Below are 59,009 nucleotides of genomic sequence, written 5' to 3'. Positions count from 1 at the left end.
AATGTGACGGGAAACTAATCATTTCATTTCATCAGCCTAAGGCGCTTTGGTTTTTGCTGAAAAGGCACCAAATAAATAACGATTAAAGCCTTAATGTACGATCTTTTTTCAGAATATACCTTTTTTTTTTTTTTTTTTTAACCGATTTTTTTTTGGGCATATCTTAATACTAATTGCGGCGTGTCCGTCCGTCCTCTGTCCGCGCGCTATCGCGTTCGCGTCCGCGCGTTTCACGTTCACGCGGTGCACTATCGCGTGCTCGCAGTGCGCTATCGCGGAGTATCAACGGGAGTGTGCGCGGAGTACAGTGCGCGCATCGGAAAAGCATTACAGTGTGACTAACAGGTGCATCTCATCGGACCAATAATTATAGGCCTTTATTTTCAACATATATTTCAATACCGAACACGTGCACACACCAAACACGTGCATATAGGCCTATTTCAGCAGAACATGACTATTTCCGGAAGGCATATGAACCGTTTTTGCGTTCACGTTTCTCGCCATTGATTAAGTTGTGTCAAGTTGTGTCTTGATCATTGAGAGACGCATTTCATAGTTTAAAAAATCAGGGCAGGTATATGGGTTTGGGTAATTCGAAATAGGCCGATCACGAGAAGCGCCCGACCCGAGAACCGCGAAATCTAGTTTGTAATACTTACACATGTTCCAACTTCAATCTATGAGCAAACTGTCAAATTTTTGTAGTAAAACGGGATGTTTTTATGTTGGTCCGACGTATTATCATAATATTTCAGATTATGATAATATGTCAGAACGATCGCAAATCTTAATCTTCTACAAAGCTAGTTTGGTTACGCTCACAAAAAAAAAGTGAAGAAAGTATAACCAAACTGGCTGCGTAGGAGACTAACTCTGATTCCGCACTCGGCGTCCTAATCCAAAAAGTATACGATATATTTGGAGTGCAGTGATAGAGGTGAAGTTTATGATGTTGTTTCTTTGCAAATTTTCAATGTTTTTCGCGTCCAAATGTATTGGGAACTTTCATAATGATTGCATATTATCATTTTGGAAGAAAAAGAAAAATCTAAAATTTAAAAAGATCGTACATTCGGCTTTAATAATAATTGATAATTCAAGCAGATTACGTGGTATTACATTACATATATCCTTAGGCCATGTAGGCTAAGAGACCAAGAAATATGTTAACCCCAGACGGAGACAATGAAACACAAGGAAACAGCAAATTTTTGGCAATACTTTAATATTGGCCATCAGGATGAACAATAATTTTATTTTCATAAACAAAGATTTCAGCCATTATATCATTAAAAGCAAAGGGTTTGTATACAACCCTGGAATGAAATAAAAAAGTATGGGATTCCAAGATAAAAGCGAAAATACTCAACCCAATTTCTGTTCTCCAGCGAACACCCGACTGAGGAATCTGAATCCCAATCAAGCAAATTCAAAAGGGGGACTCCAGAATAAGAGCAAAATACTCAACCCAATTTCTATTCTACAGCGTGCAGTACTGAGGAACATGGAGCCCATAACCCGACAAAGGGGATTTTTATAATGGCCCAAACTTTCCACTCTATCAGCTTTAGTGCATACAATCAGTTGCTCCGAAGGCTAAATGCCCTGGAGTTTTTTTTTTAATATATTGATATATATATATATATATATATATATATATATATATTGATATATATGTGCCCTGAAATGACCCTCTTTTTTCAGTAGCCTACACTGAATGACCCCCTTTTTTGGTCCTCAAAATTGAAATTGAAAAAAAAAAGAGTTTTGGGGCGCTCCCTTACAAAATCACCCCATTTTTGACATTGCCAACACCGAATGACCCCCTTTTTCTGAAAATTTCTACACTGATAGACCCATAGTTTCGTACGCTGGTGGGTACTTTCATATTCGAGTGCCTCCTCCGGGCTCTAGGTGTCAGACCTGGAAGTTACAATGACTGAAAGAAGAATGAATGTGAGAGAATATTAATATGAAATATAGAGATACATGTGCATATAAATGGAAGATGCAAGATAAAAGAAAACAAACATCTCCTTGTTTAATATGTGGCTTGTCCTATGTATTAAATGTAATTAAACATAACTTGTTAGTTCTTGATTGATAAGACTTTCTTCTGTGAGGATTCCTTCCTATGTTAGACTTTTTTCCGAAGACAAAGCTATTGCAATAATGCTATACTGTAGTTAAAGTTTATGCTGCTGTTATATATAGCATTATAATGAAATTTATCCGAACATGTCGGAAGCATATAATTTATTTGCTATTTTATATCAACAAGGATAACTGAGATTCCAAGATGAAAGCGAAATGCTCAACCCATTTTTTGTTCTACGGAGAACACCCGACTGAAGAATCTGAATCAAATTCGGAAGCTTATAATTTATTTGCTATTTAGAAAACCAGGCAAGTTAGGAAAAGAAAGTGGTGAAATAACACTAGGTATACATGCAAGTTCGGAAAAGAAAGTGGTGAAAAAACCAGGTTAGTTAAGAACACGGTTGTTTGATGGTGTGTAAAACTGAGTCAGTTTTAGGAAAAGTTGAACAATGATGGCGCTATTTATTGTAATTTACAAAGAGTAGATACTTGTAAATGATATCTACCAAAAAACGTTTCAAAACGTAAAAAGGAGCCAAGTTTAAAAAATCTTTCCTGTGTGGCTTTTCACCCTTTTTTTAAACTTGGTCCCATTTATGAAAGTTTCTAAAGACCCATACGAAGTCATCTTTAGGCTCCTTGTTTGTTTTCTTAGTTGTCAGTGTTCATTTTGTAGAGTAAATTAATTAATGTTCGTGCTTGATTGAAGTTTTTCCGTAAAGACAAAAGTAGCAAATACTCACTTTATTAAATTCTTCATTGTCTTGTGCGATTCTGCGCCTTGTGTACAGATGTACTATATGTAGCAGGTTGACAGACAGTCAATTTGCTAAGTATATATATAAAAATACTCTACTACTCTTTATGAACACGCAATATATATAATGAAACATAAACCTTCAAATGTTTTTGATAATACATAGCCTACGTCATATTGCACCGCTTTCGAACAGTCTTAAACCTAAATGTTGCATATAGAAATTATGACTCATTCTTCATGTTATTACGGTACTACTTTACTGAATGGGACCAAGTTTAAAAAGGGGTGAAAAGCCACACAGAAAAGATTTTTTAAACTTGGCCCCTTTTTACGTTTTGAAACGTTTTTTGGTAGTTTAAATGTATGGCAAGCCACATCATTCATAAATGCGAGTTTTGCCCGCTATACTGGTCGAGGAGCCCGCTATACTGGTCGAGGAGCACGCTATACTGGTCGAGGAGCACGCTATACTGGTCGAGCAGCACGCTATACTGGTCGAGCAGCACGCTATACTGGTCGAGCAGCACGCTATACTGGGCGAGTTTTCACCACGCCGAACGGCGAGTTTTCACCACGCCGAACGGCGAGTTTTCACCACGCCGAACGGCGAGTTTTTCTGACGTCGATCTAAAATACTTATAGTTCACGAAAAATACTACATGTAGGATTATAATGTTTAATAACAATTTTGGAAAACTTGTATGCAATATTGTAACAACCCACTGTTTTTGGCGCCAAAGTTGGACTCCCTAGCTTACTGAAAATTGGTCGCTCTATACCGGTACGTAAACGGAAAAATGATAGGCCCTAGGCCCTAAGGGTGGCGCCCGGGGCACACGTATTATTTGTATTGCTACTTGAACAATGTTCAGAATGTTGTATGAACGGGGTTCATTCATAGGATTTCGGGCATGATCGTTGATTTATAGGCTACGAGTGTTTAAGCGATCATGCCGAAATCCTATATGAATGAACCCTAAATCAATGTTAGTTGCAAATTCAATCAGTCAGGTTATTTATTAATGTTATTTATTGAAGATCGGGTTAAGTGTCAACCGGTATGCTCTGAAATTTGTTCATTTTCGTGCGCACTCTTTTGCCCTTTAAACACCCCCCCCCCCTCGGGTACTCACATGTATACGGGGATGTGCCGCCCATGGTTTTAGTCTCAATGGGTTTTAGTCTCATATATTTTCCTACTTTGTTTCCCCGGATAATACTGCAGCATTACAAGGAAAGCCGCATTCAAAGACCACAAAAAATGTTTGGTTGTAGGCTACTTGTAGGGCCTACTCCACCGACCGATCCTAATGTGCAGGGCCTACCCATAATAGGCCTATATGTAGGCCTAATACGCCTATTTCTTTTAATCCAAAAATTAAAAGAGTCTATTTTTCTTTTCAAAAAAGAAAAATCCAGTTTTCCCAAAAAATGTGTTTTCCTTCAATAATTCAAAGCACATTCCTGACAAGCACTTTTTATTGTGTAATAAACATTTAGACCACATCAGAGAGGATGCCCACAATTAAGAATTAAAAATAAAATAATGAAAAATCATAAAAAAGTGAAATGTATATGATGATATTATATGATGTTATATATGCCTACACTTGAAACCAAAATAAAGAAATACTTAAGGGATCCAAAATGAGCGTTTATTGCGTTTCGACAGTATTTTTTGTGGGACATGAAAGCACCTCAGACCTATCGAATTGCATTCTGAATACGAAGCATGTCTTTCTGATATCAAATAATTTTCATTTTTTTAAAATCACAATATAATACAAATTTTATGACAAATTATAAAAATTTGATATTTTTCAAATTTTTTGATATATAACAGTCCTCGAAGTAAATTATGTAAATCTAATGATATATTCTTAAAGTGTATGTAGCAGGAGGAAAAGCCGACGGTCAATTGAAAATTTTGACCTTTCATATTGAAGATATGGATTTTTTCCCAAAAGACCTAATTTTTTTTTGGTGTTTTGGGAAAAAAATCCATATCTTCAATACGAAAGGTCAAAATTTTCAATTGATCGTCGGCTTTTCATCCCACCTACATACACTTTAAGTATAAATCATCAGATTTATAAATTTTACTTCAAGTACTGTTAAATATCAAAAATATCAATTTTAATGATTTGCCATAAAATGTGTATTAAATTGCGAATTTCAAAAATCAAAATTATTTGATATCAGAATGACATTCTTCGTATTCAGAATGCAATTCGATATGTCTGATGTGCTCTAATGTCCCAAAATAAATACTGTCCAAACGTTCATACCCCAGCCCTTAAAGGGCCACATAAATAAAAATCACGAGCTATCTGGTCAAGAATGATAAGAGGAATACCGGTAACTATGAAAGAGCGGCAACATTTTTACGTTAATTTATAGGCCTAATACGAAAAAGAAAAGAAGAACCTTTAAATTAAAACACAGCACAATTTTCTTTTAATTTCATTTGTGATATTTCCAATTTATTTTCCATTTTTACACATTAAACAGAACAGTCACATTTTCAAAGGGCAACACCTGATATATAAATGTAGGGCATGTCATTTTTCCTAGAGCGACCAATTTTCAGTAAGCTAGTGAGTCCAACTTTGGAGCCAAAAACAGTGGGTTGTAAAACACGATATTGCCTTCATATTGCAAAATTGTTTTTAAACATTATTATACTACGTGTAGGCCTATTATTATTATACTATGTGAATATTTTAGATCGACGAGAGAAAAACTCGCCGTTCGGCGTGGTGAAAACTCGCCGTTCGGCGTGGTGAAAACTCGCCGTTCGGCGTTGTGAAACTCGCCGTTCGGCGTGGTGAAACTCGACCAGTATAGCGTGCTGCTCGACCAGTATAGCGTGCTGCTCGACCAGTATAGCGTGCTGCTCGACCAGTATAGCGTGCTGCTCGACCAGTATAGCGTGCTCCTCGACCAGTATAGCGGGCTCCTCGACCAGTATAGCGGGCAAAACTCGCATTTATGAATGATGTGGCTTGCCATATAAATGTGCTGATCGAAGCCATCAAGCATGTCAAGTCAAAAACATAGGCAATTACAGTTCAGCTGACAGTCACAGAAATGACCCTTAATTGATTTTATGATATGACAGGCAATGATTACAGCTTGGCTTTTTTTTAACAAGGGGAAACGTCTAGTTTTACTGACACCTGCAACTTCGGGGTATCAGATGGTCCATCAGAAAAGTAATAAACATCTAAAAAAGTAACTAACCCCCCTTAAATTATGGCAATTGTATTACAAATCAGTAAAATGCGTTGGAAGCAGAATTTATTTCTGAACATTTTGACACCGCATTTGTAGCAATTGACTAACGTCGCAGTGTACATTTAAATCAATGTAACCCAAGATTTGAAAGTTGCAGTAAATTCTATTGATTTGTATTTAGTATAATGGAAGGAAATCTGTGTAATGATATCTGAGTGTTTTTGTATTGTTGTAAGTGCAACTTTCAATTCTGGACCTTACTACATTAAATTGACCGGTGTTTTATTGTTTTCCGGGCTATGGTATCAAATGAGGTGCCAAAATGCGCAGAAATAAATTCTGCTTCCAACGCATTCTACAGATTTGTAATAGCCCGTTTTGGAATAATGGCCATTATTTAAGGGGGGGGGGGGTAATTAATTTCTTTGAGGTGTTTACATAATCAAGTAGACCTACCATACGGGGGTGGGATGGGGTGTGTCTGTATGTGCGTTTGTGCGGGGTGGTGGCAGGGGCGTAGCAAGAGCACCAGGGGCCCATGGACAAGGAGCAGTACGGGCCCTTTAACCAGGGCAGGACCCTGGGCCAGGCCAAAATTTGGAGGCCCGGAACTCACGTGCCGAGGAAGGTAGGCCTATGTGCACTCAAAGTCCGTGGCCAAGTTTTGGTTTAACTAATGGGGACCAAGGGGGACTAACATATTTTGTTCAATTCAATTTCAGACTATTTTGGCCCCAGATCAACATAAACTTTGGTATTTGAAAGCGCGCGAAGCGCGGAAAATTTACAATTTTGCCCTATAAAAAAAAAAAACATGCTGTTATTGGGGTTAAAAGAAAGATGCATAGGGCAATTTTGGGGCCCCCAAAACTTGGGGGCCCAAAATTGCCCTGGACCCGGGCCCATCTGGCCCAATGGTATAAAAATCCGGCCGTGCTCTCCATTATCAGCCCTTATTTAACTTTCGCTTTTGTGCTCGGGGCCCCTGAACCCTCGGGCCCATGGACTTCGTCCACCCTGTTCCCCCGCTTGCTACGCGCCTGGGTGGTGGTGGTGGTGGTGGTGGCAGTGGTGATATATTTCTGTCAAGTTCAGAGTGTCAAGTTATAGGGTCTCTAGAGGGGTTTTTGATCACAGAAATTAGGAGAGACATTGTCAACAATTTATGGATTCATGCAGACAGCTCCCTTCATGTCGAGAGTCGTGTGCCTACATCTAGAGCCCTTTAAGCTTGAACAATACGTAAGTAATGAGAGAAAACAAATAAAGCTGACATTGAAATCCAACTTATTTGTATAGTGTGTTACAAAACACCAATTAAAAAATCTTGTTGCATTGTCAGTTTATGCCTTAACCTTGTACAATAAGTGGTAGTTTGGAGAAATAATATTTGTCCACTTGTGAAAAGAGTATACTTGACCTCCATGGTGATCAATAAGTATATATGGGCACTATACTAGTCCAAACTTGATTGGTTACGAAGGGCTATAATGATTATGTATTGAACCAACCAGATGGGGTTAAAGCAGCTTAAGCTTAAAATTGTTATAGGATCGAAAAGCTCTAATTTGATTGGTTAGTCAGATGATTATATCACTTAATTAACAAATCAGGGGCATTGTAAGATGGAGTAAATAAACTGCTCAAATAAAGAAAGTCCGCAGTCATGTAACATGTCCTACACCAAAACCTGATCTTGTTATGAAAATTTAATTGATAAGGTCGTGTGCAGAATCTTGTTAGCCCCAATTTGATACCAAATTTGAAACCAAACACTCTAAATTCAGAGAGATTGATACCAGTATATGAAATTTGGTGCCTTTTCAAAAGTTGCAAATTAAAAACGGACCTCGCTGTGACGCGGACCTGTAGAGGTGAATGGCAGAGCGCGACCATTGACAGCCCGAAACAACCGCTATAGACGAATCCAATTTCACGCATTGCTATACCTCAATGGCTGCCAAAGTTGGGTCCCCGTCAGCTCAATCTCACCTAAAATGTGAAATAATGCGGCCTTGGAGGGTATTTTAAACTGCATTCTATCACCTGTGTTACACGTAGACAAAAGAATGATGACAGTTTACAACACAAAATAATCTAAAATCGATTTTAAGCGGGTTTTTGGTGTTGCGGGGACCCAAAGATGGCCGACCAAATCCTGACCATGACTTGGCTCGTTGGATTCGTCTATAGGTCATATCGATCGCATCGTGCCCTAGTATTCACCAGTAAAGCACTGTGTAATCCATGCATTTTAAATTAACAATTGAATAAAGCGCGCACTTGGGATAGTTGACAGGCTCATCGTGGGCAAGCAAGCTTGACCACATTGCCACGCTAAGCAATTTCAGTCGCGTGCACCAAATGCCATAAACTGGTACCAATCACTTTTGAGTGTTTGGTTTCAAATCTGGTATCAAATTGGAGCTAACAAGATTCTGCACACGACCTTATCAATTAAATTGTCATAACAAGATCACGTTTTAGTGTAGGACAGGTTACATGACTGCGGACTTTCTTTATTTGAGCAGTTTATAATAAACGATAAAAAGTCTGAGATTAAACAATATTGCGTAAATCTGGTGCCTTCATCGGAGAAAAGGAATCGCAGAAAATAGCGAACGATGTCGTTACATTTTCAAGGCAAAGGAACGACTTTTCTAGGACTTGTTGACATGGAACCTTCGAAACAGAATTTTTTCTATTTAAGACCTAAACATTTGAGAGTATTGAGACGACTTACATGTTTGAAGGTGAAAAACAACAGGGCACGCAATTTTTTCGCTGCGATCACAAATTTCAATCATCACGTTGAATCGTAAGCAAAAAGTAACTGAGTTTGATTGACAGGTGACATCATATGCGACGTGGTATCTTTGACTGATTTTTATTAGTTTTTGGTGTAGTAATTACCCGCCTGTGATTTCTACAGCAACTCTTATTATATTAAATGATGGACACTTTGGCAAAGAAGATAGTGTATGTTTTTTTTGTTTGTGTTTTTTATATATATAGCTTTAATTTCCATTTGGAGTAGCATCCGCTTTCCAAAAACAATCCCAAAGTTCTAACGTAGCATTAGTATATACAAATAGATTTAAATCGGTTACGTTCTACTTGTGATAACTCCTCATATCAAAAAACAAACAAAATAATACCTTTATGCATAGCCAGGGGAGGCTTGGGCATGTTGAGGGGATTCCCCGCATAATTTTTCAGGTATGAAAATGGGTACAACAAAGAGTAAAGTGTCATTAAAATGACTACAATGGGACGAACAATTGACAAATGGGGAATAGCAGCAAATTGTCGACGTCGTACCCATTTGTCAAAATGGGACGAAAAATTGACAAATGGCTACGACAATGGGTACACACACACACCCACTAAAAGGCTGGCTATACGTTGCTACTCTACTCAGCCGTTCATAATTCGTAACACAATTTATTGTTAATTGTATCTAATTTTAACCACCGATATAGATATTTTAATTATAAGTTTCTCAGCTATAATAAATTTACATTTGTGGTAAAGAAAAATATTGATCTAACGGCACACTAAATGCACTTGACTTCCGTGATTGCCTAATGCCTATGCCCATTATTAAGCCTTAGAAAACAGTAGTCGATTTATTGCATACAAGCATAACAACCGTCAAAATATCTAGCTCCATTAATTAAAAAGACCTCAACAATCTCTAACTCAATTTAACGTGTTATTCAAAAATATTAAAGACACACGGATAAAATATATATATCTACAGTAGATAGCATATTGGACCATTGTGTTTTACTGCTATCTACAGTAGATAGTATCTACCAAAAAACGTTGACAACGTAAATAAATCAGCAAGTTTAAAAAAACCCACCTCGGCTCACTTTTTGAAACTTGGTCCCATTTGTAAAAGGTACTGATTTAAACTTTATCATATTTATATAAATCTAAAACATTTCCAGAAGTGTTATGTATCTTTAATGTGCAGATGCGATAAAATTTGTAAGCTTTCTGGAACGATCTTGTTCTTGCATGGTAAGCCAATATCCTATTGTGTTTTGTTTTATAATAATCATGATTAATTATTGAATTAAACGAATAACAAGTATGCTTGTAATCGTGTTGGAAACGCTGTATTCTGTTGAAATAAAATAAAAACACTGATTTGCTGTTGGTGTTCAAAATGGGACCAAGTTTCAAAAAGTGAGCCGAGGTGGGGTTTTTTAAACTTGCTGATTTCTTTACGTTGTCAATGTGTTTTTGGTAGATTTCTTTTCTTTTTATGAATGTAGCCAAGCAGCTCCAGGCTTGGAAAGTCATCAGGTTACTAAGTGCTCCATAAAACGAAAAATAGAGGTTTGAGGTTGCTATTCTTGATTCATGACAATAAATAATTAAACAAAACTTTATCAGTCGTTTATTTTTAAAACTTGCTCGTCACGTATGACTGTAATGTTAAGAGGCGTACACAATGATCAATATACATTTTAATATACTTTAATCATTCAAGGCAACGTAAATATGTAAAGAAAATGTAAATATGAACAACACACACCCAATGTTGACAGTGCCAGAGAGACACAGAGAGTAAGTCCGATTTAGGCCTACTTCAAGTCGGAACTGGTAAATGCGCATAAGCGTCTAAATGCCCCGACTAGGCAAGATAATCGTGTTTTAATGTATGTGGTTCTTTGTAGCCCTGCGGGGCAATCTACTTGGCTATTCCAATTTCGCGGTTTGTGGTTCTTTGTAGCCCTTCGGGGCAACCTAGTTGGATATTCCTATTAAGCGGCGGTTGTCGGCGATCTTTCGTGGTTTGTGGTTTTCATCAAGCCTTGCCATCTATCGGGAGCTAATTTATAGTTTAAGCTTGTTGGATATCCATATTTCGTGGTTTGTGGTTCTTTGTAGCCCTGTGGGGCAATCTAGTTGCAGATCCAAATTTCGCGGTTTGTGGTTCTTTATAATCGATAGGCCTGCAGGCAATCTGGTTGGATATCAATATTGAGCGACAGTTGTTGTTGAACTTTCGCGGTTTGTGGTTTTAATTTGTTGAATATCCATATTTCGCGGTTTGTGGTTCTTTATAATCGATAGGCCTGCAGGCAATCTAGTTGGATATACAAATTTCGCGGTTTGTGGTTCTTTGTAGCCCTGAGGGGCAATCTAGTTGGATATCCCTATTAAGCGGTGGTTATCGGCGATCTTTCGTGGTTTGTGGTTTTAATTTCCCTCATCAAGCCCTGCCCTCTATCGGGAGCTAATTTATAGTTTAAGCTTGTTGGATATCCATATTTCGTGGTTTGTGGTTCTTTGAAGCCCTGTGGGGCAATTGTTGCATATTCAAATTTCGCGGTTTGTTCTTCTTTATAATAGATAGGCCTGCGGGCAATCGCCTTGGATATCCAAATTTCGCGGTTTGTGGTTCTAGTTGGATATCCCTATTAAGCGGCGGTTGTCGGCGATCTTTCGCGGTTTGTGATTTCAATTTCCCTTCAAGCCCTGCCCTCTATCGGGAGCTTAATTTATAGTTTAAGCTTGTTGGATATCCATATTCCGTGGTGTGTGATTTTTTCGCGGTTTGTGGTTCTAAATATCAATATTCAGCGGCAGTTTTTGGCGATCTTTCGCGGTTTGTGATTTTAATTTGTGACAATTTATAATAATTATTCCAAATATAGTTTCAGTCTGAGCTGTGAACAGAGATGTGTTTTAAGTGACGAAGATGTCATGATAGTCAGGCATGGTGAAAGCATCTGGATGGTGAAAGTAGGCCCTAGGCCTAGGCCTAAATGTGAATAAAAAATCAAACATGTTTGTTTGATGAAAAAATATAATATCACAATAGCAATGGATGTTCGAAATTGTGTTATTCTTGATTTATGACAATAAATTGGTTAATAAAACATTTAAAAAGAAAGGGGATGGGAAGTTTCGAACTTGAGCAAAAAATTCACAAATCGATTAGAAGTCCATGGCCTTAACCGCTTCCCGATATAACGAGGTGTGAAAGTGGAGTATTTATTAATATGAATGTATGCTGTGGTCCGGAAAGAATAAAAGAATTGCGAAAAACTTGATTTGTCTGCGAATGGGATCCAAAATTTGTATGTAGGGTATCCAGGAAAATGCTAGGGTATATTTGAAAGTGAATCTGAAAAAGCAGTGCGACAGTGACAGCCATGTATGGCTGTAGCAGTGTCGAAAGATTGTGGATATCAGTATGATTAGCTATGATTTGCCACTAATTTTGGCTATGAACAGTGGACTTCGGGTATATATATAAATGCGCATTTATAAATGCGCACGTGACATCTACAAGTCGCCATACCGTGTTCAACGATGTAAGGTACCCGGATGTGCACAAATTCCACACGCAAAAGTATGGGCGAAAATGACAGGTTACAAGGAAAATTGGTTTTGCAAAATAGTGGCATTGATTGCAAAGGGCAAAATAATTTGACCCGAAACATAAACTCTTTATTTGGATTTTCCATTACGGAAAAATAAAATTTATGACGGAAAAGCTAGATATAGCTGATTTAAAAAGTTATATTTCATTATTTCCGTGCTAAATGGGCGTGGCAATTGGCCATATTGATGACGAAATGTGTTTCTTACTGGCATTAAGGTCAGAACTGGGTAGCTGCCGATGATGTTATTTGATAATGTTTGCACGTAGGGAACTTAGGGGCTGTCATTTTCTTCGGAAGGAAGGGGTCATGGATTTATTTATTTGGGAGTCAAGATAAGTATCCCCCCCCCCCCCGTAGCGCCGCCAATGAACATAACTCTGACCCTAATTTTAACTCTAATTATAACGTAAATTGAGGAAACTATAACTTTAGCCCTTTTCGGTATAATGACCCTCTCAAACTAATAGGCTAGATGTCCCCGCCCGACCTCCTCAATTCTAACTTACTCATTCGCTCGCAAATGGACAAAAAACAAATTCAAAATGTGTTTTTAAGCACCTTTTGTGTCCCCATGCTAAATCGGTAATCTGTACACCCTTTGTCACCCTTTGACGTACAATTTAGAGTATAAACACGTAGATGACTGTACATGATCTAATCATACACTTCTAGTGCCTGTTTCTATTCATCGTTATGTATTCTTCTCCCGTGCATTATTTTCGCGAACTACCCTTCATAGCCCAAATTATATAAACCTGCACGCTAAACAATGCATTATCTAAAACCCGCACGCTAAACAATAGATTCTAGATAATACGTGCACGCTCAAATACTAGAAATACTACTTTCACATTACTATATAGTAGAGTTAGGTGGCGCTTTCGACACAGAGGTCACATAACTATATAATTGTCTGTTCGATATATATACCATCAAAAAAGTACGAATATACATTCTGTGGTGTTAAAATGGTATAGTTACAAACGGTGTTCTATTTTGCAAATATCATTGTCATAAATTATGATTAATGACCTCAAATAAATCAAACATCAAATGAGAATAATCGAGCTTCTATTAATTAAAAAGGGCCATAAACAGGTGGATCATAATTATACAAGATGCAAAATATTCAGCATTTTACAAATGAAATACATGTAGGCCTATATCTAAAATAACATGGCCGGGCCCGGGAAACACACACTAGCGCATAATATCATGATCATGCTTTATAATAATGAACAAATTGTAAAATCCCAATGTCGTGTGTTTAAATATAAAGTAGATTTTAAAGTTCAAATTATAGAGCTATAAAGTCCAGTTGATATTGATATTGATATATTTTTTTCTCTCATCTCAATTCACCGTAGTACTAGTCGGACATCTAAATCGATCGTTTCCAGGTGAACTCTCTGTGTTCGAAACCACGATATTAAATGATCCCAACATAAATTCAATTGGTTACAAACCATGCGTGAATAAGTTACTAAAGTATGACGTATGGCGCAATCGATACCATTGATAGCTAACTTATACAGGGATTGATTTTCTTTACCAGTTAAATGCTACCTAGCTGGTCAATGGCCTGACGATGTTTTTTAAAATATAAGATATTTTCCCTAATATTAAAACTAATATAATGAATGCAGCAATTAATATTGCCTATTGTTTTAATACACTCAAAGTGTATGACGGATAATGTACTCGTGCAAATGCATTCGTCAAGATATTCGCACTTGCTATGGAGTTATTGCATTTAGCTCTCGAGCCTATCGGCTCTCGAGCTAAATGCAATAACTCCACGGCGCGTGCGATTATCTTGACGAATGCATTGCACTCAGTTCATTATCCTTATCATCCCGGCTGGAAGATGTTGAGGAAGACTCGTATACTATACATGACGCTCATACGTTATATGACAATATGACGTACAATCACGTATGTGATGCATGGTTGGAGGTTTATTCAGCTAGTAAGTTATACACATTATTGTCATGGTATATTGTAATTGTATACGTCAATTTTGTTCAGTTTGATTCAACCGGCTTATAAAGTTTTACTTTACACTGAAGGGGAAAGTTAGCAAAAAAACAATTAATTTATGAGTGTAAAAGGCGGAGGGGTGGTTTTGGGGGAAGGGGGGACAAAATAATATAAATAAAATTATAAATAAGGCGAGAAAGAGAGAACCCTGTTCTACGGGCGAACGGACCTTTCAAGTAGGGTCGGTCGGTCGGTTGGTATTTTTTTTTAAATTTTTAAATAACCCAAAAAATCACAAAAATCTGTAAATAAATTTCAATTTGAGAAAATACAAAAAAAAATTGTCCTGAAATTTCCGAAATTTGGGGTCGGCATTTGTTTCCCAATTTGTTCAAAATAGAAAATAAATAAATAAACATTAGTTATGTTTGTACATGGGGGGGGGGGGTGCTGTTCAAAATAGAACAGGCTTTTTGTTTTTCGTCGCATAAATAAATAAATAAATAAATAAATAAATAAATAAATAAATAAATAAATAAATAAATACATAAATACATAAATAAATAAATAAATAAATAAATAAATAAATAAATAAATAAATAAATAAATAAATAAATAAAAATAAATAAATAAACATTAGTTATGTTTGTACATGGGGGTGCTGTGCAATAATCATGATCCTTTGATATCCATGATTTATCCTTGCAAATTTATAGCATCGAACCTCCATCCAATGTTCCTTGCCAGTGCTAGCCACGAAACAAGGTCACAACTGTAGCCACTCCTTCAATGGTCGCCATTTCAGTGATTGACAGTGATGTAATGCAAATATGGCGCTAGCCATCTGGTCACGTGCGCATTTATAAAAGCGCATTTATATATACAACCGAAGTCTCCTGATGAAATACCGCGTGAAATAAAGCAAGAATGTTTGTTTATTATCAAACAATCGGATTGACTGTAAGATTGGTGTAACTTTTTGAAATAATGACACTTTAGACAGTAAATAAGATTTAGCATGGTGTTAGATATATTTTGTACCCAGCGAAATATATCATAGAACAATAGCGTTTTGTTCCGTGTAAATATAGTCTCGCGGTGCATCTGTTTATTCTTCTTTATCAGTCGTTTTTTTTAAAACTTGCTGGTCATGCTACCGCGTGACTCTAATTAGAACATCAGCAAACAGACTAACAAATGACAAGGGAATTTTCAAAAAACTTATTATCATGAAATGTAAGGTATAACTCATATTTTTTGGATAATTTAAATAAAAATATATGTAAATAGCGCCCTCAATTTGCACACAAATGTTCAGTTTATAGAATTAAATTTACCACAAAAAGCAGAAAAAGATGAATAATTTGATATAGAAACGAAAATCTATGTTAAAAATTGCTACAAAATATACGACGTATAGCTGTTGGTATTATTCAGTTCTAGAATTGAACATTACAATAATAATTTGTTAGAAAAATTAATAAATGATCACATCAAACAACCGTGAGAAATTAAAATGGTTTAAGAACGCCAGGTAAGTTAGGAAATGAAATGGTGAACGAACAGTGGGTAAGTTAAATAGTTATTTTAAGAGTGGATCAATTATTAAATTATGTTTGGGCAGGAAGGGTATTGTTAAATCAGCGATGGTAGGTTGACAAATAAGTGGGTTAGTCATAATAAATGGGATTCAAACCCAGATAGGACAATGAGAACAAAATCAAGTACATGGGTGGTTGGATCTGAAAGCGAGTGAATTTAATGGGTTAAAGGCATAAAGGGAGTAAGAAGGTTAACCAGTGGGTAAAACGGAATAAGGTGGTAAGATAGTGTTGGATGGGTGGATGATATAGGTATACATACCATTTGTTGGTCCACAATAAGCAAAGTATAATATGCATAATGTCCCAATTTCATCAACAATTAAGGATACGTGAGATATTGTTTGGTATGTACCGATGATAACCAGAAACCAGGGTTGATCACATAAAAAACATCAGATTGATATGAAAAAACACCACAAATAATAAGTATATTAGCACATTACTCTGTGTCGGAGGATTACCACAGATTACCTTTGGTTTAATATATTCAGGGCAGGCCTATACTTTGGTCAGATCGTTATCGGCGGGCCTTATAATATCGCGGATTAATATCAAAATATTTCATTTTTCTTGCGACATCTCGCCAGAACCATTACGAATTATTAAGTCCCATACTTTGTCTACTTTCTTTAACACACAAAATATAGACCAGACAGGTTAACTAATACCACTCTTAACGTGGGTCTACTTTTCGGCGTAGTTGTAAAAGCCTAACATTTCCCGCCTTTTACGAGCTGATCAAACTATACATGTGGTACCAGAATCTTACACAAGGCACATGTATATTTGGTCTAGCATACAATGCAGTTTGCCATGATGGTTTGTAGAAAAGCCAAAACAACTCACAATAGAACCATAGACCACGCATTAGGAAACGAATTTGGAGAAAACCCTTCTGTTAATAAAATACTATGCTGAGCCACCAGCCTGGGCGGCTCACGCTCCAGTAATTTCAGATGATTGAGCTCAGTAATACATCAAAGAATGTCTTAAAATTCATGAAAACAAATAGATAATCAGCTTATCGGATTAAAAGCTTAGAGGGAAGGTCTTGCTGCTCAGCGAGTGTTTGTAATTATCAGAAGGTTTTCTCCAAATCCATTCTCTAATGGGTGTAACTTTAGAAACATATTTTTAGAGAAGAGACTAATAAGAACGAAGAGGATTGATGTATTTACGAGTTTACTCTGTACTGGAGTAAAAGTGATACCTACCTTGCGTTCTTCTCCTCTCGCTTCCTTCTTCTTTCATCTCTTTTCTTTCTGTCTCTCGAAGGCGTACCTGAGAAATGATACAATATATTTGTAACAAGTCATGATCAATACCCTCAGTACGCCAGTGACCATCCTCTATTGTTACGCATAGGCGTGCTAAAGATCGATCGATACATGTACCCATTCAAATCAGCATAATTCAGGAATACACTTTTTGCTTTGAAAGTATTTTTTTCGGTCAAATAAAAAACAGTAATTTATTTTCAGTACTGTCGGACAAAAACATGGCACTTGGATATGAGCATGTTCACATTTTAATCTCTGTGTGACCTTTGTGACCTCTAGAGGTCACTAGGGGTCAAATCTGAAATGCCTCCACATCTTAAAATAAACTCTGGACCATGTACTTCATGTATGGACACTCATCATGTTTGGGAACATATGGGACTTGATAAAGATTTAATGCAGTTATAAACTCCGCATTCGATTTGTATTTTGCATAGGCCCGGCCCTACCCTGAAGAAAATACACAAATGTGTACAAGGGGCACGTTCGCCCTTTTGATAAGTTCATTGAGTTTGTTAACTCCCTGAACAGGAAGGTACATTTAGCTGGTGATTTCAATGTACATGCTGACATCCCCACCAAGTACGATTCATCTCATGTCCTTCATTGGCAGGATCTGGGTTTGTTCAACATGTTGTTGGTCCTACGTATAGAGATAGTCATACCCTAGACTTGGTGATATCTCGTGAAATTGAACATGTCATCACTAACTCTATCAATGGTATCATTCATTCATTGCGGTATTGAAATTATCAAACCAGATCCAAAGAAAACTCTTGGGCCCTTTACAATTGAGTCCGAGTTTACTGTACAAGATTTTAAAAATAGGACTCGAGGTGACTTTTAATTAATAATTATTAATTATCTATTATTTTCTTTATTTAGTATTATTTATGACAACCAATCATCAACCCGTTTTGACTGGAGTCAGCATTTAATCATTTTACTACTATGCTTACTTTTACACCATGATGCAGTCATGTCTACAATAGAATTCACCGCGACCTTTGCAGGACTTAAACCCCATTAAAAGCTATTAAACCAAAATTACACTCATTGAAAACAGTTCAACTGATTAAATCAGATCTTCTCTGGTTGTGCACATGTGTCTGTTTTATATGTGCGGTATCGCAATGAGCTGGTATTATATAGCTTCAGTTGGGTAAACGATTATAAAGGAAACGAAAGGAAACAATGGTATGTATACATTTGTTCACGAAATGAGACAATGGTCTGCTTTTTGTTAACCAGCATTCTTGAAAATGAGCAACATAATGATTGTTGACTTAACACGGTTTGGAAATAATTTCTTTATTTTTTTTGGTGTTATCTGTCGTTTACATATCCGAGTGTTGATCTTAGGATCTGAGTGTTGTATGGCTCGATCTGGCAAATGCTTATGGTTCTGTTCCACATGCACTGATTGAGTTTGCCATGGAATTCATGTGGATTCCTGAGAAGGTGAGAAGCTTCATCATGCAGTACTACAGTGATTTCCGTATGCGGTTTTCAACAACACAGTACACAACCACGTGGCAGAGGCTGGAAGTTGGAATACCAATGGGCTGTGCAATTTCTCCAATCCTGTTTGTGCTAGCAATGGAAGTCGTCATTAGAGCTGCGGAAAAAGCAGGACCAGGTGTAGAATTGGGAGGTGCAGAGGAACTACCACCAATACGAGCTTTCATGGATGACCTTACCCTCCTTAATCCAAGTACAGAGGCAGTTGAAGCAATTCTATGTAAGCTTGAGCAGTTGATGGAGTGGGGTAGGATGAAGTTTAAGACCAAGAAGTCGAGGAGTCTTGTACTCAGACGAGGAAAGTTGACAGACTTTCACTTCACCCTTTGTGGAGAGGAAATCCCAACTATTCAGGAACAACCAGTGAAGAGCCTCGGGCGCTGGTACACAGAGGATCTGAAGGATACAAGAAGAGTCAAGGAGACAGCACGGCAAGTCAACGAAGGTCTTGAAGCCATTGATCAGTGCGGCTTGCCCGGGAAGTTGAAGCTGTGGTGCTTGCAATATGGTCTCATGCCACGGATTATGTGGCCACTCACAGTCTATGAGGTAGCAATAACCCATGTAGAGGCAATGGAGCGGAAGATCAACAACTTTGTCAAAAAGTGGCTTGGAGCTCCACGCAGCTTAACAAACATCGCAATCCATAGCAGCCGGACTAAGTTGACTTTTCCAGTGCGTTCCCTTGTTGAAGAGTTCAAGGTGGCCAAGGCAAGATCATTTATGACCCTGAGAGACTCAAAGGACCCGGTAATCAAGAACACCCAGCCGGATGTTAAGTCAGGGAGAAAGTGGACAGCGAACTTGGCAGTTGAGGAGGCAGAGTCAAGGCTGAAGCACAAGGAGATGGTTGGCGCTACCCAGCTAGGCCGTCAGGGGCTTGGTTGGACTACGCACAAATGGTGGTCGTCTTCTTCTGACAAGGAACGTCGCAAGCTGGTTTCGCAGGAGATCAGAGAGGCAGAAGAGGAGAAGAGACTGGCTACAGCAGTAGGTCAAGCTAAGCAAGGCGCTTGGACACGGTGGGAGAATGTTGAACAACGCAACATGTCTTGGAGCGTGCTTTGGCAGATGGAACCTCTTCGCATCTCATTTCTGTGCAGGTCAACATATGATCTATTACCAACACCAGCCAACCTGAGCGTCTGGTATGAGGACAAGACGGATTGTTGCAATGCGTGTGGAAAGAAGGGAACTTTGCAGCATATTCTGAGTGCATGTACACCTGCTCTTGCGAGTGGTATGTACACCTGGAGGCACAATAACGTCCTCGGAGTGTTAGTGGAGGCAGTCAAGCTGCAAGTTGACCAAAATAATGTTTCACAAGCTCCAACCAATACCAAGCGTTACATATCATTTGTGAAGGAGGGCTCTCAGTCCAGGTCATATAGTTCCAGTTCAAGATCGAGCATCCTTTCTTCAGCAGACGACTGGTGCATTAGAGCTGATCTGGATGGCAAAGGAGGATTTCAAGAGAGATATTGATCACCACACTGCGTCCAGATATTGTCATATGGTCAGAGGCTGGAAAAGAAGTGATCATTGGAGAGCTGACTGTTCCATGGGAAGACAACATTGATGAAGCTCATGAGAGAAAATTGACCAAGTATTCAGAATTGAGAACAGAATGCAAGGATAGAGGTTGGAAGGCTTCTTGCTACCCCTTCGAAGTCGGCTGCCGTGGTTTTGTTGCACACTCTTTGCAGAAGTGGCTGCGAGATTTAGGCTTCAACAGGAGAGAGCTAAAGTCAGTTAGCAGGGCAGCGTCAGAGGCTGCAGAATCAGGATCGTCGTGGGTGTGGTCCAAGTACATTCAGAGGAGTAGATAATCTGGAAGTGAAGTACATCATCAGTATCCTCAGCCAGAGCAGGCAGGCCAGCTAGCCATATCTTTTACTTGTTCTCATTCCTTCATATCAACTCCAGTTAGCTAGGGTTAAGTGATTCCAGCTGCATGGTAGGGTTAGAGGCGCCTTATCCCGTCTGCTTACTACAGACTAGTTTGGTCATCTGGGGGTACATATACACAGATCCCCCTTTTGACGGTGATGGCGTATCCCCATATGGGCAAAGCGTCTTGCGTTGTCATGCTGACATAGTATGGGTGCTAACTGGTGCTTGATCTTCTATTTTGGTTAGCTGGCCTGTGCCGGTTTCACTTTCTGAGAAGCAGATTGTTTATTTAGCAACAGATGCTAGAAGCAGAGTTTTATTTTTATTTAGTAGCTCACCAGCGGGAGGTGGTGTTTCTTTCACTGCCGGCCCCCCACCTCGAGGGAGTCTTGATTATAAGAGGGCCGAAACTCCCCAAGACAGGTGGCAATCAACTGATGATCTCGCTGGTGAAAGCACAAGACATTTTCCATCTGGTCTTTGTGTATATTTAACTTCCTAAAACACAAAAGTACGAATATTTCCAAACATCTAAATTAGCTAAAAATTTAGGACATGTTACAAAACTATATTTTCTAGAATTTTAGAAGAGTACTTTTAATATTGGCCGGTTATTTTTCACACAGCGACGTTAACTAGGCAATGTACTATTACCTATAACATACACTAAAACACCAAAGTACGCATATTTCCAAACATCTAAATTAGCTAAAAAATTAGGACATGTTACAAAACTATATTTTCTAGAATTTTAGAAGAGTACTTTTAATATTGGCTGGTTATTTTTCACACAGCGCCGTTAACTAGGCAAATCCCATACTTTTAACGTACGTTATTTGTAGAGGTCACGCGTCAATGGTAAGAGCACTGTGTATTGTGTATAGGAAAACGGACAGTAACTGCAGTATGCATAGTATAAGGTGCAGTTATGCTATTTGTTTATTCATCATTATTGTTGATATGATTCATGTTAGAAAGTAGCAAGTAAAAGGTCATTAAAATGCAAGATATAAATAAAATAATTTAATATTCCACATTTTTCAATTTTAGACGTGGGCGGTTAACATTAAACTAAGAATAAATTGTGAAGAGCCTTATCACCTTTCTTAAATTAAGAAACATTGACTTAGATTCCTTTGAGTCTGACTTGTCTTCTCAGTTTGAATCACGTTGTTGTACTGCTGTCGATCGACCCAATACACAGATATTGTACATGGAATACACTGTAACAATACGTAGTGTATTGTCACGGTGAAGACCGTGCTTGGAAGAGTATGCTGCATGCTAGCGTACGTATGGTCACGGTGTATGCCGTTGTCAAAATACCACGTACTTTAGTACAGTAATAGCGCCCTCTGTTGGTCATAATTCACTTTAAAACGTATTTTCAACGTAGTGAAGAAATATTTAAGGTAATATAACACTATAGAATATAAAAAATAGTATTTTTAGAAGTTACATTTCAAGGTCGTTACATTAAGGTTACTCAAGGTTTTAACATTAAGGTTATTTCTTTTTAATTAGAGACAGCCCGTCACCCTTAAGGTTACTCATTGTTGTTTGTTGATGCTGGGGCCCAGTATCAACCAAAAACATCATAAAAACATCAAGGCCGCAGGGCCGGCAGGCCCGAGGCCAGAGACTCCCATACGACGATTAAACACTCCAAGTGGGACCCTAATATAAGGGCCCGCAGGGCAAGAAAGCAAGAGTAACCTTAATGATGACGAACTGATAACGAAAATTCTGTTATATTTACGGACAGCTCGTCACCCATTTCATAGGCCTACTTTTACATTTTTTTTTTACTCTTTACCCCATAATTTCCCTCATTCTTTAGGCCCTGCCCTCTATCGGGGACTAATTTATAGTTTAAGCTTGTTTGCTATTGTTTTTGGAGCAACATTGTTTCTTTATAAGCCTGCGGCGCAACCTTGAACAATATTGTCCTAGCAATATTGTCTTTTGAGATAACGCCCCGTAGCCACCCCAGCCAGCCCCATACCTCATTTTGATTTTTAACATACCAATATTCTGCTTTTTATATTCTATGATGTCGCATATTAATGTATAGTATAATTGCATAGTAATGATGGCATAATGAAGCCCATTATGAATAGCCCTGCTAAGACTTTGGATCAAGTCCCAACTTGGTTCATTAAGCAGAATCCCCAGATGTTTGTTCCCATGATATCTGACATTGTTAACCTTTCCTTTAGTACAGATTTATTTCCTTCTCAGCTAAAACATGCTGTCATTACATCTGTCATAAAAGCAGAATCTTGATGCCTGTGCAGTGATTTGAAGAACTACAGGCCAGTATCCAACATTCCCTATCTGTCGAAGGCATTGAGAGACATGCTGTGGACATCATCTCCAGATACATCGCTCAAAATGAACTTGATGAGCCACTACAATCGGTGTATAAACCTGCCCATAGTACCCAAACAGCCTTATTGAAGGTTAAGAACGACATCATGGAAAGCGTCTCAGAGTGGATAGGTGTTTTCTGGCCTTATTGGATCTGAGCGTGGCTCCAGATTATTTTCTGACTTTGGCATACATGGAAGTGTCCTGAAATGGATCCGCTCTTACCTGTCAGGAAGAACTACCAGTGTTTGCGTTGATGGCGTCAGTTCTGATACAGCCGACCACAAGGTTCCATAATGGGACCACTACAGCAGTTCCTCCTCTACACAACACCAATTGGTAAGATCTTCAGAACGTATGACATATTGTTTCATTTCTACGCTGATGACATACAGCTGTACACGGCGTTCGACCCACGAGACCAAGCTTCCATGCATCACATCTGCTCTCTCACGCATGCCGCTATGTATAGATGAAATTAGGCTCTGGATAATAACAAACTTTCTTAAGTTTAATGAGGAGAGGACAAGACGGAATTTTTCATTGCTATTGCTGAGCATCTCAAATGCCATCTGCCACCTGTAAGTCTTCGTGATGGTGATAAGTTTATCCCTCCTGCAGAAAAGGTTCGCAACCTCGGTGTTGTTTTTGATTCAGCCATGTGTATGAAACTTCATATTACTTCTCTATGTTCTGGTCTCAATCTGCAACTGCGCAACATTACTCGCATTACATACCATCTTGTTGTACGTGCACTTGTACCGTCTATATTGGATTATGGCAATGCACTTTTATTTGGATCCACCAGTTCCGATTTATATACATCGTCTCCAACGCATATACAACAACTTGCGGCTAAGCTTATCCACCGTGCACAGAAGCGAGATCATGCCACACCTTACCTTCAAGAACTTCACTGGCTACCGATTCGTGAACGCGTCACCTTCAAGATCATGGTTTACATATATAAGTGTTTACACGGACTCGCTCCAGGCTTTTTGATATCTTGCCTGCATTTTGTACCATCCAGCACGATCAAGTCTCCGTTCAGCATCTGATGCCACTAGACTAAGTGTACCAAATACAAGACGCCATCTTCATACTGCTTCAAATCGCACTTTCTCATATACTGATCCCAAAACATGGAATGCTCTCCCAAAGTCTGTCACAAACTCTGATTCCATATCCAATTTTAAGAAGTCTCTCAAAACTCAGTTATTTCTGCATTAATTGTCTTTTTATTCCATTGTTCTTGTTGTTTCTTGTGTTTCCAAGCGCATCGTTTTTGTTGTAGATGCGCTATATAAATGCTTGTAATGTAATGTAATGAAATGTAATGTAATGTAATGTAATGTAATGTGATGTAATGTAAAACACTTTCCTAAAGTAACAGAAGGTTCTACGCGGTTGTAATCCGAGCGACCACTAACTATGGATTGAAGGCCAATAGAAATGTACATCCTTATACCGTTAGATGGCGATGTTTCAATAGCCAAAAGATTAGAAAGTGTAAAGCCAAGAAACACGTGTATAAGCGAACGTAACCCTGCTAGGCCTCTTTTCACATAGTTGTTGTTGTTTTTGCTGTTTTTTGCATTTTTACAAAAGTTAAGGGTACTTGCCCATCAATTTCGTTCAGGGGCGTGTTTGAAAAACGGCACAGCGCATTAGTAAAAAGAATAAAAAGTACTAAAATTTTCACCAGGGTTCGAACCATTGCCAAGGCACTATGAATGCTAAAGATGCATAGGCTACTGTGTCACGGTGACTGTGTTTAACATTCGGCGATTTTCAAAGATATACATATCAACACGTTTCTAGTGTATTGAAAATCAGATTTTGGTAGGAATACAGTCATAGAAAGACATATGACTTTACTTGTCTGTTTGTTTTTCATTTAATACAAATTAATTTTGATGAATTGAACTGGTACGACTCTTAGGACTCGTGATAAACGACGATTAATTTTGTAACAATAAAATGAAAACGCTGGGTCATTCACGACGTCATTTGTAATTCATGTCAAAACCTGGGGAGGACCACACACATCCGTGTATACGTGCGCAATCGATACTCAGTGATCCAGACAATACCATTTGAATATACCGCCCTTATGTATGCACCTGCTTGACACATCTTGTCACTTGCGGGAAGATATACTATTAGTAGACTTGTTAAGAGGTTGAACGCTGCATTTTTTAGTACAAAGGTCCCACTTGGCATGGATGTTCCTTGAGGCAAGAGAAAAAGATCCATCCAAAGAGACACTCTGTCTCTATGCATAAAACCCCCTAATTAGCATAAATTATGCTAATTAGCACCCAAAATATGGTATTTTCTAATTTTTAGCCCATTTCACTTAAAAGCAGGTGAAAACAGTTGAATTTGGATTAATTTAGGATAAGGAATTAATTTTGGGGGTTGTTTTGGGAATATGTGTCCATTCTGACCCCCAAATCCAAGATAGCCGCTGGCCGCCATCTTTAAAATACACGTTTTTACAACTTTTAAATCATACTGGCTACCAACTTGTGTGATATATCAATTTATACTAATTTGGGGCTGTAGAGCTCATTTCCGGCATTAATTTGATTAAAGGAGTTAATTTAAAGGTGTATTTATTTGTTATACAGGGTGAGTCAGACAAAAACTGCTCTCAATCATTCCTGATTTTGTACCTTCAAAACATGCGTGGTAAATGACACACTGGTTTATGGTATTACATTAAACAAGTTGAATTAGTACCATATCAGTATGACTTTGGGGTCATTGTAGGAGCGTCCGAACCAATAGTTCACGCGGCCCTGGATAACCAACCAATCCTGCCACCACCAATCGCAACTTATCATCTAGAAGCTTTCCATCATGCCCAGAATCGTTAAAGGAAGTCCAAGCAGTCCTTTTCTAATGCCTGCTTTGACAGTTACATCACTGAATGTCGAAGGATTCTCTACCGCCAAGCAAAATATCATCAGCGGATTGTGCAACAATCTCCACTGTGATGTCCTGTGCCTACAGGAAACTCATAAAGGAGCGACTAACTACCGCCCAACCATACCAGGTATATGGTCCTTGCCGTTGAGAGACCACGTCGTCAATACGGGAGTGCGATATTTGTGAATGGAAGTTATTGTGATTGAAGCCACTATGATGTCTGATGACAACAACATTGAAGTTCTCACTGTTGAGCTCAGTAATGTAACAATAACATCAGTCTATAAGCCACCAGCAGAAGACTTCAAGCTCCCTCTCTTCACTTCTAACACTGACACCAAGCCATGAATCTTCATCGGCGATTTCAACAGCCACAGCACTCAATGTGGTTACAAAGAAACCAACAACGATGGAGCTGCAGTTGAGGAATGGATAGACAAACACCAGCTGAGCCTTATTCATGATTCCAAACTTCCTCCTTCGTTCCATAGTGCCCGTTGGAAGAGATGATACAACCCTGATCTAGCTATTGTCACTAACAATATCTCTGACATGTGTAAGAAGATTGTATTGGATCCAGTTCCCCAAACACAACACCGGCCAATTGGTATCCACGTTAACACCGTAATCTCACCAAACATAGTGCCTTTTCAGCGACGCTTCAATTACAAGAAAGCAGACTGGAACGGATTCACAAAAGAGCTTGACCAGAAGGTGAAGAGAATTACTCCAACTCCAGACAACTATGACACCTTTGCCCAACTAGTTTCCAAGACTGCTCGTAGACATATACCAAGAGGCTGCAGGGTGGAATACATACCAGGCCTTTCCAAGGAATGTGCAGAAGAATACCAAGAGTATGTAACCATGTTTAAAGCTGACCCTTTCGCCGAGGAAACAACAGGTGCGACAGTAATGGAATCCATCTCCAAAGAGCGTAATAAGATCTGGCATACCCTCATAGAGTCAGCAGACATGACCCGCAACAGCAAGAAGGCATGGTCCATCATCCGCAAACTTCAAGGTGACCCTACAACAGCCCCACTGCAGCCCAAAGTCACACCCAACCAGGTTGCCCACCAACTGCTCCTGAATGGAAGAAGTGGCAAGAAACATAAGACCAAATTAGACCGCAAGAAATACAGCGGAGACCCCGGCTTCACCAAGCCCTTTACTATGCAGGAGCTGGAAGCAGGAATCGCCAAACTCCAACCAGGGAAAGCAATTGACCTTGACAACATCGCAACTGGGCAGCTGAAGAACTTTGGCAAAGAAATGGCTCTTACAGCTCTACAACACCGTCGCAGCCACAGACTCCCTAAGATCTGGAAGAAGTCTCACATCATCGGTCTGCTGAAGCCAGGGAAATATCCATCCATCCCAAAGAGTTATCGACCAATATCGCTTCTCAGCCATACCTACAAGCTATTCGAACGCCTCCTGCTCAACAGACTGGCACCTGTGGTAGACGAGCAACTCATCCCAGAACAAGCAGGTTTCCGTCCTGGCAAATCAACAACAAGCCAAGTTCTCAACCTTACCTAGCACATTGAGGATAGATTTGAGGATGGATTGGTAACCGGAGTTGTTTTCGTCGACCTCTCAGCAGCTTACGATACCGTCAATCTTCGCCAACATTTTGAACAAGCTCACTGGATCCAGATGGGGAGCCCGACCAGACACTCTCAGATCAGCAGCCTTGGCTTTATGCTACTCTAGTGCTGAAAATAATATGCCTGCCCAGTGTGGGGAAGATCAACTCATGCCAAGAAGGTGGACCCAGCACTCAACTCATGCTGTCGACTTATCACTGGATGCCTCCGATCAACACCAACGGAGAGTCTCTACACCTTAGCTGCTATAGCCCCTCCAGATGTACACCGACAAGTGACCAGCATGCAAGAGCGTGAGCGTCAGACCATTGATATGAACACCCCATGTCCAACCAGACTGCTGCACCCAAACGCCTTAGATCCAGAGGAAGCTTCCTAAGCAAAGTTCATCCTCTTGGGACAGTCTCCAAGGAAGCGGAAAGACTCACCCTGTGGAAAGAGAGATCTCCCAATTCACCAGCTATGGGACTACAACCCAGTGAGCAGCTACCACCTGGAGCTGATTCCACATGGCCTGAGTGGCGGTGTCTCAACAGACTAAGATCAGGGGTCGTAAGGTGCAAGGTCGCTTTGCAGAAATGGGGATACCTACCAGAAGGACAAAACACTACCTGTGAGTGTGGAACGGTTCAACAGACTATGGAACACCTGCTGGTCTGTCCACAGATGGGGCAACATTGCACACATGAGGACCTAGCTGAATTCAACGATTCTGCTCGTCACTGCGTCAGCTATTGGCTCGGGCGCATTTGACCCTGCGCTTGGACACGCTAAGAAGAAGTATGACTGCATAGTCCAATAAAAAGTAACTATTTCAAGTTCAAAGGTCCACTTTTAGGAACTGAACATGACTGCGTGTGTGCAGATTAACCGGCCATTTTGGATTGTCAAAATGGCCGCCATATTGGTATTTAAAAAATGGTAAAAATTGGTTTTCATTACAAGTGAATCCTAGACTTCAAAAAAAAGCAAAATATAGAAAATCCCCACAATAGAGAGTTCCTGTGTTTTGGGTTACCCGCCATCTTGGAGGGAAACCTAAACTCCGTTTACAATTTTCAGAATACCAACACTCGCGCAATAATTAGCAAATGTTATTTTGTAGAATGTAGCACCAATAGGGTCATTGACCAAATCAAAGGAATGAGGAATACGGCGGTGCGAATCACGTTATAAACACTATTGTAGTCCATTCCGCTTGAAAACACGGGAACTCTCTATTGCCAACGACCAAAATTTTGGTGACGCACTGAACCAAACTATATATTCAAACATAAGTTTGATGTTCATCCATCTACAATATGTGACCGTCCACGGCGAATGAGCCGTAAATTCCTCCCCCGGTCAATTTTGTTTTATCTCGTGTTTAAAAAATAAACATCATAAACTAAAAATGGTATATCATTTGACTTCAAACGATATCCAGAAGCGGGGTTATGGCTTGTTAAACTTTGCTTCTTCAACAAAATTATAGCTTTTTACGTTTTTACATGTGTCTCTTTTTCCACATTGCTAGCAATATATCAAGCAGTCATAATTGGTCAACGAGGTTTAAGAAAGTTCTCTCATTGTTAATTGTTGGTTATGCATACCTGTACAAAATACAATGCCTGGTAACCCACCACTTGAACAGGATTTAGCAAAAGCAAACAAAGACCAGAGCTATTAAAAGTTCTATAGCCGGCCATCTAAGGTAGAAGCTTATTATCCACTTCAACAATAGGATTATTGATTAGTTTTTGACTATCAAAATAAGAAGGATGTCGGGCCAGCTTAAGTTATCGATGAATACGACCTTCGTACACATTTTACACCGTAACACAGAATACAATTTAGGGAATTTACGGCTCGTTTGTGCTGCCGGGTCATATATTGTCAAAGACTGGTACATTGGAATTTACATTTAAAAAACCACTGTGCCCTTTTCAAATGACTTCCTATCTTATAAACAGTGCCAGAAATGAGTTTCCCACCCCCATGTTAGTATTAATTGATATGCCACACAAGTCTGTAGCTCGATTGGTTCAAAAGTTGTAAAAACGCATATTTTAAAGATGGCGGCCAGCGGCCATCTTGGATTTGGGGTCAGAATGGCCACATATTCCCAAAATTATCCCTAAAATTAATTCCTTATCCTAAATCAATCCAAATTCAACTGTTTACACATGTTTTTAAGTGAAATGGGCTAAAAGTTAGAAAATACCATATTTTGGGTGCTAATTAGCATAATTTATGCAAATTAGGGGGTTTTATGCATAGATACAGAGTGTCTCTTTGGATGAATCTTTTCCTTTTGCCCCAAGGAACATTCATGCCAAGTGGGACCTTTGTACTAAAAAATGCAGCGTTCGCCCCATTTTCACCCCTTAACAAGTCTACTATATAGGCCTATACCCTAATAGCTTACAATAGATACCCCACCGTAAATAGCTCTCTTCGTTACCTCGCTGTGCCAGTATATACGCGTAGTGTACGCAGTTTTGAACCATATTTTGTTCAAAAATGATAGGAAATGACTGTTTTCAGACAAATTGTTGGCTCTCAGCAGATGCTCAATGATACCGGGAAGTGTTGCAGAAAGGTAAAGCGTACTCTTTATTTATACAAAATATCACATATCAATGAATTTAAATTGGAAATCTAAAAAGGAAATGTCAGGTCAAAATTCTCACCTTAGAATTATTGTGAAATAAAATCAAAGCAAATTTAGGCTCCGCAAACAACATCCACTTATTCCCATTGGTGTTTGCTACACGTGCATAATAATAAATTATGATTTGGGCCTAATTTGAGAAGAGTTAATGCCTCGAGTTTCAAAATACACCGAGTGATGTTTGTTGATCAAAAAAATCGACAATTCAAGACGCTGTAAAAACAAATCAAGAATTATCTGGGATAATTGCAACTAAGTATAATGAAAGTTATGATCTAAGCTACCAGATGCATCATTAATTTCCTGACAATGATATTTAGTTGTGGGAAACGATTAAGTCGTATACAGACTCCGAGTATTGTACGTACAATATTGTATGTATAATATGTACGTTATTTAATCTATTGTCATTCTATTTCCAGTAATGTTTAAGTTCTAACGAATGTTTGATGACGAAAAATCGATAATATGTTACATACAATATCTAGCAGAAATATATTATCGATTTTACGTCATCAAACATTCGTTAGAACTTAAACATTACTGGAAATAGAATGGCAATAGATTAAATAACGTACATATTGTACATAAACTCATCCCAAAAAGAAAGTATCCAGTTTGATGGGGTCTTAAATCAAGACCTACCAAAAGTATGTTACAGATAAATTTATTCCACACAGTTTGATACCTCATTTGTCCAAATCGATGCGGAATTGATTACACAGCGACCTTTTAAACGCAACGACCTCAATTTTAAAAGTTGCAGTAATTCCTATTGGTGTGGTTTTCCTGCTTCTCAAGATTAGTCATAAAGGTACCCAATAACAGAGACGAATGAAGACTGTTTGACTTCACTTCATTTGTTTTATTGAATACAGATACTCTTTTACTCCTTCCTTAATGTTTTGCCCTTCACTCTTTACATCTTCTCCTGCTGCATCAATGACTGCCAGACAGCTGCGGAGCATGCTCTCAGTGAGACGTCTGATGCGCCCTTGATCTATCGCTGCCCATAATTGAGTAGCAGGACCAAATCAATAGGAATTACTGCAACTTTTTAAATGGAGGTGATTGCATTCAAATGGTCACTGTGTCATCAATTCTGCGTTGATTTGAACACATGAGGTATCAAACTGTGCGGAATAAATTTATCTGTAACATACTTTTAGTAGGTTTTGATTTATGGCCACATCTGTGACTTATGGAATAAAATCAAACTGGATACTTTCTTTTTGGGATGAGTTTACAATATTGTACGTACAATAAAAAGTCTGTATACTGCTTTACTGTAATGTTTTGGCGGGAATATTTCCCGGCAAAAATTTCAACCAAAAAGAGCATGTAGCCTTAAAGCAAATTTGGGATACGAATATATGGATAGTGATATCATCAGAATCGTTTCAATGAGCTAAAAATTGTATATGAATTCTTCTGTTAAGAATACAAATCTGGTCATAGACCCTGATAATGACCTGGACTTCTATTCAATATATTTTGATATGAACCTTGCTTTGAGCCCTGCCTGCAGGTTGATCCTATGTGATCGTTGGTTACGTGGTTACCATAGCAACCATAACAAAAAAATATTAAAAAAGAAGACAATAAAAACGGCTTGTGCCCCCATCAGGCCCTGTGCCCCCTAATCAGGCTCAGTCCTCCTCCCCAATATGATGACTCACGCTACACCACTGCCTAAGCTATCTTGCGACTAATATAAACCACTAAAAGTGTTTAAATATGTGAGTACTAGTACCAGTGGGTTAGATTTATAAAAATTAAATTTTCACTCACGACAGGTTTGCGTATTGCATGGTGATGAACCAGTAGCCGAACCGCTGCATGAACCACTTCCAGAGCAGGTCCTTGTACGAGTCTTAGTTCCACCGCCACATGCCATACTGCATGTTCTCCACGAACCCCATGTGCCCCAGGAAGCTTCAAAAGTGAACGAAATATCGTATAATCAATGGACCTTTCATATCGAGCGTTCAGAACCAGAAAGCCGTAACTCACTGCGATTATCCCTCACAAAATGAGCATAAAGTCGGCTCCTTGATTTGATCTTCAAAAATCAATATTTCCTTCACAGTGTTTTTTGTTTCTTCGATAGTGCCCTGGTGAATTTGTTGTATTGAACCATAATCTTTCGGAAATAAACATTCAGATAACATCTCAATCATGTCAATGAAATATGAAATGCCCTGTATATATCTTTACTTAAACGTCGAAGCTCCAAGATAGGCTGAATAACATTTAAAGTTGCGGGCCAAAAATGTGATATTTTTGACATTTTTCTGGTACAACTTACCAAGTTAAAGCAAATTTGGGATACAAATATATGGATAGTAATATCATCAGAATCGTTTCAATGAGCTAAAAATTGTATAAGAATTCTTGTCTTCAGAATACAAATCTGGTCATAGACTTTGGAAAAGATCTGGTCTTCTGTTCAACATATTTTGATATGAACCTTGCTTTGAGCCCTGCCGGCAGGTTGATCCTATGCGATTGTTGGTTATGTGGTTACCATAGCAACCATAACAAAAAAACGGCTCGTACCCCATCAGGCCCGGTGCCCCCTAATCAGGCCCATTCCCCCCATATGATGACTCACGCTACACCACTGCCCTAGTTATCTTGATATAAATCACTAAAAGTGTTTAAATATGCAAGCACTAGTACTAGTGGGTTAGATTTATAAAAATTGAATTTTCACTCACGACAAGTTTGCGAATTGCAGGGTGATGAACCAGTAGCCGAACCGCTGCATGAACCACTTCCGGAACAGGTCCTTGTTCGAGTCTTAGTTCCATTTCCACATGTCATACTGCACGTACTCCACGAATCCCATGCGCCCCAGGAAGCTTCAAAGTAAACGAAATATCGTATAATCAATGGACCTTTCATAGAAAGAGAGCCAACCGACTCTTTGTTACTTAAAGTGGCTTACAAATGACACCTATGGTATAAATTTCAACCTAATGTAGTGCTCTACGATTCTTCGACGCTGCCTTGATCATCCTAATGGGTAGATGCGTTGTGCGTAAACTGATATTATTTATTTATGCATTCAAAAGTTTGGAAGAAGAGCAGCCAGGTGGCATTGCAATCATAAAGTAAAAGTGATCGCTATTCAGGTGGCACTATAAGGTACATAACCTTTCTAGCCCTCTTTTCAAAGAGTTGTTTGTGATATCATTAGAATCGTTTCAAGGAGCTCAAAAATTGTATAAGAATTCTTGTGTTAAGCATAAATCCTATCATAGACCCCGATAAGGCGACGAAAAAAGAAACCCTGTTCTACGGGCGGACGGACCTTTCAAGTAGGGTCGGTCGGTCGGTCTTTTTTTTTTTTAATGACCCAAAAAATCACCAAAATCTGTAAATAATTTGCAATATGAGAAAATACAAAAAAAAAATTGTTACTGAAATTTCCGAAATTTGGGTCGGCATTCAATTATACAGAAAAATTTGTTCCCAAATTGTCCAAAATCTGGGTCGGTCGGGCCCGTAGAACAGGGTTTTCTTTTTTCGTCGCCTAATGTTCTGTTTTTAATATAAACCTTGCTTTGAGCCCCGCCTGCATGTTGAATTTCATCTCCGCAGTCATTAGCATTGTTACACAACCATGAACAATTTATGTACCTGCCACTAGGACAACGGAATTCCGAAGAAGAACAGCCACCTGACATGTACTCATGAAGTAGTAATAAAAACTTCTATTAAAAGTGATCGCTATTTAGGTGGCACTATAAGGGTACGTAACCTTTCTAGCCCTCTTTTCGCCAGCCCATAGGGGCTGGCATTTGTTTCATAGATGGGATTTGTGTACACAAAAGATTATAGCCTTCTTCTATTGGTATGAATTATTCTATTTTACTTTTTGGGGTGAAAATATTTTAAAGTATTGCTATTCGATTTGGAACTTGAAAGAAAGTATGGTTTGCCGTTTCAACGAACGAAAACGAGTGGACCCGGATATATGGACCACATTGAAGTCAAAGTAATTATCTATCCTATCCTGTATCGTTTCATGAATAAATTCATGTGTTAAGCATATAAATCTGGTCATATACCCTGAAAATGACCTGGTCTTCTGTTCAACATATTTTAACATGAACCTTGCCTTAAGCCCAGGTTGATCCTATGTGATTGATGGCCTTTTTAGTCAAATTAACTCAGTCATACGTACTTGGTTACCATAACAACCATAATATAATCGGCCAACCCCCCATCCATCAGGCCCGGTGCCGCCCCTTCCCCATATGATGACTCACGCTACGCCACTGCCCTAGCTTTTGTTATGTGCCCCAAACTAATCCATGATATTTATCAAAAGTTATGCATTTTTGTCATCAAACATTGGTTTTCACTTGTTTTAAAATTTATCTCCATTGGTTTATTCATGGAATATTCTGGAAACTCATATGGAAAATGCTAATGATAGTAACATACAATCATACAATCATACATTTAATAGGAACTGAAGAATAATCATGATCTCCCCAGGATCGTCCAGAATGGTCATGATTACCAAAGTAGTAAGTGTTGACGTTGTGCCAATAATCAGGGTACAACACAATAAGTTTGTGTTGAGGTAATGGGTTATTGATACTATTGTATACTAACTAATGAGTCTGATTGGCTTGTGGTGATGTAATGATCTATTTTAAAAACTAATGTAATGTGCCCTATATGGGGTGATTAAATGTTGTAATTTACAATAAATATGCTTAGATAAGTAATCGTAGTAAAAGAAGTCTGTGTAATATTTAAAGTTTGTATTGTTATCTGATTGACAGCCATACTGCACTAATTAATAAACAGTGAACTCGGAAGCAAGTGATTTTGGCCTGGGTGACCATAACACTATCTTGCGACTAATGAAAACCACTTAAATTTTCACTCACGACAAGTTTGCGTATTGCAGGGTGATGAATCAGTAGCCGAACCGCTGCATGAACCACTTCCAGAACAGGTCCTGCTTCGAGTCTTAGTTCCACCGCCACATGTTATACTACACGTACTCCACGAATCCCATGCGCCCCAGGAAGCTTCAAAGTAAACGAAATATCGTATAATCAATGGACCTTCCATAGGCATGATAGGAAGGGAGCCAACTGACTCTTTGTTACTTAAAGTGCAGTGGTGTAACTAGCGGGGGAGGGTGGGACAGGGGCGGGAGCCCGATTTGAACCCTTGCCCCCTGTTTTCCCCAACAAATGTAAAAGGTAAAGTAGGCCTACTTCTGAGAGTTATTAATTAACCTCATATTTGGTCATTTTAACCTTTAAAAAAAAAAACAATTTGTGCGCGAACAGCATGAACGATGCCTGCCCCTCATTTATTATGTTTGCCCCCGCTTGACCCCCTCAAATGAAAATTTTCATGTTCGTCACCTTTTGTTGGTTATCTGCTCTTAGTGTGAGCCAGCCTTTAAGGATTTCGGTAATTTTCGATAACCTAGTTTTAGTGTAAATTATTTTGAAAATATTCTTAGCGAAACAATTGGCTTCACATTTTCGTTAACCCTAACACCCAACCCTGCTTTTTTGCTATCGGAAGTTAAAAAAGAAATGAAAAAGGAGAGAAGATGAAGAAAGAAGTCACTTTGCACCCCGGGATTCGAACCTTAGACCCCCGGTATGCCAAGCACATGATCACGGACCGGTAGCTACACGGGTTACGCTGCCCCGGGCAGCGATTCCGTGAGCATAGGGTGATTGCGTCATCGCAGACCCTGGGATTCACGCGTGCGCAGTGGTTTCATCGTGGTATTTTGTGGTATCTATGGGTGTTAGGGTTAGGGTTAATGGGACATTGATGATGATCATACTGCAGTTACTGTCCGTTTTCCTATACACAATACACAGTGCTCTTTCCCATTGACGCGTGACCTTTACAAATAGCCCTACGTTAACAGTATGGGGATATGACTAGTTAACGTCGCTGTGTGAAAATAACCGGCCAATATTAAAAGTACTCTTCTAAAGTTCTAGAAAATATAGTTTTTAACATGTCCTAAATTTTAGCTAATTTAGATGTTTGGAAATATTCGTACTTTGGTGTTTTAGTTAATGTTATAGGTAATAGTACATTGCCTAGTTAACGTCGCTGTGTGAAAAATAACCGGCCAATATTAAAAGTACTCTTCTAAAATTCTAGACAATATAGTTTTGTAACATGTCCTAAATTTTTAGCAAATTTAGATGTTTGGAAATACTCGTACTTTGGTGTTTTAGGAAGGATATGTAAACGACAGATAACACCAAAAATATGAAGAAATTATTTCTAAACCGTGTTAAGTCAAAAATCATTATGTTGCTCATTTTCAAGAATGCTGGTTTACAAAAAGCACGACATTGTCTGATTTCGTGAACAAAGCCACACATAACATTGTTTCCTTTCGTTTCCTTTATAATCGGTTACCCAACTGAAGCTATGAATACCAGCTTTATTGCGATATCGCACATGAAAACAGTCACTTGTGCACAACCAGAGAAGATCCGATTTAATCAGTTGAGCTGTTTCAATGAGTGTTATCTTGGTTTAATAGCTTTTAATGGGGTTAAGTCCTGCAAAGGTCGAGATGAATTCTACTGTAGACATGACTGCATCATGTATCATCCACTTTTACTTGTGAACTTTTGGCCTTGGCCATATATTACATACCTGACCTCGGGCCTGACCTGTCTCCCAGAAAAAGCACTAAACACACTATCACTATCACTATCACAATTACAACTATCACAGCTATCACTAGCCAAAGCCAACGGCGGTTGCAATTTCTTTCGGCTGTATCTGCAATGAAACAATGACGTGTCCAAATTGCTAAATAAAAAAAGATCGTTTCACGTTCACCTCCCTCCTCACTTTCTGGGATCATTCCATTTTGTTTGTCAATTTTCATATAAAATCTTAAAGTTTTAATACTTCAGTAAAATGTTAATGCTGGTAAACAAGTTTATTAGTCAGCATGAATCACTTGCAAGTGTTTTTGTGGAACTCTAATGACAGACGTTGCAAATGGACAAATCATATATCAAAATGTTTATAAGAGTCTGGAGATTTTTTCTTTAAAACTAAATGGAGTATAAACTTCATATTTGGTGTGCAGAACATTAAACACATGGATATTTAGTTTATATGAACAAACCCATCACTTGATTCGATATATTTGATTTATGGGTGAAATACCATTTTTGGTTATTTTTGTGCAGTTTTGACCAAAAAAATATTTACATGGGATTTTTTTTGTTTTGAAAAATGACTTATTCCTTATGAAAAGTGTATTATTATTGAGATGATATTTGGATCAAAACATTTTCCTGTGACCTATGGTTTTTGACATAATATGGTCTCTTGAAATATACGCTCATTTTAAAGCAAATTTCCCATTAAAATTTGAGCAAATCTCCCGGTAAAATTGACAAAAAATTGGTAAATATTTGTGAATTTTCTTAATAGCTTAAAATTAAAGAAGACCTGTAGGCTTCAAACTTTTGTAATGCAAGATAGTGCTAAGAAGGGTAAAAAAGGGTCAATTTTTGGCCAAAACTCACTAAAAACTTGCCGTTTATGTCTACTTTTGAATTTTACACCTCCTCTCTCCTCACTTTAAAAAAAAAAAAGGCGGGGGGGGTTGTGAAAGAATTTTTAATTATTAAAAGAGGAGGGGGAGAGGTGAGAGAGGGTGAGAGTATGAGATTATCTCTCACATCATGTGAGATAGAGAGTGGGTAAAAACTACATTCAACCACAATCAGTTGCCCTATTGGGCCTACAATGATGTTCGCCAGGTGCGTTTAGGTGATGTGGTCCATGAAAGGTACATCCGTTGTACGAAATTGTACTGTATTGAACGAAATAGTCAAAGAACAAATGATTTTGCAAGATTGACAAAAATAATATTAACTAGACTTAGCTGTGGTCTAAGACCACGAACACAGCCGTGTTGTGACCCCTTAATGACCTTTGACTCCAGAATATATGAAAACGCCCATAGACATTGGCTAATGTCAATGTATGGGTGCACGTGGCACCACTTTGCTATGTTATTTGTGGCAGAAGGGGCATTTTGAAGGTTTTTCGTCTCAGACCGGAAGTGATCCCTTAATGACCTTTGACCCCAAATTAAAAAAATACCACATATGAATTGGGTAACCACAATTCATGTGTGATCATACCGTTACTGTCCTATGTTTTTCTAATAGCAAATAAAAATTTTTTGAAGGTTTTTCGTTTTATACCGGAAGTGGCCCTTTAATGACCTTTGACCCCAAATCTGTGAGGACCCCATAGACACTGGGTAATAACAAAGCATGTGTGCAAGTGGTGTCACTGTCCTACGTAATTTGTGGGAGAAGAAGCATTTTAAAGGTATTTCGTTTTATACCGGAAGTAGCCCTTAATGACCTTTGACCCTAAATAAAAAATACCACATATGAATTGGGTAACCACAATTCATGTGTGATCATACCGTTACTGTCCTATGTTTTTCTTAGCAAATAAATTTTTTTGAAGGTTTTTCGTTTTATACCGGAAGTGACCCTTTAATGACCTTTGACCCCAAATCTGTGAGGACCCCATAGACACTGGGTAATAACAAAGCATGTGTGCAAGTGGTGTCACTGTCCTACGTAATTTGTGCGAGAAGAAGCATTTTAAATGTATTTCGTTTTATACCGGAAGTAGCCCTTAATGACCTTTGACCCTAAGTAAAAAATACCACATATACAGAGGGTAACTACAATTTATGTGTGAACATACCGTTACTGTCCTATGTTTTTCTTAGCAAATAAAATTTTTTGAAGGTGTTTCGTTTTATACCGGAAGTGGCCCCTTAATGACCTTTGACCCCAAATCTGTGAGGACCCCATAGACACTGGATAATAACAATGCATGTGTGCAAGTGGTGTCACTGTCCTACGTAATCTGTGAGAGAAGAAGCATTTTGAGTTGAAATCACGTTTTTGACCCCTATGACCCCTGCGTGACCTTTGACCCCACGAAGTTCATATGACATGTAGGGGCATGGTCAATGATGGTTGTGACCAAGTTAGGTCAAAATCGGTGTAAGCATGTAAGTGCTAGAGCAAATGTAGTGGTCGGCAGAAAGAACTAGACTAAGCTGTGGTCTAACCCACGAACACAGCCGTGTTGTTACCCCTAATGACCTTTGACCCCAAAATATATGAAAACGGCCATAGACATTGGCTAATGTCAATGCATGGGTGCATGTGGCACCACTTTGCTATGTTACTTGTGGCAGAAGGGGCATTTTGAAGGTTTTTCGTCTCAGACCGGAAGTGACCCCTTAATGACATTTGACCCTAAATAAAAAAAAATACCACATATGAATTGGGTACCCACAATTCATGTGTGAACATACCGTTACTGTCCAATGTTTTTCTTAGCAAATAAAAAAATTTGACGGTTTTTCGTTTTATACCGGAAGTGACCCCTTAATGACATTTGACCCCAAATAAAAAATACCACATATGAATTGGGTACCCACAATTCATGTGTGAACATACCGTTACTGTCCTATGTTTTGTGGTGTCACTGTCCTACGTAATCTGTGAGAGAAGAAGCATTTTGAGTTGAAATCACGTTTTTGACCCCTATGACCTCTGCGTGACCTTTGACCCCACGAGTTTCATATGACATGTAGGGGCATGGTCAATGATGGTTGTGACCAAGTAAGGTCAAAATCGGTGTAAGCATGTAAGTGCTAGAGCAAATGAAGTGGTCGGCAGAAAGAAGAACTAGACTTAGCTGTGGTCTAACCCACGAACACAGCCGTGTTCTGACCCCTAATGACCTTTGACCCCAAAATATATGAAAACGCCCATAGACATTGGCTAATGTCAATGCATGGGTGCGCGTGGCACCACTTTGCTATGTTACTTGTGGCAGAAGGGGCATTTTGAAGGCATTTCGTCTCAGACCGGAAGTGACCCCTTAATGACATTTGACCCCAAATAAAAAAATACCACATATGAATCGGGTAACCACAATTCATGTGTGAACATACCGTTACTGTCCTATGTTTTTCTTAGCAAATAAAAATTTGTGAAAGTTTTTCGTTTTATACCGGAAGTGACCCCTTAATGACCTTTGACCCCAAATCTTTGAGGACCCCATAGACACTGGGTAATAACAATGCATGTGTGCAAGTGGTGTCACTGTCCTACGTAATTACGACGCGCTTCAGATCTTTAAAGGTATTTCGTTTTATACCGGAAGTGGCCCCTAAATGACCTTTGACCCTAAATTAAAAAATACCACATATACACAGGGTAACTACAATTTATGTGTGACCATACCGTTACTGTCCTATGTTTTTCTTAGCAAATAAAAAAAAATTGAAGTTTTTTCGTTTTATACCGGAAGTGACCCCTTAATGACCTTTGACCCCAAATTAGTGAGGACCCCATAGACACAAGATAATAACAATGCATGTGTGCAAGTGGTGTCACTGTCCTACGTAATCTGTGAGAGAAGAAGCATTTTGAGTTGAAATCACGTTTTTGACCCCTATGACCCCTGCGTGACCTTTGACCCCACGAGTTTCATATGACATGTAGGGGCATGGTCAATGATGGTTGTGACAAAGTTAGGTCAAAATCGGTGTAAGCATGTAAGTGCTAGAGCAAATGTAGTGGTCGGCAGAAAGAAAGAAGAAAGAAAGAAAGAAAGAAGAAACAAGAGCTATATAGAAAGTCATGCGAGACATGACAACAAGCCGACTAAATTTGACCTTTGACCCCTATAACTTGACCCCTGGGTCACGGATGGGGTCAACTGCTCTTGCATTGTGATTAGGATGTCATAAGAAAGATTCCTGGTGAATTTCAGCTTAATCGGAACTTATACATGGATTTTGATTTTTTAAAATTTTTGATTGACCTTTTGACCCCCTTAATGACCTTTGACCTCAATGAAAAAAACCCTTATGTACACCGACAAAATGCATTGTTCCAATTTTAATTAATAAATTCTAACATGTTTAATTCTCGAGATAAAAATTCTTGAAGTTATTCAGCTAAAAACAGGAAGTGACCCCTTAATGACCTTTGACCCCCAAAATAAAAAATACCATGCGTACATCAGGGAACACTGATTGATGTATGATGGTTATATTATTCTGGTCTGTTTATCTTTTGAGATAAAATTTTTTTTTTTTGATAATTTTGGTTTTTGACCGGAAGTAACCCCTTATTGACCTTTGACCCCAAAACTGTAGGCATCCTAAAGACCCCGTCTAGTAGCAATGCATGTGTGCTAATGGCGACACTCTGCTATGTAATTTGTAAAGACAGTGATTTTTTGAATATTATTTACAAGTTTTTCAGACTGTAACCGGAAATGACCCCTTAATGACCTTTGACCCCTTATCAATGAACACCCTATATACACCGACCATAGACGAGTCAAGTGACCAAACCGTGTCATCATCGCATGTTGTTTGTAGGAGAAGATACATTTTGAAGAAAAATCACATTGTTGACCTCTTTATCTAGGTCAAAGGTCACACGTAGTTCAAAGTCATATGACATGTGCGGGCAATGCCAACGGTCCTTCTGACAACGTTTAGTTAAAATACGTCAACCCGTGACTGAGTTATACGTACGAATGTGGTCGACAGAAAGAAAGAAAGAAAGAAAGAAGAACGCGAAGAAGACAGTACAAGCCGACGTTCGTCGTCGGCTTGTAAGAAGAACGCGAAGAAGACAGTACAAGCCGACGTTCGTCGTCGGCTTGTAAAGAAAGAAGAACGCGAAGAAGACAGTACAAGCCGACGTTCGTCGTCGGCTTGTAAGAAGAACGCGAAGAAGACAGTACAAGCCGACGTTCGTCGTCGGCTTGTAACAAGAGCTATATAGAAAGTCATGCGAGACATGACACACAAGCCGACCTGTTGATGGGTCAAGTTTGAGCAATTTAGAAATTTGACCTTTGACCCCTAAACTTTGACCTTTGGGGTCATAAATATATTTAACATGTTTAGAATGTCGTAAGAATAATTCCTGTTGAATTTGAGCTCGATTGGACCAATTTCGAAATTTGACCTTTGACCCCTATAACTTGACTCTTGGGTCACGGATGGGGTCAACTGCTCTTGCATTGTGCTTAGGATGTCATAAGAAAGATTCCTGGTGAATTTCAGCTTAATCGGAACTTATACATGGATTTTGATTTTTTTAAAATATTTGGTTGACCTTTTGCCCCCCTTAATGACCTTTGACCTCAATGGAAAAAAAACCTTACGTACACCGACAAAATGCATTGTTCCAATTTTAATTAAAAAATTCTGGCATGTTTAGTTCTCAAGATAAAAATTCTTGAAGTTATTCAGCTAAAAACAGGAAGTGACCCCTTAGTGACCTTTGACCCCCAAAATAAAAATACAATACATACATCAGGGAACACTGATTCACGTATGATGGTTATATTATTCTGGTCTGTTTATCTTTTGAGATAAAATTTTTTGAACATTTTTGATAATTTTGGTTTTTGACCGGAAGTGACCCCTTAATGACCTTTGACCCCAAAACTGTAGGCATCCTAAAGACCCTGGCTAGTAGCAATGCATGTGTGCTAATGGCGACTCTCTGCTATGTAATTTGTAAAGACAGTGATTTTTTGAATATTTTTAGCTTTCAGACCGGAAATGACCCCCTTAATGACCTTTGACCCCTTATCTGTGAACACCCTATAGACACCGACCAAAGTCAAGTCACATGACCTAAGCATGTCACCATCACATGTTATTTGGGGAAGAAGATACATTTTATAGTAAAAATCGCATTTTAGCCATTGTGAGCAGGTCAAAGGTCAAATGGAGTTCAATGTCATGTAACATGTGGGGACATGGTCAGTGGTGTTTGTGACCAAGTATGATCAAAATCGGTCAAAGCATAGCAGAGCTAGGGCGAAACGTGGAAAATCACGCAAAATGTCACGTTTTGCTAAGAAAAAGCAAAAAAAATCACGTTTTTGACCATTGTAGCTAGGTCAAAGGTTAGATGCAAGTCAAAGTCATATGACATGTGCGGGCAATGCCAACGGTCCCTCTGACAACGTTTAGTTAAAATACGTCAACCCGTGACTGAGTTATACGTACGAATGTGGTCGACAGAAAGAAGAAGAAGAAGAAGAAGAAGAACGCCAAGAAGACAGTACAAGCCGACGTTCGTCGTCGGCTTGTAAGAACCTGTAAGAAAAAAGACACAGCCGTGACTAACGTCACGGCTGTGTAAAGAAAGAAGAAAGAAGAAAGAACCTGTAAGAAAAAAGACACAGCCGTGACTAACGTCACGGCTGCTGTGTAAAGAAAGAACCTGTAAGAAGAAAGACACAGCCGTGACTAACGTCACGGCTGTGTAATGCGTCCAGGCCCCTCCGCACCGCATCCTTCATCCACGCCACTGGAATATCGCACTAGGGCAGGTTTTTGGATGGGAGCGGCTCCCATTCTGAACTTGTAATTATTGCGATATTGAAGTCTGAATTTCCAAAGGGGGCTTTGAAGTAGACTATTCTCCTGATGCCTCTAAACTCATGCGCTTCCGGGGGTCTCCTGGGCCACATCCAGGAGCTAACTCCTGGTCCCCTTCAGATGCGTACCGACCTGCGGCAGGAGGGAGGGGGAGACAAGTTTGCTTCCTTGGTATGAAATTCCGGGACAAAATATTGCTCGAAAGTTGTTATGTGCACAATATTGTTCTCAATTTGGACCATTTTAGCATTGAAATTGCAATATTTTTCGCGCGTTCTCAATTTGGACCATTTTAGCATTGAAATTGCAATATTTTTCGCGCGTTCTCAATTTGGACCATTTTAGCATTGAAATAATATTGTAATATTTTTCGCAGTAAACTTCTTTAGTCATGTTAGTAGAGGATCAGTGGGACGATTTAGAACATTTTCCCCATCGGTGACTCCGATACGCCGTCCTTGGACCCCACCGTGAGGGGGCCAAGGCGGGCCTCTGGACAGTTTGAGCTCACGCTTCGCTCTCGATCATGTCGACACATTATTAATAGGCCCTACCAGCGAAAATTTAGTTTTCCACAGAAAAGATAAAGCATTGGCTAAAAAGGGTTTTATCCTGGTTAACAACAACTTAAAAGTGAAAAGTAAGTTCATGAATGATTTTCGATTTTGTTAAAGTTAGTCTACTTCATAGCCTCTTTTGGAAATTCTTATCAACTCATCTCACAATGATTGCAAGTTCAGAACGAGAACCGTTCCCATCCGAAATCCGCGTCTCCCGGCACAGCGGTCACTGTCGAGGCACACCGACATCGCCTGGTTAATAATTACTTTGTACAGCAGAGACACTAAAATGAATACACGGGATCGATACACGTGAATGTGCTATGCACGATTTGATATTCAGAGAATAAATCTTTGGATACCGGGGTAGAAAATGATGAATATCTCCCGTAATTTTTTTATTCTAAAGAAGCCATATTTTTTTCCTTGCACTTGAACATCGCCCATGTGTTCAAAGGATATGATAGTCGTTAGCTTGCGTATTGAGAAAGAAGCGTGCGTATTGAGCTCAAAAACTGACAAAAATTCTGATTTTATACGAACTGTAGCGCAGCGTAGGCTAGCTGCACTTACTCGTGAAAGCAGATGACCTCATGGGGTATACATGCTCACTCACACACAGAGAGGTCAGTTACCAGGCTATTTTCAGTAGCCTTAGTCGGATGTCCCTCGGCGCGGCTCATTATGCGTCTCAAAACTATTAAACAGGTCCGAACAAAATGGCCATGCGTGGCTGTGGATTCAACCTACCATGGCGATTTCTGCCATGAAGATATCGGGGCGATGACACTGTGTGACCTTAATCTCCTACACAGGGGTGTAGAATTCAAATGAAGTCACCGATTCAGGTAACCCCATTTGAAACTCACACTCTCTGTGTGGGAGATTAAGGTCATGTCTTCCATATGAGGTGTATGGATTTCAAATGGAATAGACCGACGCAAGTGTCGGTGCACTTAATGTTTAAACCTCGAGTGCCTCCATTGATAATACAAATTGCTGTACAACAACAACAACAACAACAACAACAATAACAAGCAAATAACAAAACAAAAAACATCCACAACTAATTAGTTTTGCATCGTAGTTAGGCCTATAATTCTCTAAATTACGAATTATTTAGTTCTGGTATGGAAAACCTTTACCTTGAGTTTCGCGGGCATCACTGTTGTTACTCCTAATATCAGGATGCGCAAAGACTGGGTTGGTCCCGGTAACTTCGCCACTTCGCGACGATTTCACATCCATATCTTTCAGCAGGTGTATTAAACCTTCGTCAACTTTCTTGTCCGTTTCTAGCTGTTTCTACAATATTTTGGAATCTTAAAAATCTTGTTCTGGATACACTAGTTAAAGCGTGATCATAACACAAAGTATTGTGATCAGAATGCTGTTTCTTATTCCATGTACTCAGATGTCATGTGCAAATAGACACTTACATTAACCAATCAAATCAAACGATGATTTTTCTTCGTTTTTCTGTGGCCATATTTGGTCAATAGTTGAGACAGAATATCAGCTGACCATTCTGGAGAGGGAAATCCCATCCCGGGATAATTTGTTAATTTTATATAGTTTGATTCCAATCCAATAGAAAGTTGCCATTCTGTTCAAAATAAAGTTTTCATTAAAATAAAACAACCATTATGTTCATAATGTTTTCTTTCTTTTCTACATTTTATTTAGTTTGATCCAATAAAAGTTGCTATTCTATTGTAGCATCTGGAGGAAACTAGGAAACTGTAGTTTCGATTAGTATAAAAACAATTCAAGACAAAGATGATGTTTGGAAGCAAAATCTAGTACACCTAAAAGATCCTAAGAAAATTTAGTTTCCATTAGGCATTAGAATAAAAGCAACTTAAGACAAAGTTGCTTTGGTCTCCTGTTTGGAGGCGAAATTGATGTACCTGGAGGATTATACCTTGATGATTCTTAGAAATTTAGTTCCGATTAGAATAAAAACAACTTACGACAGAGTTCATTGATCATGCCACCGTTTGACTGCCAAATTAGGTGGAAATTGATGTTAAAGAAAATGAGTTTCAAAAATTTTTGGTTCAAGTCAAAAATGTAAATGTCAACTTTAAAATTATCCCACTTGATTGCAATAACGCAAATTCCCACCTTGGTCTGGGGCGGACATTTGGTCTGGGGCGGACATTTTATAAATGAATTTAGAAGAGCAGCAACGACACCACTTGCATTACATTTCAGACGTTAAATCTACATCATATGCAAAATTTGAGGAAAAATGAACGAGTCCGTTTTATCTTAAGGCCATTTGTCTATAACTGGTCTTTACATGTAGCCCTATGGAGAGAGTGCCCGTTAAGGGCGCTATAACCCCCATTTTAGGAAAAAAAATGTGATTAAAAAAAAAACACGGACACGTGCGAATTTTCTAAAATTTTCAGAGTATGTAGTATGAACATGTAGAAATAATCAAGTAGTTGCCCTACCTGCTCTTCTCCGAAAAAATACAAAGTCCTATACCTCAATGATAATGACACCTAGGTGTAAATGGTTGAAATTAGTAGGGTAGGTCGGACGGGGTTTTTTTTTCGGTTTTTTTTCTGGAGCCTAGTTACCCCCTAAAATATCACCAAATCTGAAGATTTTTTTGTTTTGCAAACATATTTTCTAAAAATGTTGAGCCAACATTAAAAAAATGTTGGCCCCAAAACGGTTGATTTTACCAAAGGCATATTAAAAAATCTCCAAAACGCGACATTCTGGGTCGGTCGGGCCCGTAGAACGTTTTTTTTTTTGCTGACGACATTGAGGAAATATCACCTCAAATCCCTATAAATTTGATAATAACAGATCAATGTTGCATAAAGTCCGAAATTGTGTCCCCCACAACGTTTAAATTCAGCTTCCCTAAATCCGCCATTTTAGGCAAATTCGCTACATTATAAACACCATATGTAAACTTATGGAAAGCACATTTTCTATCAAACAATTATTTTACACCATCTCCCGACACACCCCAATTAATGGTTAGCCCGATTCTGTCCAGACCAATCGTGGGATTTTGCGAAAAAAATATTCCACACTAAATGTCAAGTCTGTACTTCTTCCACCTTCTCAGCTCTTTGCAGCATCTTGACTTCTTCTGCATAACAGTATTGTGGTATAACAGTAATCAGTTAAAGGGCAGGTCTATTGCAAAAACAAGTTCATCTCTATTCGAAGAAAATAATTATTACAAGTTGACACTCGTTGCAATTTTAATGCGTATTCCTCCTGAAAAAGGAGAAATTGTGTGGGTAAAGTTCAGCCTCGTACGTGTTCATCCCCCGTTTGAAGCGTACGTGTTCTTCCCCCATTTGGCTGATCGGACACTATATCATGCTCTCATCATAAAATCACAATCACTTTGACAAGTTAGACATTAGCAACAATGAGTTGTGCTATTAATCATTTACCATAACAATGCTGCATAACAATATGCAGACTATAATTGTTCTCATTTCGGGAACAAAGCCTCACACAGTATTGTTACTATGCGTTTGCTTTGTAATATTTCATCCAACTGATATAAAGCATTGCAATATCCCACAGGGAAATCAGATACATGAGTTTGTGGACTTAACACGGTTTATATGATCACGCTGAAATTCTAAGCTCAAATTATTATTTTTTATTTTTTAGCCCAAATATTCCTCATGATATTGATATGTATATGAATTGTAATATCACAATTTACTAATATATAAAAAAGAAGCGGCTGATTTTATTCATATGTTTAAAAACCAGGGCAGCTTTGAAAACTCAAAGACCACCCTAAGCAGTGCTAAGCAGACTAGATATCTAGATTCAAAGGGTTAACTGTTTTAAATTCTTGTAATCTTTTTTTAATTTTTTTATTGAGGGGTAATTATTCTGATTGCAACAAATTGCACTAAATTTAACCTTAATACACTGATGCTCTGACACTATGGACCACAATAGCCTCATCACAATTGCATAGTTCAAAAACCTCAATTAAACAATCATTGTGCAAAATTTGATCTCAAGTTGCAGAGTATGAGTTTTTGTACCCAAATTTTCAAAGGTCATTCAACATGTTCAATGAATGTACAAATGTATCGGGAATATAGAACTTTGTCCTGATAGATGAGCATGTTGTGGATCCTAGTGTGAATATCGATACCATTAGGAAGATTTTGTATCTTCATTCAGGAAGTTTTGTATATTATTACAATTATCATTGAAAATGATAAATGTGTGTGTGGGTTGTACGTATTATTGCTCAAACTTGTATTAAATTTAAGGGTATGAAAAGGATATTTCCTGTCGAGTTACCTTGAAAATTAATCAGTCTATAGACTGAGAATTCCATATAGAGTCCAACCAATGTTGGAAAAACCAAAGCTCCTAAAAATATCTTTAGAAAAATGATACTTGTAGTTTTATATAAAAAGAGTGTCATTTCACGTTCAGTATAGATACACTACGGGATTCTCATGAGAGTAGCAGTGCTGCTACTCTCGAGTACCCACGTCGGCTACCAGACCCTTGTGGCCCAGCAAGCCGGCTGCAACTCGCGAATACCTCGTGGCGTAGGTACTTTGAAGGTACTCCGAGTACCGACACTGGTACTCACCTGCCAGGTACTCCACAGCTGAGTACCGACCATGATGCACTTATGGTCCATGGCAAGCCCGATTCGACCTTTGTGGCATTAAACCCAGTTAACAGGATATTAATCCAGTAAATCGATTCAGTAAAGCAAATAAGCTCATGCATTCGATCACTAACGACAACCAGCTTCGGTCGATTACCCCAGCTGCAGCGTGTGTAAACTCTAATTTGCATAGAGGCTGTACGTGAAATTATTGATTGGCTCCAAACAAAGGATTTGAACCGGTGCACCGTAATCATGTCGCAGTGCAGTCCATTCAATCAAATGTTGTCATCAACCTATTTGATCGCAGTGCATTGTTATGTGTGTGAGACGAACTGTCGCGGTTGATTGCAATCAAACAAACGATGTCTTATGTATTACTTGTTCCGTGATGAAAATCGTGATGTTTTATTTAATCACTCTCGAAAAAAGTATTTCTTTTGTAGGCCTATTACTTTGTTTTGTGATGAAAATCATGATGTTTTATTTCATCACTCACGAAAAATTGATTTCTTATGTATTACTTTGTTTCGTGATGAAAACCGTGATGTTTTATTTCATCATCACGCTCTAAAACAAACGATTTCTTATGCATTATATTTGTTTTGTGATGAAAATCGTGATGTTTTATTTCACCACGCTCTAAACAATAATTATAGTTAAATGCATTTTAAGAAAAAAATCTTATTAAAACAGTATGTTGTTTAGAAAAAATGTAGAAAGTGATGATGATGATGATGATGATGATGATGATGATGATGATGATGATGTCTCCAAAAGTGTCCCGGGTTTTTCTTGCCCTAAATCGTGCGTATCTATTAATAAGGCACTTCAATAATCAATAATCAGTCCCGTGACGGCCTCCACTAACTAGCTACTAACTTGGGTTATGGGCGCTGAATTTCATGTTCACTGTCACTTACTCATCAGCGAAGTACGACCCTTTGTCAACCACCTACAGTACCCAATTTCGGCATACTATGTAAGAAACTCATCATGATGATCGAACAGAGAGTACTTTAAATGTAGCTTGTACCGTTTTCGTGTGGCATTCTTCAGAAGTGAGCGGTCCGTTTACCAAAATTTTCGGTCAAATCTCCATTCAATTAACACGGGACGTTGGCTAGCTATGTCTTGCCCTCACTCACTATTTTAACAAAGTACGAATATTTCTGAGCATCTAACCTAGCTAGAATTTTAGGTCATGTTAGAGGAATATATTTGCTAGAAGTTTTTGAGAGTACTTTTAATATTGGCCGGTTATTTTTCACACATTGACGTTAACTAGACAAATGCCTATTCTTCTAACATGGCACGATTTGTACAGGTCACAGCTCAATGGTGAGAGCACTGTGTATTGTGTATAGGAAAACGGACAGTAACTGCAGTATGCGTCGGTACTCCAGCCGTAAACAATGACGTCACCCATGAGTTCGGGCAACCTTTTAACCTCATCGTAGAAGTAAAATTCCTTTTTATATGTGGATATATGGAACTTAGTCTTTCACTATGATAATAAAGAGTTCAAACTCGGATATTTATCAGTAGCGTGATATTTAATAATTTATTGCTTTTGAATTTCGTATTTAATACACATTAGTTTATATAGAAAAACTTATTATAATGTACAGAATTATTACAGTTATAAAAATAGATAGATTTATTTTTATTTTTCAATCAGTGAATGGGTTTTAACAACATTTTTAAATATAACATTGGAGCTGAAAAAGAACACTGAAGAAGATTCAAGGGCACAGAAACCCCGCACATAAGCTTGACCTTTGACATCCATGTGCGCTCTGACATTGTGTTTACATTTGATTTCAAGACATGGGCCGGAGGAGAATGTCCCGGACGCTTTATTTTTTTTTTTTTTCTGCAACCATAACGGGATGCAAAATATTATCAACCCAGAACACATAGGAAAGGGTTAGGGTTGGTTAGGGCGCACGGTTCGGTTTATTAGTGTTAGGTTTTAGGGTTTAGCGTATTACGGCCCACGACTATGGGATGAAAAAAATATGCGTCCCGGCCTCGGGGTGGACTAACTTAGAATTGCAAGTTCAATTTTCTTTTTTCAAAGTTCTTTTTTTCAATCCAAAACACGGAATACAGCTATATCGGCAGAGGCAAAAGAAACAACCACTCAACAAATACTAAATAGAACATTCGACGTCAAGTTTACAAATAAAGATGCAATTTCACTTTCTAAAATTTAGAATTCTCACGACGCCCATAGGACTTCAAAAATGTTTTTTTTGACGGCCTATGACGTGACGGACTTGCAACACTCTTGCAAGTGTCTTTAGGTGTCTCTGGGTGTATATTTACTGGTTTGTTACCAGAAAGACAGTTCAATATGGCAAACATCATTTTGGATGACTGATGGGGATGGATCATTTTTCAATATGGGCCCCTTGTAAATTTGCACTCCGCCGGGTATATTCGTATCACCAGAATTGCTGTGAATCTTATTTTTTTCCTTTTTAGCCTAGTATAAACAAACACATTGATTTGGGGGCTTTAAAATATTGTAAAAACTGCAAATTGGCCAAGTAAACACAAAGTTTCACCTTGATTTGTGGCTAGTGTAACATTGAAAATATTCTCACAATTGTTCGAGTATTAAAAACCGGGCCAGAATTATACTCCACCGGAATATTTGTTTATCTTTGACCTCTACAGAGATGCCACTCAGTTTCACTCAAAAAACCTGAAACTGGTGAGAAAAACCTGAAAAAGCATGTGAATGCAGGCCACAAAGCCCCAAAACGGGCTGAAAATAAATAAAAAAGCGGGAATTTGGACTCACAAAAAATCTGGCTAAAACCTGAAAAGTGGCATCTCGGCCTCTATACTCATTAATTTGGTGTAGGCCTAATGGGGTCTATGCCTACTATACATTTTACAGACCGACAGTCAGTGGGAGAGGGGTCCTTATAAGTTTTCCTGGATGTTGATTTTTTTGTTCAATCTTCCGTACGACAACGAAAAAAGAACCCGTTCTACGGGCCCGGGCGACCGACCCAGAATTTGCGTTTTGGAGAATTTTTTTTTTTAATTTGGCTAAAAGCATGTAAAATCAGCCGTTTTGGGGCTAAATTTTACTCATTTTGGCTGAATATTTTTAGAATATGTTTGCAACGGCCTTCCGCCCGTAGAACATGGGGTTTTTATCATCGCCTATAAAGGGGTCAGTCATTATTTTGACGGGTAAGTGCCAGATTCTCCAGCCCCACAGCATTACGAACAAAGGATATACACATGAATTAAATATTAAAATGACCAGAAATTTCCATGATTTTGGCTCATTTTGTCATGTAATTGAGCCCCGGAGGTAAAATGGGCGTGCCAAAATTGCTCCCCCTTCCATTGACCAGCCAAAATATATTTGCCCCCCCCCCCCCCCCCCCATATGCCAAATTTTGGGAACCCCGATTTGCAAACCTTAAAATTTTATGGTCTAGATACATAATGCGAGCGCGGTGAACAGAAAAATATTTCCGTACGTCACTAAGTAGATTCATCAGATTTGTTGTTAAACATAAAAGATTTCTTTTGAACAAAACCAAAACATTTACTCATTATTGACCGTTTTGCCTATCATGGTTGTAGACAACATCAGAAGGATCAACAAACATCATTCTGATGATGCCTACCGACCATGACAGGCGAAACCATTTGTGATGCGATCAAGCAAAATCAGTCGGAAGTCGGCAATATTGATTTTGAGATATAGCCAAACAAAGCAACTATTTCCTTTTGTTTCCTATTGTTTTGGAAACTCTTAAATTGGTCATATCTTTGGAACTGCATGTTCAATTTCAATGGGTGTTCTGCAAAATTCAGCTTTGTATAGAATGCATTTTACTATCGTATACAAAACTGAAAATTTAATGTTGCAGACTTCCGAATGACTTTGCTTGATCGCATCAATAGTGCAAAAGTTTCAAAAGAAATCTTTTATAACGTTTCCGTACCGCGTACTGTTTTCCTAAGCCTTTTTAGTGCGTTCCTCATGAATGTGTGTCTAAACTAAAATCGTTTGTCCGGGACCCTTTCTGCCAAAAATTACTTGCCCCTTTTTAGCTTCCCAACTAAAATTCTTGCTCCCCAGGGCTCATGATTATTGCACAGGCCCTTAGCCTTACTCAGAGCAGGCAGCACACATAAACGTTGAAAAAATAGTGCATTTGGCCTGGTTCGAACCGGCGACCTTCATAATACTATAATGACGCTCTAACCATTCTGCAACATGCCTCTGTGGCTCAGTTGGTTAGGCATCATGCTAGTATTACGAAGGTTGCCGGTTCGAACCTCGACCAGATGTACTATAGTCCATATACCTTCCTCGAGTCAGTAAAGTGAAATAAAATTTTGAGAATTTCTCAAAACTATGAATTTTTCAGGAATCTGTTATGCTAGTTGGATTCCTTGCATCATTTCCTTTCTGAAAATTTATACTTTTGTATACTTCTCATCATTACCTTTAGAGATACAATAAAAGCAATACCTAAATATTATTACTGACTCGAGGAAGGTATACAGATTATAGTTGTTTGCTATAGGTGGGGTTTTTTCAACGATGTGCGCCGCTGCTCTGTGCACTGGCTGCTCTGGGTAAAGATTAAAATGTGTACATCTCATCAACCCAGAGAACTAAGTATAATAATTTCAATATTATGTATTGGTTCATATTGCAGCCGAGTGGCTGAATTAGCCTACATGATTTTTACACTAATTGCAATACTGAAAAACATGTTTAATTGCACACTAGAAATATGTACAAACATTTTAACATATAAAGATAAAACAAGATAATAAGAAATTATTCTCAAATGGGAATGTCAGATAAATGCTACTATGGGGAGCCCAAACAAATCAAAGCCTATAGATTGGAAACTACGACTTGAACAACACCTGACAGCCTCCATTTGTTTTTATCAGTCAAAGTGTACATAACATCATAGACTGGGGCTTGTATTGTGCTGGTGCCATCATAGGCTCTGTTCTCACCAACAGTCAAATCAACCACATACTTATCCGAGGCATCAGTGGAATGAATCAGGACCAATGACATTGCCTTGAGGAACACCACCATTTAAGTAAGACCCCTGGTCTGAATATTCATCTTTATATTTCAATGACTCTTTTCATTAAATTAAATTTTTTATCAGTCATGGTTTTCCCTCCAACATTTGTAGATAAATGATGCATGAATTTCAAACATTGTGCGATATTTGTCGTTGGAGCTTGCAATTTAGTTCTTTAAGACTTTAAGGGATCAGAAAAACTTTGGTAGAAAAAATACACCTTACTCAGAAAAAAGTTAAAAGCCCTACAAAGTATTCATCATGTCATCATGTACCGAAACATCTTAGATGGTGCAAACTATTCATTATTTGAATTGGTATCAAAAACCATACAATTAGAGTAACTGTTTAGGAAAATCTTAAAGAGTGTTTGAAATTGTATCCCCATGGAGCCAAAAATGTGACCCTTGAAATTTTTGTTTATATTAAAATAGAGAACATAGTGCTTTTATAGATCAAACAATACTTTTTCAGATTCATTATGATCAGAGGAATACTTTGGTGTGGTTTTTAACAAGATATGAAATTTGACGCCTGTTTAACCTGTAATTCTTTTCTGACCAAGATGCATTGTTGTCACCAAAGTTTTTCTTATTCTTTGAGGTATGATATTAAAGCTGATGGGTTGGGTTCTTGATGTCTTGATATTGTGCAACTGTGCCCTATAGGTCAGTTTCACTGTGGTACAATATCCAATTGCCAAATGAAGATATTTCATGTAGGGACGATCATCCATCCTATTCTCTGGTCTTTAGCTTGTTGCTGTATCTAGGCCAGTTCCTTCCTGTGCAATGTGCAAATTTTCATCTGAAAAAGGAACATAATTAAAGACAAGTTTAGACAAGACATTTTAATACTAAAAACTAAAACAAGTCTAAAATGGAAAGTGCACAAAGACTGTTTAAAGATGTTTGTTTGATTCAGTATTTGTATTACTATTTCATTAATGGGACATTCAGAGATTCTGAGTTTTATGATTCTAAAGATTTTCAGGAAAGATCGTTTTCATATAGTCACTGTAACGGGATCCGATACCCCTGGGTACGTTATAATAAATCACGCCCTCTTTGGGTCCTTTGGGTCTCCATCATGGCAGAATAGCAACTAAACCACGTCGTCTTTGCCTCCTGATTTATTGTAGTTTTATGAAGCGTTACGTCACGCAACATGGTGTCAGAGTGGTCTTCTGACATTGTGGAGGCCCGTGTGGAGGACTCCCGCCCGTACTGAAACGAGTCCAGTCGCCGTGGACGTCGTTAAGACTGTGAAAATGCAAGATTTCATCTGGTCATCGGGGCGTAAAATATAAGCTTTCTGAACGAACTTCGTCAGTTTCCGTGAGAAGCCGATTGGCCGAAAGTTGAGGTGACGAGCTGTCGTACCTAATTGCCTACGGCTGTGTTTTGGAGAATTGATGGAAGTGCGTATCAGCGAATGCATGAATGTGAATCTGGTCCAAAATTTAAGAATGTCTACTGTATAATCGTCCTTGAGTGTGGACACCAGCTTGGAAGAACTGACGTTTGTAAATCGTCGTGTATCATAAACTGTTTGCTGAGCTAATGTAAGCAATATTGCAAGCATAAAGTAAATAAAGCAAGTGACAGTGAGCTGTACAGACTTGAACTTTTGTTGATGATGAGTCAATCTTCAACCGCCTTGAGTTGAACTGTAACCTGTATGTATATAGTTATCCAAGACCCTTAAAACCGTGAGGAAGCTATACTATTGTGGTTAAATTTTGCAATCCAAGACCCTTAAAACCGTGAGGATGCAAATGGACTTAGTTGGTCATCAAGATGCTCCCAAGAGATGAGATGCACCTGGACTCGAAGAAATATCAACAGAAGCCCAGCAACACAGTGGATGTTGTTTGTTTAGCGGTGAAAGGATCTGCTTTTAATGGGACTTGACTTGCTGGTCATTGCTGCCTTCTTCAAGCATGGAAAATACATCATTACATGGACAGATTACATTTATATTGTGAACATTTCAAAAATCAAAATTGAAGATCAAAAGTTTGTTGCTAAAAAAATGACAGATAGAGCAACTTTAAGTTAAAAATAACATGTGTGACATAATCTAATAACAAATCATTCTATGATTGAACTTCATCAACGCTTTTAATGGACAATTTGAACAATGAGACTTCAGCAACGATGAACAAACTTTCTGGGAATTACACAGCATACCAAACTTTGTCGCCAATCATCTGTTTAAAAAAGAGACAATAATTTTTCAAGTATGAACTGGTACCATCAGAACAGAGCTTTTGGCATATTGTTTATTTGTCATAGTCATTGTTTCATTGAAGGAAAATATCCAAAATTGTAATCCTTGTTCTGGAGATACCGTACATGTGTTACTTATAAAATGACTTTTAACAAAAAAATCACAGGTAATGAACAGCTTGATTTAATCACAACCACATGGACAGTCAAATTGACAATATGGACACTTGAAGAGATTTAGTGAAAAAATTCTTCAAGCATAAAATTTTTTTTCTAAAGGAAAAGAGATGTAACGGGATCCGATACCCCTGGGTACGTTATAATAAATCACGCCCTCTTTGGGTCCTTTGGGTCTCCATCATGGCAGAATAGCAACTAAACCACGTCGTCTTTGCCTCCTGATTTATTGTAGTTTTATGAAGCGTTACGTCACGCAACAGTCACATGAGATCATAATCATCTTTTAGTAAATTGTGCATTCCAAGGGCACTTGTTTGTTTATTATTATTAAAGGGACATTCAAGAGATTTTGAGTTTTATTGTAAATACAAATTTAGTTTTATGGCGACCCTACATACACACATCAAAAGTACTGGAAAAGTCATTTCGGCATGTCACGTGGAACATTATCGTTTAGTGCCTTGTCACATGGCAGGGATCATTGTCTTTTTAATAGTGAAATTATGATTGTACCACTACCACATCATGAAATCAAAATATTAGCATGTGCCTTAAAATCAAAAAACTTACACATACCAGGTCTTTTATATGGAACACAATCTGTTCGTTCTGGACTAAACTCTGTAGACGTAGACGTTAGTTGCATCGACACATTCTCCTCACAACTATCATGTGGCTAAGTTGCTGCAACAGTTCACTTCAAGGCACCGACCTAATTGAATGAGGAAAGTACAAGAAACATGATTTGTACCGGTATGTTGTTATTTTATTAGCCAAGCCGATAGTAGGCCTAACTTTTAAGAATTTAATACTGACCTGACCCGTGACCTGAATAGTCTTTAAAAATTTAAGATAGGCCTAAGCCTTATATAATAGCCCGCCCTATTATTTATCAATTAGCCTAGGCCTCAGTGTTTTTTACCCTTCAATCTTTTAATGACATGTCATTTGACTAAAATAGTAAGCCCGGCCTCAACTTCCTATTCGAAGCCTAATCTGTGCAAGCCTAGCTGCCCTAGGCATGTGCCCTCTACACAAGGTGTATCTTCTTTGATCCAGACTACACACACATATACATTGATTGTCACTGACAGGCCTATTGTGAACCAAAATTGCTGTAATAGCCTAGAAATCATACAAAAAAGGTGACCCTTTTAGACTAGTCCTAGCCTAAGTTAGGCACAGATCGTAGGCTATGTTTATACTGTATCACCTGTTTGCCAGACTATGACGTGTTTATTTATATTCTGAACTGAAGTTTTAGTAGATTTAATAACGGCCTCTCAGTTTGCCCCGATCATATTCATTTTTTTGCACAATTTCTTATGCTTGCATCGTATATGTCCAATCCGCACACATATATCATTTGTGTCTCGCATTGTCTTTAATACGCCCTGCTCCCGGGGGGGGGCACTCGAATTTTTTTTTGGTAGGGGTGTGCCACCGCCAGTTTCGAACTTGAGGTCTAAGGAACTGATCGGACAGCCAAAAAGGAGGGTCTAGGGAACTGATCGGCCGGTCAAAAAGGGTGGTCTTGGGAACTGATTGACCGACCAAAAGGGGGGTCTTGGGAACTGATCGGCCGCCAAAATCCGAAAAATCTCGGAAACTAAACCCGCAGGCCAAACCAGGGTTCAATTTTGTTGCGTTTTTGCCACAGATTTTTGAAGGCATCGATTTCACTATGAATTGTGCATTAAATTATTAATCAGGAAAACCATTAATGCAAAATAGGTCTGGTTTGGCCTATACGATGGAAACCTCAACAAAGCAAAACAGCATTCAAATCAAAATTACTAGACCCTGTAGACCTACAATCTATGCTATTAGCCTACTGATAATTATAACAGCAGCTAGAAAATCCCACCATAAAAACAAACCCACAAGAATTTTTTTTCAGTGCCGAAAAGAAAAACATTTAGACAACATTGAACTGCCATGCTTAACATGAGATGATTGAGTGAAGTGTGCAGAATTTGACAGCCATTCCACTCCCGATTTCACTAGACCAGTAGATCGTAAATTACCTTTTAATTCATTGTTTATGGAGAGCTGCAAGGATGTGTACATAATTATTTAAGGTACTTTTCCTCATATTTGGCAATTTTATTCCCAAAAGAGATCTCAAAATCATTTATTTCTAGCTAAATGTTCACCAGCTGGAGGCATCGGTCGGCAGACACTCGGCAGTGCTGCAATGTTTATTAACAGTCAACTAGTGTTGCCACTACTAAGGAGTAAGGAGCCCAAAATCCCGCCCAAAGTTCACCTTATTCCTTACAATGTGTTTCAATGGGGAAGAAATTAATGGAAAATTCCCTTATGAAGTTTTTGGGCTCGCAAAAGTAGCTTTTGGGCTTGAAATAGTAGGACAGAAAACACGCCTCTCAAGATGCCGATGAGAGCGGAAATCGATGATCTGTGGGTCTATGGAACGGCTAGAAAAATTT

At 38.6% G+C, this 59,009-nt stretch overlaps 1 protein-coding gene across 1 annotated transcript; it reads right to left on the bottom strand.

The window, feature by feature from the left end:
* Nucleotides 1–1,692: 1,692 nt before the first annotated feature.
* Nucleotides 1,693–35,364, bottom strand: LOC140167200 (uncharacterized). The gene is made up of 5 exons (XM_072190554.1): nucleotides 35,269–35,364; nucleotides 33,079–33,222; nucleotides 32,150–32,293; nucleotides 17,309–17,375; nucleotides 1,693–1,926 (listed from the first exon to the last, which is right to left on the bottom strand). The coding sequence occupies exons 2-5, from the start codon at nucleotides 33,169–33,171 to the stop codon at nucleotides 1,784–1,786; spliced, it is 447 nt and encodes a 148-aa protein (XP_072046655.1). The 5' UTR covers nucleotides 33,172–33,222; nucleotides 35,269–35,364; the 3' UTR covers nucleotides 1,693–1,783.
* Between the last annotated feature and the right edge of the window lie 23,645 nt (nucleotides 35,365–59,009).

The sequence above is a fragment of the Amphiura filiformis genome, chromosome 13 (assembly GCF_039555335.1).
Source record: "Amphiura filiformis chromosome 13, Afil_fr2py, whole genome shotgun sequence".
Classification (NCBI taxonomy): Eukaryota; Metazoa; Echinodermata; class Ophiuroidea; order Amphilepidida; family Amphiuridae; genus Amphiura; species Amphiura filiformis.
This window is presented reverse-complemented; position numbering and strand designations above follow the sequence as displayed.

Excerpts from the sequence above, each read along its gene's own strand:
- LOC140167200 (XM_072190554.1), bottom strand. The coding sequence starts at position 33,171 with ATGGAACTAAGACTCGAACAAGGACCTGTTCCGGAAGTGGTTCATGCA. Across the intron at positions 17,376-32,149 it reads ATGCAATACGCAAACCTGTC|GTACGCCTTCGAGAGACAGA; the intron begins GTGAGTGAAAAT and ends ATCATTTCTCAG. Across the intron at positions 1,927-17,308 it reads CGAGAGGAGAAGAACGCAAG|GTCTGACACCTAGAGCCCGG; the intron begins GTAGGTATCACT and ends TGTAACTTCCAG.